The following is a 72089-nucleotide window of genomic DNA, read 5'->3' as shown; positions in this document are numbered from 1 at the left end:
GTTTTGAGCATGAAGGGATGCTGTGTATTATCGAATGCTTTTTCTGCATCTATTGAAATAATCATGTGATTCTTAACTTAAGTCTGTTGATATGGTGAATGACATTTATTGATTTCCAAATGTTGAACCAACCTTGCATCCCTGGGATAAAACCCACTTGATCGTGGTGCACTATCTTTTTAATATATATTTGTATGCGATTTGCTAAAATTTTGTTGAGAATTTTTGCGTCGATGTTCATTATGGATATTGGTGTGAAATTTTCTTTCCTCGATGTGTCTCTGTCTGGTTTAGGTATCAGGGTGATATTGGCTTCATAGAACGAGTTTGGGAGGGTTCCCTCCTCTTCTATTTCATGGAATAGTTTGAGGAGTATTGGAATGAGCTCTTCTTTAAAGGTTTTGTAGACCTCGGCTGAGAACCCATCTGGTCCTGGACTTTTCTTTGTTGGTAGGCTTTTGATGACCTCTTCTATTTCATTGCTTGAAATTGGTTTATTTAAGTTGTGTATGTCCTCCCCGTTCAGTTTAAGTAATTCATATGTCTCTAGAAATTTGTTGATGTCTTCGAGGTTTTCTGTTTTGTTGGAGTATAGATTTTCGAAATAGCTTCTAATTATGTTTTGTACTTCACTCGTGTCTGATGTGATGTTTCCTTGTTCAATCCGAATTTTAGTAATTTGAGTTTTCTCCCTCTTTCTCTTTGTTAGTGTGGCTAAGGGTTTATCAATTTTATTTATTTTTTCAAAGAACCAACTATTTATTTTGTTAATTTTTCCAATTGTTTCTTTTGTTTCAATTTCGTTGATTTCGGCTCTGATTTTAACTATTTCCTGTCTTCTACTACTTTTGGTATTGGTCCGCTCTTCTTTTTCTAGCACTTTAGCTGTAGTGTTAAGTCATTTATTTGTTGACTTCTACTTCTTTTTTTGAATGCGCCCCATGAAATAAATCTTCCTCTAAGTACTGCTTTCATAGTGTCCCAGGGATTTTGATATGATGTGTCTTTGTTCTCGTTTACTTCTAAGAATTTTTTATTTCCCTCCTGATGTCTTCTGTTATCCATTCATCATATAATAGTGTATTATTTAATCTCCAGGTATTGGAGAAGTTTCTGTTTTTTATTCTGTCATTTATTTCTAATTTCAATCCATTATGATCTGATAGAGTACAAGGTAGTATCTCTATCTTCTTGTATTTGCTAACAGTAGCTTTGTGGCATAAAATATGGTCTATTTTAGAGAAGGATCCATGTGCTGCTGAGAAGAAAGTGTATTCATTCTTTGTTGGATGGTATATTCTATATATGTCCGTTAAGTCTAAATTGTTGATTGTGTTGTTGAGATCTATAGTTTCTTTATTCAATTTTTGTTTGGATGATCTATACAGTGGTGAGAGAGGTGTGTTAAAATCGCCTAGTATTATTGTGTTGTGGTCTATTTGATTTCTGGAATTGAGAAGGACTTGTTTGACGTACGTGGATGAGCCAGTGTTCGGGGCATAGATATTTATGATTGTTAAGTCTTGCTGATTTATGCTTCCCTTAAGCAGCATGTAATGTCCTTCTTTATCCCTTCTGACTAGTTTTGGTTTGAAGTCCACATTATCTGAAATGAGGATGGATACTCCAGCTTTTTTGCTGTGTCCATGTGCATAGTATGTTTTTCCCCATCCTTTCACCTTTAGTCTATGGGTGTCTCTTTCTATGAGATGAGTCTCTTGCAGACAGCATATTGTTGGATTTTTCTTTTCAATCCCATCTGCCAGTCTGTGTCTTTTGATTGATGAATTCAGGCCATTAACATTCAGGGTTATTATTGTGATATGATTTGTATTCCCAGTCAATTGACTCATACTTGTTTTTGCCATGATTTGGTTTCTCCTTTATTTGGCTATTCCTTTAGGCTAGCGCCTCCTGTTGCTGATTTGCATCATTGTTTTTCATCTCTTCCTCATGGAATATTTTGCTGAGTATGTTCTGTAATGCTGGCTTTCTTTTTGTAAATTCCTTTAGCTTTTGTTTATCATGGAAGGATCTTATTTCATCGTCAAATTTGAAGGTAGGTTTTGCTGGGTATAAGATTCTTGGTTGGCATCCGTTTTCTTTCAGGGCTTGGTATATGTTGTTCCAGGCCCTTCTAGCTTTTAGGGTCTGGATTGAAAAATCTGCTGATATTCTTATTGGTTTCCCTCTGAATGTAATTTGATTCTTTTCTCTCGCGGCCTTTAAAATTCTGTCTTTATTTTGTATGTTAGGTATTTTCATAATAATGTGCCTTGGTGTGGGTCTGTTGTAATTTTGTATGTTTGGAGTTCTATAAGCCTCTTGTACTTGGTTTTCCACTTCATTCTTCAGATTTGGGAAATTTTCTGTTATTATTTCATTGAATAGATTGTTCATTCCTTTGGTTTGTTTCTCTAAGCCTTCCTCAATCCCAATAATTCTTAAATTTGGCCTTTTCATGATATCCCATAATTCTTGTAGATTCTGTTCATGATTTCTTTCCATCTTTTCTGTTTGGCCAACTTTGCTTTCAAGATTAAATAATTTGTCTTCAATGTCTGAGGTTCTGTCTTCGAGGTGTTCTATCCTATTGGTTATGCTTTCTATGGAGTTTTTAACTTGGTTTATTGTTTCCTTCATTTCAAGGATTTCAGTTTGGTTTTTTTTTTTTTTCAGTATCTCTAACTCTTTATTGAAATGATCTCTTGCTTCCCGTATTTGCTCTTTTAACTGTTGATTGGTGTGATCATTTAATGCCTGCATTTGCTCTTTCATCTCCTCCTTCAATGCCTGCATTTGCTCTTTCATCTTCTCATTATCTTCCCTGATCGTTTTAATTACGTACATTCTGAACTCCCTTTCTGACATTTCTTCTGCTGTGCTGTCATTGGGTTTTATTGGTGTAGTATCTAGGTTTGTTTGGGACATTTTCTTCCCTTGTTTTCTCATATTGGTCAGCTGTCAGTGGGACCCTGAGATATTGCAGTTTTCCGCTATTGGCTTATAGTGTCCCGGTAGATTTCCAGTGTATCTCCTCCCAGCTTTCAGTAGCCTGATGTCTTGGAGGAATCTGATAAAGCAGCGCATCCGAAGAAAACTACCCCTAGCTCCCTACTGGTTCCACGGTTTGGAACTGGCTCTGTGCGGAAAGGCTCTCACTGTGGGCCTGCACTGTGCAGCTGGCCGTGTGGGAGGAGCCCACTGCTGGAGTGTGGAAGGCTACCTTGGGAAGACTCTAGCTGCCCTGCCCGGCTCCGATAAGCCACCTCTATCTGGGCCTGCCACCCAGGCCGAGCTTTACCCAGTGGGCAGACTCACCTGTGGCTCTATTTCAGTCTGAGTCTCTCAATGCCTCCCCTTCTTAACTCCTGGGTTCTGGAGCGACTGGTGGTGCAGTCATCCTCTAGGCCGCCATCTTGGATCACCCCATGTAGAAAGCCTGCGGCCGGAGTGGGCAGAGCCGCCTGAAGAGGTCTCTGGCTGCCCTGCCCTGATCCCAGAGGCTGCTTGTGGATCGAAGCTCTCCGTTTGTTTGGGGGCTTGTGGCTGGTTCTATGTAGAAAACCTCTCACTGGGCGGTCTGGTCTGAGAAGCTAGCCTTGAAAGGCACCTCCCACCGCAGGGGTCCAGGCTACTTGGGGAGGTGCCTGGCTGCCCTATCCTGGTCCCTGAATCTGCTTGTGTGCCAGAGTACACTGTGCTGCCCTGGCTCCAGGACTTGGAGCTTGTTCTGGTCAGAAAGGCTCTCACTAGCGGGCCAGCTCTGGGAACCTGGAGAAGCTGGCTCTGTGGGCGGGGCCCACCGCCGGAGTGTGCAGGTCTGCCTGTGGATGACTCTAGCTGCCATGCCCGGCTCCGATAAGCTACCTCTATCTGGGCCTGCCACCCGGGCTGAGCTTTACCAGTGGGCAGACTCACCTGTGACTCTATTTCAGTCCGAGTCTCTCAATGCCTCCCCTTCTCAACTCCTGGGTTCTGTAGCGACTGGGGGTCCAGTCACCCTCTAGGCCACCATCTTGGATCACCCCGTGAAGAGAGCCTGTGGTCAGAGTGGGCAGAGCTGCCTTAAGAGGTCTCTGGCTGCCCTGCCCTGATCCCAGAGGCTGCTTGCGGATCGAAGCTCTCCGTTGGTTCCGGAAAGGCAGAATTAATATTGTCAAAATGCCCATACTACCAAAGGCACTATGCAGATTCAATGCAATTCCAATTAAAATCCCAATGATGTTCCTCATAGAAATAGAGAAAGCAATCATGAACTTCATCTGGAAGAATAGGAGACTTGAATAGCCAAAACAATCATGAGCAGAAGAAGTGAAGCATGAGGTATCACAATATTAGATCTTAAACCATACTACAGAGCAATAGTAACAAAAATGGCATACTATTGGCACCAAAATAGACAGGCAGGCCAATGATGTAGAATGAAGACACACAGGCAAGCCCACACAAATACCATTATCTCATACTAGACAAAGGAGTCAAAAACATACAATGGAGAAAAGATAGCCTCTTCAAAAAATGGTGGTGGGAAAACTGGAAATCCATATGCAGTAAAGTGAAATTAAACCCCCATTCCTCACCCTCCACAAAACTCAACTCAAACTGGATCCACTTCAGATAGAGCACTAATGTCCGAAATTTAGGAAGAACATAAAATTTTACACCAAAAATACAATGAACCCAATAAATAAATGGACCAAGGAACTGGACAGACTCTTCACAGAAGATATACAGGTGATTAATAAATATATGAAAAAGTGTTCAAAATCTCTAGTAATTAGAGAAATGCAAATTAAAACAACTCTAAGAATTCATCTTACTCCAATTAGAATTGCTATTTTCAAGAACACAAACAATAAAAAATATTGGTGTGTATGTGGGCAAAAAGGCACACTTTTAATGCTGGCAGAGCTGTAAATTGGTGCAACCACTCTGGAAAGCAGAATGGAGATTCCCCAGAACACTTGGAATGGACCTACCTTTTTACTCAGCAATCCCACTCCTCAATTTATACCCAAATGACTTAAAATTAGCATACTACAATAATGCAGACACATCAATGTTTATAGCAGCTCAATTCACAAAAGCTACATTGTGAAATCAACCTACATGCCCTTCAACAGATGAATAGATAAAGAAACTGTGGTATATATGCACAATGGAATATTATTCAGGTATAAAGAAGAATAATATTATGGCATTTGCAAATAAATGGATTGATTTGGAGAATATCATGCTAAGTGAAATAAGCCAATCTAAAAAATCCAAAGGCCTAATGTTTTCCCTGATAAGTGGATGATGACATATAATGGGAATGGGTAGTGGGGTTGAGACAAGAATGGAAGAACTTTACATTATATAGAGGGAAATGAGAGGGAGAAAGGGGTGGGGGTGTGAAAAATAGTGGAATGAGACAGACATCATTACCCTATGTATATGTGTGATTACACGAATGGTATGAATCTACGTTATGCACAACCATAAAACCAAAAAGATATACCCAATTTATGTACAATGAATCAAAATGCAGTCTGTAAAAATAAAAAATATTTCAAGTTTCTACAACAAACAATTAGAATTAATAAATGAATGCAGCAAATATCCAGAATACAAAACCCATAGAAAATGTTTCCCTAACCTACCATGAGCAATCTGAAGAGAAAAAGGAAACAATTCCATTTGCAGTAGTACCAAAAGAAATAACTTTGGTTTTCTTTTGATCTGATTTCCTCCTATTGTGGACTTGAGGTCTTTCCCTTGCCAGTGACCAGAAGCTAAGGTAGGAACTCCCTGGAATGGCTATGACTTTGGAATTTCAGGTTCTGGTGTGTCAGACAGGGTAAAGATGTGAAAAGACAGACAATTTTGTATTAATAGAGTGAAACACATAACACTATTTAAATACTATTTTAATGCACACAAGTTCTGAAGTATTAGTATGAGCATTAACAGCTGAATAGGAACAACCAGATATTCACATTATAGCATTAGAACCTCCCATCTCTTCTTACATGTATCAACTCAACTCTCTTAAAGACTTAAAGAAAAGGCTGGACACTAACACTACAGCACAGGGAATCCCACTCTCACCACTTCTACTACCCAGAGGAATGGAAGTACTTGGAAGATGTATAAGACTAGAGACAGGAATAAAAATCATTCCAATAGAAAAGGAAGATGGAAAATTATCTCTATTTGCAGATAACATAATCTGCATAGAACATTTCAAAAGTACCCTCCTCCCCCCAAAAATGAGTTAGAACTAATAAATGAATTCAGGAAAGTCCATGATAGAAAATCAACATACAAATTTAGTAGCACTTTTGTACACAAATATTACCTAGGTGAAAAATAATTCAAGAGAATAATCCCATTTATGATCGCATAAAAATAACTGTAGCAAAGAAGTGAAAGATATGTACACTCAAAAGTGAAAAAAATTGATGAAAACAATTAAAGAAGGCATAAATAAATGAAAAAATATCATATGTTCATGGATGGGAAGGATTTATACTATTAAAATATCCAAGCTACCCAAAAAAATGTAGATCGCATGGAATATACTAAATTTCAAAGACATTCTTCATGAAAAGTAGAAAATATTTTCCAAAGTTTTTTATGAAAACATAAAAACCTGAAATGTTCACAGAGTTGCTGGGAAAGAAAAACAACATCAGAGGCATGACACATTCCAATTTAGGATGTTTTTTCCAAAGCCATAAACACAAAACTAAGAACCTAGACAAATGGAACAGAGTAGAGAGCTCAGAAATAATCTAAACATATGTGTTCAGGTTGACAAGGTTTTAAACAAGGGCACCAAGAAGACACATTGAGGAAAGACAAGTCTCTTCCACACACATTGCTGAGAAAAATACTAATTTCCACAAGTAAAAGAATGGATGTGGACCCTTATCTTACATTACAAGTAAAATCAACTTGAAAGGGGTATGTGGCATGAATTTAAGGTCTAATGCTGTCAATCTTTCTTTTTTGTGGATTCGAGCCATGGAATTTTGCAGACAGCCTGTACCCAGAGCAAGCACTCCCAGTCCTCTCTGGGTATAGTTAGAGGACCACACAGGGCAGAGGCACAGCAGTAAACAAAACAGACATAATCAATGGTTGGAATTATGAGGAAAAGTTTTGGGATCTGGTAAATGAGGTTTCTGACTAATAGCCATGGGACTCCTTAAGCTAACAAGATGGCAGATGCTCTCAGGGGCTCAACTTCAGAGCTCTGTCTCCTGAGCATCCCCCCCTCAGTAGCCCTGGTGCCGTTAGCAGGCAACACCTAGAGGTATCTGATGTAAGCCTTGTGGTCTGATGCAAGCAGACATTTTGGACAAACTAAGAGGCCAAAAGAACTGAGAAAATTAGTGTCCCAAAACATGTTGCAAGAGTAATGTGCCAAGAAAGAAGAGAGGGGCTGAAGATGCTGGGATATTTGCACTTCTAGGGACAGCACATCACTAATGGCATGAACAGGAAGCACATCTCATGCTTCTGTGAGAGAGTTCTACTTACCTAAGAGAGATCGTTTTTCAATATTGTGAAAATAAAACATTGAGAGAACAATTTTTAGAAAGATGATTTTGATTGGCAAAACTCCCCTTTGAAAAGCTAGAAAAGAGAGGTGATTTACTAGATAATTCTAGCAAATATGTGGAGTTTACAGTGATCTTTCTGATACTCTTTGAAAGAACTGAAGAGAATGTAGCACTCTCAACCTCATTCTGAGAGATGAATCATTGCACAAACAAGGACATAACAAGAAAAGAATACTGAAGAGCATTATCCCCAAGTGACTATTAATGCAAAAAATCCTGGGGAAAAAACTAGCAAATTAAATTGGATAGCACATTTTAAAAAGCCCTACACCTGAGCAGGTGAGATTTATAAGTAGGATGCAAGGAGTGTTCATCCTACATCAATTAATCAATGTAATACATCAAATTAACAAAATGAAGTACAAAAACCTGGTCATTACAATCGATGCAGAGAAATACACATTTAACAAAACTGAATAAAATAAAAACATACCATACAGTAGGAATAGTAGGAAACTATGTCAACATAATAAAAGACAGGTATAAAAATCCCACCACTAACGCCATACTCAATGCAGAGACTGAAATCTGTGCATCTGAGATCAGGAAAAAAGCAAAGTTTCCTCTCAGCACTGCTGTTCAATAGAACACTAAGATGTTAGGTTCTAATCAGAGGATGCAGACATGACAAAGAAACAGGAGGCATTCAGATTCTTTAGCACATTTACCACTTCATAGAGTTATCATTATTTTTTGTCTGTGGGGAGAACATATGGGATCAGCCCTCTGCTACTGTCAAGTGTACAGTGCCCTGGAACATAGTATTCATGCTCCATGCTTCATGTCAGTAGCTGTCCAGAATGGATGGACCCCATCCAACATGACACCATTCCTGCCCAATTTACTTCTGTGAGCTCAATATTTTCAGACTTTTTGTACAAAAAACTTGATTATGATTATCACTTTTTATGTAGTACACATATGCCTCATATATACCTGAATATTTATATTAGTTTTTAATTTATTTTTTTATTTTATTTTTTCAAATTAGTTGTCCTTGACAATAGAATGCATTTATACATTTGGATGGATAATGAACATGTATATCTTATCTATGTATATACAAAGTTTTGTAATTAAATTTTGTTGTTTCATTATACCTGTATTAAATAGAAAAAATACCACTCAGAATATTATTTTAAGTATCACTAATTATTACTTTTTTCCTACAGATTGAACGCAGGGGTGCTACACCACTGGGCTACATTCACAGCCGTTTTCATTTTTTAATCTTGAGGTAGGGTCTTGGTATGTTTCCCACGTGGCCTAGGACTTGAGATCCTCCTGTCTTGGGCTCCCAAGTCACTGGGGTCACAGGTGTGCACCACCACAGCAGACCTGAACTATGCCCTTAAAAAGAGACAGTCAATTATGACTCCTCACAGTTCTATAAAGTCACTGCAAATGCTGAATTAGTAAATACTGCCCCATTGTTTTCTTGAGAAATGCAGTTACACCCCAAGAGCCCTGATCACAGCTGGTCATGGCCCTTTCACCAACCAACTCCACACACCCTGTTCTGTGCATGTTTCTGGGTGAAGACCTGTTGTTCAATGAAACCTGTAGTTGTATCAGCACTAAGCTCATCACCCTCAGCAAGGTGACTCAGGTCACACAAAGATCCTCACACATGTCTATGCTCCTAGTAAGTCACATCAGGACCTTTTGGTGTTCAGGGACAATGAACAGCACCTCAGCAACTCACCTGGGTGGCATTCTGAAGAGCAAAGCACCAAGAGCAGAACAATGACAACTAATTTTACCAAACTGCTAAGTAAAACATGCACTTAATCTTTAGCTCATATTACTATGTTTTTGATTTAACTTTAAAGATCTACTCTATTACCTAAACAAACTCAGTCAAGACTAAGTTAGCTTATTTACTGCCAAATAATCAGTGTGAATGTCTAATTTTATCCTATCATTCTTTTTTTCGCACCCCCACTTTTTCCTTCCCTTAGCTCCTGACATCCATCATTCTGTTTCCTTTCCCTATGATTTTGACTACTTATGTATTTCATAAAAAATAGACTATTACAAGATTTATATTTACATGAATGACTTATTTCACTTAACATAAAATCCTCATTTTCCATTCATGTTGTAGCACATATCAGAATCCCCTGCCTTTTTAAGTTTAAGAACATTGTAGGTACATAACATATCTTGCTTATTTATCTGGTAGGGACACTTGGGCTGCTTCCATGTTTTTAACTCTTGTGGATAATGCAACTATGAACATGGTTGTACAAACTTCTCTTTGAGACACTTTGAGATCTCTTTGGATATATACCCAGAGTAGGAAGTATTGGATTATATGTAATTCTAGGTTTAATTATTTTGAGAAATTGCAGTACTATCTTCTACAGTAGCTGCACCATTTTACATTCTCACTAATAATGCCCAAGAAGTCCATTTCTGCCCCATCCTCACCAATACTACCATTGTCTATTCTTTTATTTTTGATAGTAGTCTCTCCAACAAGTGTAAGATAGAATCTTGTCATTTTTACTTAGATTTTCCTAGTGATTAATAATGATAAGTCATGTGCTTATTGTTCATTTGTAAAGTTTCTTTTGAGAAACACTCAAGTCCTCTATCCATTTTGAATTGCTGTTGCTATTGCTGAGTTTTAATTCTGGATATCAATTCTTTGAATATTTGATTTGCAGATATTCTCCTCCATTCCATGATGCTGTTTTACTATGTCTTGGGAAGTGTTTTTAAAAAAGTTTTCATGAAATACAATTTATCTACTTTTATCTTTTTTGTCTATGCTATATCCAAGAAATCTTGTCAGTTCCAGTCAAGAAGCTTTAATCCTATTTTTTTCATTTAAGCACTATAAACTATAGTTTTATGTATTATATTTATTCTTTGATCCATTTTGACTTCACTTTTTTGGCTAATCTTAGGTAAAGATCTAAATTTATTCTTTAAGACATGGATACACAGTTTTCCTAGTACCATTTTTTGAAAAGACTACATAACTCATTAAATAGTCTTGGCATTTCTGTGAAACCATTTGACCAAGTATGTTGTAAGGTTTTATTTCTAGGCTCTGCTGTGCTCAGTTGTTCTATCTTTAAAATTGATTCTCTCATTCAAGATAGTTTTGGCTATTCAGAGTCCCTTGAGAGTCCATTTGACGTTTTGGATGAGTCTTTCAAATTCTTCAAACAATATCATTGAGATTTTGATAGGGAATATTTGTAGATTTCTCTGGTAGAATTGATTTTACCAATACCAGACCCAAATCTATGAACATGAGATGTGTTTCCACTTATTTGTCTTATTTAATATATTTTGGCAATGTTTTGTAGTTTCATTATGCAAGTCATTCATTTTCTTACTTCAATTCTACGTATTTTATTCTCTTTGATGCTACTTAAAATATAACTGTTTTGATGAATTTACAGATTGTTCATTGTTAGTATATAGAAATGCAACTGACTTTGTATCTTGCTACATTTTTGTATCATGCTACTTAATTTATTAGTTCTAACATAGGGTTGTGGAATCTTTACTTTCTACATAAAAGATCATATCTTTTACAAACAGATCATTTTACCTCTACCTTTCCAAATTTGAGGCATTTTATTTCTTTTTCTTGCCCAATTGCTCTGGCTAAAATTTATATTACAAGATAAGGTAAAAACAGATATTCTTACATTATTCCTGATCCCAGAGAAAAATGTTGCAGTATTTCATATTGGATATTAACATTGATTTTTCATTGTGAGATTATCACATATGAATTTTATTACATTGATGGAGTTTGCATCCAATCCTAGTTTATTAAATATTTTTGTCATGAAAGTATACTGAATTTTTTTTATTGTAAACAAATGGGATACATGTTGTCTCTGTACATGGAGAAACGGCATACCTTTTGCGTATTCATACATTTACATAGGGTAATGGTGTTTGATTCATTCGGTTACTTTTTCCTTCCCCCCACACCTCCCACCCAACTATTCCCTCTATAAAGTCCCTCCTTCCTCCATTCTTGACGCCCACCCACATTGTGTGTCATCATCCGCTTATCAGTGAGATCATTCGTCCTTTGGTTTTTTGAGATTGGCTTATCTCACTTAGCATGATATTCTCCAATTTCAGTCATTTGCCTGCAAATGTCATAATTTTATTATTCTTTATACCTAAGTAATATTCCATTGTTTATATATATACCACAGCTTCTTTATCCATTCATCAATTGAAGGACATCTAGGTTGCTTCCACAATCTGGTTATTGTGAATTGAGCAGCTATGAACATTGATGTGGCTGTGTCTCTGTAGTATGCTGATTTTAAGTTCTTTAGGAATAGGCCAAGGAGTGGGATAACTGGGTCAAATGATGGGTACATTCCAAGATTTCTAAGGAATCTCCACACTGCTTTCCAGAGTGGCTGCACTAATTTGCAGTCCCAAAAGCAATGTATGAGTGTACCTTTTCCCCACATCCTCTCTAAAACCTCTTGTTTCTTGTATTCTTGATAATCACCATTTTAATTGGGGTGAGATGGAATCTTAGGATAGTTTTGATTTGCATTTCTCTTATTACTACAGAGGTTGAACATTTTTTCATATATCTGTTGATTGCTTGTAGATCTTCTTCTGCAAAGTGTCTGTTCATATCCTTAGCCCATTTGTTGATAGGATTATTTGTATTCTTCGTGTAGAGTTTTTTGAGTTCTTTTTATATTCTGGAAATTAGGGCTCTATCTGAAGTATGACTGGCAAAGATTTTCTCCCACTCTGTAGGCTCTCTCTTCACATTGTTGATAGTTTCCTTAGCTGAGAGAAAGCTTTTTAGTTTGAATCTATCCCAGTTATTGATTCTTGCTTTTATTTCTTGTGCTATGGGAGTCCTGTTAAGGAAGTCTGATCCTAAGCCAACAAGTTGAAGATTTGGACCTACTTTTTCTTCTATAAGATGCAGGGTCTCTGGTCTGATTTCCAGGTCCTTGATCCATTGTGAGTTGATTTTTGTGCAGGGTGAGATATAGGGGTTTATTTTCATTCTGTTGCACATGGATTTCCAGTTTTGCCAGCACCATTTGTTGAAGAGGCTACCTTTTCTCCATTGCATATATTGGTCACCTATGTATATTATGACAAAATTATATTTATTGGGGTTTATGTCTGTGATCTCTATTCTGTACCATTGATCTACCTGTCTATTTTGGTGCCAATACCATGCCGTTTTTGTTACTATTGCTTTGTAGTACAGTTGAAGTTCTGGTATTAGGATAACCCTTGTGTCATTCTTCCTGCTAAGGATAGCTTTAGCTAATCTGGGTTTCTTATTCTTCCAGATGAATTTCATGATTGCTTGCTCTATTTCTGTAAGGTACATCATTGGGATTTTAATTGAAATTGCATTGAATCTGTATAGCACTTTTGGTAGTATTGCCATTTTGACAATATTAATTCTGCCTATCCAAGAACATGGGACATCTTTCCATCTTCTAAGGTCTTCCTCAATTTCTTTCTTCAATATTTTGTAGTTTTAAATATAGAGATCCTTTTCCTCTTTGGTTAGATTGATACCCAATTATTTTTTTTTGAAGCTATTGCAAATGGAGTTTTTTTTCCTCATTTCCCTTTCAGATGTTTCATTGCTTGTGTTTAAAAATGCTTTAGATTTATGCATGCAGATTTTATAGCCTGCTATTTGGCTAATTCATTGATGAGGTCTAGAAGTTTTCTGGAGGAGTTTTTTGGATCTTCTAAATATAGAATCATGTCATCAGCAATTAGTGACAGCTTAAGTTCCTCTTTTCCTATTCATATTCCTGTAATTTCTTTAGTCTGTCTAATCACTCTTGCTAGAGGTTCGTGTACAATGTTGAATAGAAGTGGTGAAACAGGACATACCTGTCTTGTTCCCATTTTTAAAGGGAATGTTTTCAGTTTATCTTCATGAAGAATGATGTTGGCCTTGTGCATGGCATAAATAGCCTTTAAAATGTAGAGGAATGTTCCTACTATCCCTATTTTTTCTACTGTTTTGAGAAAGAAGGGGTTGTATTTTGTCAAACGCTTTTTCTGCATCAATGGAAATAACCATAGGATTCTTATCCTGAAGTCTATTGACATGATGGACTTTGTTTATTGATGTACAGATGTTAAGCCATCCTTCCATTCCAGGTATGAACCCCACTTGATCGTGGTGCACAATTTTCTTAATAAGATTTTGGATACGGTTTCCCAATGTTTTGTTAAGTATTTTTCCATCTATATTCATCAAGAATATTGGTCTAAAATTTTCATACCTTGATGTGTCTTTGCCTGGTTTGGGTATGAGGGTAATAATAGCTTCATAGAATGAGTTTGGTAGGTACTCTCCTTTTCTATTTCCTGGAATACTTTGAGAAGTTTTGGAATGAGTTCTTCCTTGAAGGTCTTGTAGAACTCGGCTGAGAATCTGGTCCTGGGCTTTTCTTGGATGATAGGTTTTTAATGGTTTCTTCTATTTCATTGCTTGATATTGATGTGTTTAAATTGTGTATGTCCTCCTGGTTCAGTTTGGGAGGAACATATGTCTCTAGAAATTTGTCAATGTCATGGTAGTTTCTATTTTGTAGGAATACAGATTTTCAAAGTAGCTTCTCATTATGTTCTGTATCTCAGTGGTGTCTGTCATGATGTTTCTTTTTTCATCACAAACTTTAGTAATTTGAGTTTTCTCTTTCCTTCTCTTTGTCAGTGTGGCTGAGGGTTTGTCTATTTTGTTTACTTTTTCCAAGATCCACCTTTTTATTTTGTCAATTTTGTGAATTGTTTCTTTTGTTTCAATTTCATTGATTTCAGCTCTGATTTCAAATATTTTCTGTCTTCTACTACATTTGCTGTTATTCTGTTCTTTTTCTAGGGCTTTGAGCTGTAATTTTAGGTCATTTTGTTGTTGACTTTTCATTCTTTTCTGAAATGCACTCCATGCAATGAATTTTCCTCTTAGTACCACTTTCATACTGTCCCAGAGATTTTGACATGTTGTATGGTCATTTCCATTGACCTCTAAGAATTTTTTTATCTCCTCCTGATATTTTCTGTTATTCATGTTTCATTAAATAGCATATTATTTAGTCTCCATGTGTTGGAATAATTTCTGTTTTTTATTTTGTCATTGATTTCTGCTCTCATTTCATTATGATCTGATAGAACACAAGGCAGTATCTCTATTTTTTTGCATTTCTTAAGGGCTGCTTTGTGGCATAACATATGGTCTATTTTCGAGAAGTTTCCATGTGCAGCTGAGAAGAAAGTGAGTCTGCTCGTTGATGGATGGAAAATCCTATATATGTGTATTGTCTATATTATTGATTTTGTTATTGAGTTCTATGGTTTCTTTGGTTGGTTTTTGTGGAAGATTTATCTAGTGGTGACAGTGGTGTGATAAAGTGTCCCAGAATTATTGTGTTGCGGTCTATTTGATTTCTGAAATTGAGAAGGATTTGTTTGATTTGCAGGGTTGCACCATTGTTTGGAGCATAAATATTTACTATCGTTATGTCTTCCTGATCTATGTTTCCCTTAAGCAGTATGAAATGTCCTTCTTTAACCCTTCTGACTAACGTTGGCTTCAAGTCCACTTTATCTGATATAAGGATGGAATCCCAGCTGTTTTACTGAGGACATGTGCCATGGTAGGTTTTTTCCCATGCTTTCACCTTTAGTCTGTGGATGTCTTTTTCTATGAGATGAGTCTCTTGCAGGCAGATTATTGTTGGGTCTTTTTTCTAATCCATTCTGCCAGTCTATGTCTTTTCATTGATGAATTTATGCCATTAACGTTCAGGGTTATTATTGAGATATGATTTGTATTCCCAGTCATTTGGGCTTATTTTTGCTTTTCAACTTGACTCTGTTTCTCCTTTGAGTGGTTTCTCTCTAAAATAGTTCCTTCCTTTGCTGACCTACGTTGTTCTATTTCATTTCTTCCTCATGGAATATTTTGTTGAGTACATTCTGTGGTGCAGGCTTTCTATTTGTAAATTCTTTTAACTTTTGTTTATCATGGAAGGATTTTATTTCATCTTTAAACCTGAAGGTTAGTTTTGCTGGGTATAGGATTCTTGGTTGGCAACCATGTTCTTTCAGAGCTTGAAATATGTTCTTCCAGGCCCTTCTAGCTTTCAGAGTCTTGGTTGAGAAGTCTGGTGCTATCTGTGTTGGTTTCCCCCTATATGTAATCTGATGCTTTTCTCTCACAGCCTTCAAAATCCTATCTTTATTTTGGATGTGAGGCATTTTCATTATAATGTGCCTTGGTGTGGATCTGTTGTGATTTTGTGCATTTGGGGTTCTGTAAGCCTCTTGTATTTGATTTTCCATTTCATTCTTCAGGTTTGGGAAATTTTCTGATATTATTTCATTGAATAGGTTGTTCATTCATCTGATTTGTATCTCTGTGCCTTTCTCAATTCCATTGATTCTGAAATTTGGTCTTTTCATGATGTCCCATAGTTCTCGGAGATTCTGTTCATAATGTCTTACCATCATTTCTGTTAGGGAAACTTTATTTTCAAGATTAAATATTTTGTCTTCATTGTCTGAGATTCTGTCTCCCAAATGTTCTAGTATTTGGTGATGCTTTCCATTGAGCTTTTTTTTGGTTTATTGTTTCCTTCATTCAAGGATTTCTGTTTGGTTTTTTTTTTTTTTTTTTTTTTTTTTTTTTTTTTGTGAATCTCTATCTCTTTGTTGAGATGATCTTTTGCTTCCTGCAGTTACCCTTTCTACTGCTTATTTTATCATTGATTGCTTGCATTTGCATTTGCTCTATTAACTTATCCTTTGCTTCATGAATCATCTTAATCATGTATAATCTGAAGTCATTTTCTGACATTTTTTCTACCACAGTATCAGTGGATTCTATTAATATAGAATCTATATTTGTTTGGATCATTTTCTTCTCTTGTTTTTTCATGTTGTTCATGTATCTTCCCCTCTAGCAGTGCAGATCTTGGGTATTGCAGATTCCCCCCTATAGGCTTATAGTGGTGCTGTAGGTTTCTAAAACCTTTTCTTTAAGGAAAGATCAATATTAGCAGTGCCCAATTCAGACACTATGCAATCCTAGACCAAAGAGGCCCTATGAGGATAATAACAATATTGTTATAATAAATAGAATGAGTTCAAATATTATGTTCAGTATAACAGATTTGCATTAGGTCTGCAGTTTCTAATGGAGGACAAAGAGGATGCAGAGGAATGTAGGATGTAACTTTAATGGGATTAGAAAAGAAGATAGAGAAGTTCTAGATAATAGAAAGGGTGAGATTGTAATCAAAGGAAATTGGATATTAGCATGCAAAAAGGGTGAAAGAGACTCTGAGGGAACAGGTAAACAAAAGGGAAAGGGAGAAAAAAATGTAAAGAAATAAAAACTTAAAATTGTTCAATAAGGAGAAGAAAGAAAATCTACACTGTAATAGTCATATAGTATTCAAACTTCCCTGTCTTTAGTCGCCTGATGCATGAGAGGTACCTGCCAATGAGCTTCAAGTCTTCAGCAGGCATCTCATGATGGAATTTGCCCCACATAAAGATCAGAGCTATGGCTTCCAGGATTATCCAAAATGGCCTCTCTGGATTTCAAATGTGTTGGCATATGGGAAGCTGCAGCTCAGGGTGTGGATGGGGTCGGCTGGAGGTCCTGGAGGTGGGGTGGGGTTGGTCAGGCTGGGGTCCTGGAGGTCGGGTGTGTTGGTGTGGTTGTGGGATCCTAGAGGCCGGGTGCAATCAGTCGGTCTGTTGTCCCAGTAATAGGATGCAGTCAGTTGGTCTGGGGGTCCTGGCAGCAGGGAGCAGTCAGTCGATGTGAGGGCCCTGGTGGCAGGGAGTTATTGGTTGTGTTGAGGGATCATGGAGATGTGTCTCATTCAGTCCAGCCAGGGGTTCTACGGGTCCTGGCTGTTGTCTGAAAATGACGGCAGCAAAGTGTATCCTATTATTCTTTATGTCATTCATTATCCTCTACCTATTGTAATACACAGGTGAGACCTAAGCCAGCATAACAACTCATAACGAGTTAAGATGCAATGAGGGCATTTGATCTTAGGATTATATTTTTCTAGTTGTTTGTGTATGCTGATTTTTGTTCTTCAGTCCTACATTTCCATGGTGGCCCTTGACGTCCAATCCTTTGAAGGAAGGACAAGTACTGGACATTTGTCCATTTACCAATAATAGTATCTATTTTTTCACCATTTTCATTAGACACTCCTGTATAGGGAAGAGGTGGATCTGTGGAAGGCGGTACTTATACTAATTTGCTTGTTTCCCTCTAGGCGGATACCACAAACATCCCCCAATCCTGTAAACTATGTATGGTGGTCCTTGCACTGTGGAGACAACGAGTCTTCTGTTCTGTTTGTCAGACTGTTTACTGTTAAAGCATTAACTGGGGCAGGTGTGGTCAGCATAGCAGTAAGTAATTCCTGTAACTGCAGTTTTCTGAAGAACTCCTCAAACTCTGTACTTTCAGAATTATGTGTGATATTGGTGCATTTTTTAAAGCAATCCTAAACTTCCCTCAAGCTCCACAGATTCACTGAGTTTAAATTTTTATCACAACAATCAGGGATATGATTTGCAGTTGCACAGTTATAAGTATGATCATTACAAGAAAACACCCAGCTCCTAGGAGAGATGACAGTGGCAGTTTCCTGGAATGGCAGCCTTGCCAAGCCCTCCCAAGGCTCTGACCCCATCAAACAGCATGACAGAAACAGTCCCCTCCAGGCTTTGGCCTGGGATGGGCTAGGGCTCAGTTGCTGAGGTATAAGAGCATTCTGATGGGTTATATTGTCCCTTGCTTGTGCACCCAGCACGTGGGCATGTGGTATGTGCCTGCTCATCACTAACACAGAGGCTGGCCTGATCTCCCATTCTGCAATTCCCTCAGTTATGGAATTCTTGTGAGGTGGCCTCCAAAACCTCTATGTTATCGCAGGAAGCTGTGAAATGATTGGATCATTGAGAGCTCACACCTAATCAGACCATCACAATTTGATTGGACTGACTGGATGAGTAACTGCAGGCAGGTGGGGGAGGCTGGAGGAGGTGGGTCACTGGAGCCATGTCCTGGAAGGGTACATCTTCCCTACAGACACTTCCTGACACGCTCCCTGGGCTATCTGGTTACCATGGGCTGAGCATCTCTTCCCCATCACACCCTTTGACCCTGGCCCAGGGCATGGAACTAGTCCACCATGGACTGAACCTCTGAGCTGTGAACCAAACTAAACTTTTCCTTGCTTTTTTCTTATAGGGTATTTTGGTGGTAGCAATGGAAAGCTGACACACACCTCTCTTCCCTTATATGCTCCAATCTTGATAGATTAAACTACAGTTGTGGGCAGTCACACCACCTCCTAACAACATCACAAGGAAGCTGCCACAATGACATTCCACTCAGGTGACTGTGATGCTCTCCTTTATTATTCAAGCCACAAAAACACCCCATGGCACAGCTTAGACAGCTGCCTCCCAGTGCTTAACACTTCTGGGTGAGCATGGTGCACCCCAACATCCAGAGAAAAGACTGGAAAACACACTTCTGAATGGGTGTCTCCAGGAAGCAGCAGATCAATTTTCAAATTTGTTTCAGCTACAGCCTTTTCTTATTTCACTGCTGAACTTGTCTTAACCAGGAGGAAAACTAGCATCAAAAATATCTTTCCAAAGAGAGAAATAAAGCAAATCTGCTTCCACAGCAGGATGGTTGCTTGATGTTCAGTGTACTGGCCAACCAGGACCCTGGAGCTCCCCACAGGTTTAAAGTTCAGAGTTTCTCTTCCTGCTAATCCACACTGTATTTAGAAATTTATCAGCATTAGTCTGTAAGTGTCCCCAGTTCATGGCTCCAGCAGCTTGTGCAGGAAGCTGCTCCTGACTGGGCATCTGCATGGGTCTATTGAGTTACCCACGGGGCCACAGCCCTGCAGCAACTCTGCACTTTTGAAGAAAATGCTCAGAAAATGCCAGCAGAATCAAATGACAGACATGCCTGTGGCTTCACTGTGCTTCATGATTTATCATGTAACAAAATCCCGAATGAAGACCAGACAAGCTTCGTGGACATGCTCCTCACCTGCACAGAGCTGCCTGGGCCCGTGGAGCCTCTCTCCAGGAATGGTGAGCACGATTTATATTTTTCTCTTCTTCTTCTTTGTTTCTGCTATATTTCAACATGTAACTCAGAAGCTGTGGGAAATAGATGTCGACGCTGGTTAGTGATCACGTGGCTCCTGCTAACCACACTCACAAAGCCACCCTCTGCCTTACTCTGATGCAACCTCATTTATAGTTAGAATCTAAATCTGGGTAGAGTTTGGAGCTCTGAAAAGAGTGGCATTAGTGGTGTACACTGCACAATTTCCCAGACCTGAAGACTTTGTGGGTCCACTAAAGAGGAGCCCCAGTCACCACGGGGAATGGGGAGGAAGAGGCCAGAGCTTTGGGGAAGCAGCTGCTGAGTGGTGAGACTGCGGTCCTCCCTCCAGGCCACGCCCCTGGCTTGCAGCCTGGCTGGGGCCACGCCCCCCTACTCCCAGCCGGGCCGTGCCCTCCAGCCCACACCCAGCTTTGGGCCTGTTTGTCTACCCATCGCAGATGCGGCCTGGGGCTTGGACCCACCTGATTTGGGTGCAGGTGTGGTGCAGTAGGCAGCACGTAGAACACTACCCAGGTGTGGCCCCATAACAATTCTTGCTTTGAGAAAGGGAATTTCCCAGTTTCTGTCAAGACTTCTGGCTATGTAAATGAATGCTGGGTGGAGACCCCGACCTTACACAGAAAAGGGATTGCAAGGAGATAGAATTTATAGGAACTGTGTTGTAAGCAGTTAGGAGGTAAATTCAATTCAGAGGAGTTAGGACAGAGCAGAGCTGAAGGAAGGAATGTGCTGCGGGTGGCATGGCCTGAGCGCATCCTGAAAGGGGGGCCAAAAGAGAGGGACCTGGATTTTGATTGACACAGAGCTGTACATCCATTTGTATCAGGGAGAGAGAAATGGACGTCAGGCATTTCTTCCAAGATAATTTAATATGGAGACTTGGTTCCAGATTAGCCGGGATTGTGAACCATTGAAAAGGGCTCCCGATCATTTTTCATGGGCATTTCCAGGCTCCTCTCTGCTGCTCAGCAAGCCCGGGTTTCTCTGCTGAGTTGGAAGATCCATGTGGAGATTGCTGGGCCCTGAAGACAGAAAATGAAGGGCTGGAAGTGGTTGGGACAGTGGAGTTCACAGAGCAGTGATCCTGCTGCCAAGCAATACTCACAATGCAGCCAAGCAAGCAAACCTCACTCCAATCCCCAACTAGACCCAGTAGAGCCTCAAAAAAAAAAAATCACCACATAGAATAGAGAAGAAAATAACAACAACAAGGATCTGAGCACAAATACACAAATAACCAGAGGAAGCTGATGCTAATTCCTGGACTTCTACTCATGTAACTAAGACAGAAGTGCCTAGAGCAAAAAAATCACTTCACAGAAGAGGACACACATTTAACACAGGAAACAGGGGGTCCATCTCAACCAAAGTGCACATTCTGCACCTCCCAAAACATGAGAAAACAAGCAACAAACCTCCCCACAAACTCCCAACCCACCAACGAGGAATCCCAGAAGTATGGACATGGATGGAATTTTAGACAAAGATTGTAAAAATCTGATTATTAAAATATTCAATAACATAAAATATGATCAAAGGAATGAATTAAGAGAGCTAATACAGGATTTACAAGATCATTTAGGCCTTTGAAGAAGAACTAGTACCAGTTCTTTTTTAATTATTCCACAAAACTTAAAGAGTGGAAACACTCCCAATTACAATCTGTGAAACCAGTATAACCATGACACCAAATCAAGATGATGACACATCAAGGAAAAAAAATAAGAGACCAATGTCCCTGATGAACATTGATGCAAAAATCCTTAAAATTATTTTGGCAAACCACATTCAAATATACATCAGGAAGATAATACTCCAGGACCAAGGAGATTTTAACCCAAGAATGCTTAGTTGGTTTAACAAATTTTATTAAATAAATGAAACACACCACATGAACAGAATAAATAGATTTAAGGACAAGAATCACATGATCATCTCAATACATGCAGAAAAGATCTTTAATAAAATCAGTACCCCTTCATGTTAAAAATACTGGAGAAAATATACATAAGAGGAACGTACCTCAACATTGTAAAGGGTATATATGACACACTTAAACTTAACCTCATATCAAATGGAGAAAAATTGATAGTGTTTCTTCTGAAATCAGGAACAAAGCATGGATGTCTACTCCCACCACTTGTATTCAACATGCTCGGTAAATGTCTATCCACAGCAATCAGGAAAGAGAAGGAAGGTAGAGAGATACATGTAGGAAATAGGCAAGCTATTGCTCTTGGGTGATGACATGATTTTGTATCTACAAGACTCTAAACACGCCACCAGAAGACTTCTGAAGCTGATAAATAACTTCAGAAAAGTAGTAGGATAAAATATCAAAATCAATAGCTTTCCTGTATTCCAATAATAAATATGCTGAGAAAGAAATCAATAAAACTCTCCCATTCACAACAACTTCAAAAAATTTTTAAAAAATACTTGGGAATTAATCTAACCAAGAGAATAAAAGATCTCCACAATGCAAACTATAGGAACACTGACAAAAGAAACAGAAGACGACCTTAGAAGGTGGAAAGACCTCCCAGTTCTTGGATAGGAAGACTTAGTATCATCAAAATGATCTTATTACAAGAAGTATTATACATATTCAGTGTCATGCCCATCAAAATATCATAGATGTTTTTCACAGACCTACGAAAAAAGTCTTTAAATTCAATTGGGAGAATAACAGACCCATAAATGCCAAAGCAGACCTGAGGAAGAAGAGCAACACTAGAGGTATCACAACACCAGATATCAAATCATTCTCCAGAGCTACAATAAAAAATTGGCAGGTAATGGCATCAAAATAGACATGAAGATCAATGGAAGAGAAATCAGGCACCTAGACAAATCCATACACAGTCCTCTGACATTTCACAAAAGTGCCAAATATATACTTTGGAGGAAAGATAACTCTTTAGCACATGGAGCTAGAAAAACTGAATATCCACATGTAGAAGAATGAAATTACATCCCTATTTCCCACCCTTCACCAAAGTCAAATCAAAGTGAGTTGAAGACGTATAAATATTCCCAGAAACTTAGCAAATGCTAGAAGAAAGCATAGAATCAACATGTCATCATGTTGGCTCAGGCATTGACTTCCTTAGAAAGACCTCTAAAGCTCACAAAATAAAACCAATGATGAACAAGTGGAATAGCATCAAGTTAAAACCCTGCCACACAGCCAAGGAAATAATAAATAGGGTGAAGAGAGAGCATTCAGAATAGGAGAAAATTCTTGCCAGCTACTCTTCTGACAGGGAATTTACATCCAGAATATATAAAGAAGTAAAAAATTTTCGAACCAAAAAATCAAATAACACAATAAAAAGTGAAAGATCTAAACAGATATTTCTTTAAAAAAATAGCCAGCAAATATACAAAAATAATGTATAATATCTTTAGTAATCAGGGAAATGAAAGTGAAAAACTACATACAGATTTCATCTCATTCCAGTCAGAATGTTAAATGTCAAGAATACAAAAATTTAATATGGTCAAAGGTATGGGGGAAAAGTACCCTAGTAAATTTTTGGTGGGACTGCAAATTAGTACAAGCATTCTGGAAAGCCGTATGGAGATTCTGTAAAAATCTAGGAATGGAATCACAATATGACCCAGCTCCCCCATTCATTGGTATTTGTCCAAAAGAACTAAAATCAGTTTACTGGAGTAATATGGCCACTCAGTGTGTGTGGAAGCACAATTCACAAAAGACAAGCTATGGAACTAGACTACATGGTGGAGAACAGTTGAGCGAATACATTAAACGTGATATAGGCACACAATAAAGGTTTATTCATTCATGAAGAATAATGAAATCGTGGCATTTTCTGATTAATGAATGGAAGAAGAAAACATCATGCTAAGTAAAATAACACCAACTCAGAAAGTCAAGGGTCCAATGTTTTCTCTCATATGCAGAATCCAAAGCAAAGTGAGGAGGAAAGTTGGGTTGGATATCATAAAGACCTAGGGAAGGTCAGTCAGCTAGAAGAAGGAGATTCAGAGAAAAGGAGAAGGTATGGGTAAAGGGTCTTGTGCATGTGTAAATATACCACAGTGAATTCCACCTCTATGTAGATCTGTAATGCACAAAATAAAAATAAATAAATGAGGACAAGGTAGACAAGCAGAATATAGGAAGAGGAATCAGGGGAGGGAGGAGAGATAAAGGAGGGGAAACAGGGACTGTAATGGAGTAAATTAAGTTCCATGCATTTATTATTATGTTAAAATGGATCTTCATGTACAAATACATAGCAAGGTGCTCTTTCAGCTTATTGGTATTATCATTGATTGCATGCTTTTGCTCTCTTATGTAATTCTTTGTTTCATGAATCATCTTAATCATATATAATCTGTAGTCCTTTTCTGACATTTCTTCTAACATACTGTCTTAGGATTCTATTAATATAGAATCTAGATTTGTTTGGATCATTTCCTTTCCCTGTTTTTTCATGTTGCTCGTGTATCTTCCCCTCTAGCTATGCAGATCTGGGGTACTGCAGATTTCCACCTATAGGTTTATAGTGGCCCTATATGTTTCCAAAACCTTTTTTTTAAGGGGAGATCAATATTAGCAGTGTCCAATCAGACACTATGCAATCCTAGATCAAATAGCCCCTATAAGGACAATAACAATATTGTTATAATAAACAGAATGAGTTCAAATGTTATCTTCTGAAAAAAAACAGATTTGCAAAAAGGTCTGCAGTTTTTAATGAAGGACAAAGAGGATGCAGAGGAATCTAGAATGTAGCTGTTAATGGGATAATAATAGAATATACAGAAGTTCTATATAATATAAAGTGTGGGAGTGTAACCAAAAGAAATTGGATGTCAACATGCAAAAAATGGAGAAAGAGATTCTGAGGGAACTGGTAAACAAAAGGAAAAAAGAGCAAAAAAATTAAGAAATAAATACTTAAAATTTTTCAATAAGGAGAAAAGAGGAAATCTACAGCATAACTGTCATATAGTAATGAAACCTCCCAGTCTTTAGTAGCCTGATGCATGAGAGGTACCTGAGAATGATCTTCAAGTCTCTTACAGGTGTCTCATGATGGGATTTGCCCCACCTAAAGATCAGTGCTATGACTTCCAGGATTATCCAAGATAGTCACTCTGGCTTCCAAATGTGTTGGCAAATGGGGAGCTGCAGCTTGGGGTGTGGACTTAGTCAGCTGGAGGTCCTGCAGGTACTGTAACAGTGAACTTCCAGGCAACAGCAGGCAGCTGGTGCTCCACTGGCAGTCAGTGATCAGTTTGCTGACTGTTGTCAGACAATCGGTAATTGAACCTCATTTGTTGAGTGGTTGATAAGTGTAAGGCAATCCATGGACAGGCAATAGGCAGGCAAATGGCAAATGATAGGCACCTGACAGTGAGCAATTAAGAAATAGATATCCTCTGCTTGAAACCAGAGTTATGGAGCAACAGGGAGCACAGACTCCCTCTAGTCTGTGATCTTGAAAAGAGCCGCATTCCTTCTTTCAATAGTCATATTATTCCTGTTTGGAGGGAAGGTTTACTCTCTACCAGTGGATATTGAATTTATGAGACTTGCTTTTGGTTTTTACAGGGGTTCACAGACAAGAGTTTACCGTCAGTTTCAGGTGAGACTATGGTCTTATTCTTTGGGGAAATGCTGGAGTTTTAAACACTATGGGCCATTGGAGAAAGACTAAAATCTGTTTGCATTGTTAAATGGACGAGAGTTTCGGGGGACTAACAGGAGATGTTATGCATTGGAATAGAGGTGTTTCCCAAAAGCAACTGAGTCAAGGCAGGAATTTTCCAAGGTAAAATGACTGGATTCTGAGAGCTGCAAACTAATCTGTCCTTCCTGGTTCAAATAAATTGACTGAGTGGTAGCTTTAGCCATGTGGGGTTTTGATGGAGGAGGTGGCCTCTGGGGTAAAGCCCTGGAGCACTCATCTTCCTTGCTTCCCCTTTCCCCTTCCCTTTCTTTGCTTCCTTGTAGCCAATCAGGAGCAGTTTCCCTCTGCTGGGTCCTTCCTCAATGTGCCCACACCATGGGCACAATGCCATTGAATTGGTCAATGACATTAAGACTTTGAACTCCCTGAGCCAAAATGTGTTTTCCCTCTTCTAAGTTTCTTTTTTTTTTTAAGTGAACTTCTATTGTTTTGGTTTGTTTTGATTTTGACCAGGTGTTTTTGTAAAAAAATGCAAAGCTGACTCACACAATTACTCAATATAATCATACAGTGCAGAGAATGTGTACCAGAAATATTGACGATGCCAAAATACATGAGAACCAGTAAATCAGTCACATTATATTAACAGAATAAAGAAAATATGTCCACCAATGAATGTGTTAAAATATTTCTGACATATACATATCATGGGATGTCTTTCATCCTTGAAGAATGAACTAATGATACATGCTACGAGTTGGATCAATTTTGAAAAGCCTAGTTTTAGTCAAGCCAGAAAAAATACCATATATTGAATGATTATTTTTATATGAGATTTCACAAACAGGTAAAGATACAGAGTAAATTTAGTGTTTTCCAGTGACTGAAATTAGAGATAAAAGGTAGAGTGTGTGTAAAGGATTTGACAGTTCATCTGAACTAATAAAAGTATTTGGAGAATATCATGCTAAGTGAGATAAGTCAATTTCAAAAATCCAAAGCAAGAATTATCTCACTGATAAATGGATGATGACATATAATGGGGGTATGGGGGCAAGAAGAAAGGAAGGGGGAACTGTATAGAGGGAAAAGAGGGGTGGGAGGGGTGGGGGAAAGGGAAAAATAACAGAATGAATCAAACAAAATTACATTATGTGAATGTATGATTACACAAATGATATGCCTTTACTCCATGTACAAACAGAGAAACAACGTGTATCCCAATTATTTACAATAAAAATAAATTTAAAAAAGGAATTTGGGAACAAGAGGTATTTGGAAGTTGTACAGTTTTGTACTGTGGTAAATGGCACTGAATTGATAACCACAAACTGTTTCAGAGGTTGATTTTTCAGGTGGATTTCATTTGAATTATAAGAGATTTTACTGCTGAACTGCAGTCATCCTTAGAGGTTTCCCACTTGCAGATTGCTGAGGGAGTGAGAGTTATCAGCACCTGAATGTTAACAGATCCCATAAACACCTCTAACTCACACTGAGGTGAAGGAGGCAGAGATGAGAACACACAATGAGTACCATCAGTCTCTCCTCAGTGCTACTCACTTCTCAGCAATGATGTAGGGTGATGCCCAGCAGAGGACTCCCCTGTGCCATCCACTGTACATGCTGTCATGTGGCCAGGTTTCTCCCCTGGGCTCTGGATATTCTGCTTCCTCCTGGTGTGCTTGGCTTCCACCTGTCTCTGCAGGCTGTGCTCTGGTCCCTCCAAGGGCCCTGCATCCTCTAGCTGGTCACCAGGTTCACATAAAGCAGAGATGACTGAGCTCCTCACATCCCTCCTGGAACTGTGCTGGCTGGACAGTTCTACCCTGGTTGCAGACAGAGTTGGTGGGAGAAGCCAAGGAGAGACTCTGTTCTGTTGACGTTGGCAGCATACAATACTCAGGAGTGAGTAATTACATTATATAAAGACACTAATCATTTACTTATTTCCCTAAAACCCAGGGTTTGGAATAGCTGTGGCCATAATTATGTCATCAATAATATATTTTTATCAATTACTATTTTAGATTTTACCTTATGAATGCATGGGGGTTTAGGCTTTCATTATTTAAACCAGCCCGAGCTGTATCTGTTACAGGAGTGAAGATGGTCCAAAGTCTATTTGGGTGCTATTCATTTGTACATCAGTAGAATAAACTCAATCCACCTTACTGGTTAGTCATAAATGTGACAATATAATTATTGACTAATTTCTAGGCAGGAAGTCGTCATTTCTACCAAATGTGTAAAAAGTTGATCATTACATTGTCTAAAATTCAAGGATGTGTGACACTGTTGTGGGGGTGATGAACGCATACTCATTTCCTGCACTTTAGTATGATATGCCAATGTTTATATAAAACAAACATGGAAAAATAGAGATTAGTAACAAGGTTACAGAAGAAAGTTGCATTTGAGACTCCTTTCCACTTCCATACTTTCTGGTGGGAAAATTAGATCATTAGATGACAGTACAAAAAGGGGCTCTGCCAGCCGTGGCAAGAAAGTCACTCAGGTGTAAGTTTAAAGTTTGTGTCAGGGGACAACTGCAGATGGGGATAAGAAAAGATTGTGGGTAGACAGAGTAGGACCACTTGAACTTCACCATGACTATGAAATTAAGAGCAACCTACTGTGTCTGGTCACCCATCCCTGACCCTGGGCAACACTCACATTTCCAGAGGAATGCAGACAGGCTCAGAGGAAGGACTCTTTTCTAAGGGTGAGTGTGGTTAACCTGGCAAGGTGCTCAGTAGGACCCAGGTTGGCAAGGGGAAGAGGAAATGACAATGTAGGTAACTCAGGTATGAGCTTGTGTGATCTGCTGCAGAATTGTTATACCTATGAGCAAAATCTCCCTGTTCAGGATTACAGTCAGTGTCTTTTCAAATGATCATGATAACATTGAGAAGAAATGGAGTACATGGAAATTGTCAATGAAACAAAGGCAAATTGTCTTATGTAAAAAGAAATCTAGGCGATCCAAGATGGCGGCCTAGAGGGAGACTGCACCGCCAGTCGCACCAGAACCCAGGAGTTTAGAAGGGGAGGCATTGAGAGGCTCAGACTGAAATAGAGCCACGGGTGAGTCTGCCCACTGGGTAAAGCTCGGCCCGGGTGGCAGGCCCAGATAGAGGTGGCTTATCGGAGCCGGGCAGGGCAGCTAGAGTCATCCACAGGCAGCCCTGCGCACTCCGGTGGTGGGCCCCGCCCACACAGCCAGCTTCTCCAGGTTCTCCGAACGGAACTGGCCCACTAGTGAGAGCCTTTCTGACCAGAACAAGCTCTGAGTCCTGGAGCCAGTGAAGTGCAACGTACTCCAGCACACAAGCAGCTTCAGGGACCAGGATAGGGCAGCCAGAGACCTCCCCAGGTAGCCTGGACCCCTGTGGTGGGAGGTGCCTTTCAACTCTAGCTTCTCAGACCAGACCGCCCAGTGAGAGGTTTTCTACATAGAACCAGCCACAAGTCCCCGAACCAACGGAGAGCTTCGATCCGCAAGCAGCCTCTGGGATCAGGGCAGGGCAGCCAGAGAACTCTTCAGGCAGCTCCAAACCATGGAACCAGTAGGGGGCTAGGGACAGTTTTCTTCGGATGCGCTGCTTTATCAGATTCCTCCAAGACATCAGGCTACTAAAGGCTGGGAGGTGATACACTGGAAATCTACCGGGACACTATAAGCCAATAGCGGAAAACTGCAATATCTCAGGGTCCCACTGACAGCTGACCAATATGAGAAAACAAGGGAAGAAAATGTCCCAAACAAACCTAGATACTACATCAATAAAATCCAATGACAGCACAGCAGAAGAAATGTCAGAAAGGGAGTTCAGAATGTACGTAATTAAAACGATCAGGGAAGATAATGAGAAGATGAAAGAGCAAATGCAGGCATTGAAGGAGGAGATGAAAGAGCAAATGCAGGCATTAAATGATCGCACCAATCAACAGTTAAAAGAGCAAATACGGGAAGCAAGAGATCATTTCAATAAAGAGTTAGAGATACTGAAAAAAAAACAAATTGAAATCCTTGAAATGAAGGAAACAACAAACCAAGTTAAAAAATCCATAGAAAGCATAACCAATAGGATAGAACACCTTGAAGACAGAACCTCAGACATTGAAGACAAATTATTTAATCTTGAAAGCAAAGTTGGCCAAACAGAAAAGATGGAAAGAAATCATGAACAGAATCTACAAGAATTATGGGATATCATGAAAAGGCCAAATTTAAGAATTATTGGGATTGAGGAAGGCTTAGAGAAACAAACCAAAGGAATGAACAATCTATTCAATGAAATAATAACAGAAAATTTCCCAAATCTGAAGAATGAAATGGAAAACCAAGTACAAGAGGCTTATAGAACTCCAAACATACAAAATTACAACAGACCCACACCAAGGCACATTATTATGAAAATACCTAACATACAAAATAAAGACAGAATTTTAAAGGCCACGAGAGAAAAGAATCAAATTACATTCAGAGGGAAACCAATAAGAATATCAGCAGATTTTTCAATCCAGACCCTAAAAGCTAGAAGGGCCTGGAACAACATATACCAAGCCCTGAAAGAAAACGGATGCCAACCAAGAATCTTATACCCAGCAAAACCTACCTTCAAATTTGACGATGAAATAAGATCCTTCCATGATAAACAAAAGCTAAAGGAATTTACAAAAGAAAGCCAGCATTACAGAACATTCTCAGCAAAATATTCCATGAGGAAGAGATGAAAAACAATGATGCAAATCAGCAACAGGAGGCGCTAGCCTAAAGGAATAGCAAAATAAAGGAGAAACCAAATCATGGCCAAAACAAGTATGAGTCAATTGACTGGGAATACAAATCATATCACAATAATAACCCTGAATGTTAATGGCCTGAATTCATCAATCAAAAGACACAGACTGGCAGATGGGATTGAAAAGAAAAATCCAACAATATGCTATCTGCAAGAGACTCATCTCATAGAAAGAGACACCCATAGACTAAAGGTGAAAGGATGGGGAAAAACATACCATGCACACGGACACAGCAAAAAAGCTGGAGTATCCATCCTCATTTCAGATAATGTGGACTTCAAACCAAAACTAGTCAGAAGGGATAAAGAAGGACATTACATGCTGCTTAAGGGAAGCATAAATCAGCAAGACTTAACAATCATAAATATCTATGCCCCGAACATTGCCTCATCCACGTACGTCAAACAAATCCTTCTCAATTCCAGAAATCAAATAGACCACAACACAATAATACTAGGCGATTTTAACACACCTCTCTCACCACTGTATAGATCATCCAAACAAAAATTGAATAAAGAAACTATAGATCTCAACAACACAATCAACAATTTAGACTTAACTGACATATATAGAATATATCATCCAACAAAGAACGAATACACTTTCTTCTCAGCAGCACATGGATCCTTCTCTAAAATAGACCATATTTTATGCCACAAACTACTTTTAGCAAATACAAGAAGATAGAGATACTACCTTGTACTCTATCAGATCATAATGGATTGAAATCAGAAATAAATGACAGAATAAAAAACAGAAACTTCTCCAATACCTGGAGATTAAATAATACACTATTATATGATGAATGGATAACAGAAGACATCAGGAGGGAAATAAAAAATTCTTAGAAGTAAACAAGAACAAAGACACATCATATCAAAATCTCTGGGACACTATGAAAGCAGTGCTTAGAGGAAGATTTATTTCATGGGGCGCATTCAAAAAAAGAAGTAGAAATCAACAAATAAATGACTTAACACTACAACTCAAAGCGCTAGAAAAAGAAGAGCAAACCAATACCAAAAGTAGTAGAAGACAGGAAATAGTTAAAATCAGAGTCGAAATCAACAAAATTGAAACAAAAGAAACAATTGAAAAAATTAACAAAATAAATAGTTGGTTCTTTGAAAAAATAAATAAAATTGATAAACCCTTAGTCACACTAACAAAGAGAAAGAGGGAGAAAACCCAAATTACTAAAATTCGGAATGAACAAGGAAACATCACAACAGACACGAGTGAAGTACAAAACATAATTAGAAGCTATTTTGAAAATCTATACTCCAACAAAACAGAAAACCTCGAAGACATCAACAAATTTCTAGAGACATATGAATTACATAAACTGAACGGGGAGGACATACACAACTTAAATAAACCAATTTCAAGCAATGAAATAGAAGAGGTCATCAAAAGCCTACCAACAAAGAAAAGTCCAGGACCAGATGGGTTCTCAGCCGAGTTCTACAAAACCTTTAAAGAAGAGCTCATTCCAATACTCCTCAAACTATTCCATGAAATAGAAGAGGAGGGAACCCTCCCAAACTCGTTCTATGAAGCCAATATCACCCTGATACCTAAACCAGACAGAGACACATCGAGGAAAGAAAATTTCACACCAATATCCTTAATGAACATTGACGCAAAAATTCTCAACAAAATTTTAGCAAATCGCATACAAATATATATTAAAAAGATAGTGCACCACGATCAAGTGGGTTTTATCCCAGGGATGCAAGGTTGGTTCAACATTTGGAAATCAATAAATGTCATTCACCATATCAACAGACTTAAGTTAAGAATCACATGATTATTTCAATAGATGCAGAAAAAGCATTCAATAATATACAGTATCCCTTCATGCTCAAAACACTAGAAAAAATTGGGGTAGTGGGAACATTCCTTAACATTATAAAGGCAATCTACGCTAAGCCCATGGCTAATATCATTCTAAATGGTGAAAAACTGAAAGTGTTCCCCCTAAAAACTGGAACAAGGCAGGGATGCCCTCTTTCACCGCTTCTATTCAACATCGTCCTTGAGACTCTAGCCAGAGCAATCAGACAAACCAAAGAAATTAAAGGGATACGAATAGGAAAAGAAGAACTCAAACTATCCCTGTTCACTGATGACATGATTATATATTTAGAGGAACCTGGAAATTCCACCAGAAAACTTTTAGAGCTCATAAGTGAATTCAGTACAGTAGCAGGTTACAAGATCAATGCTCATAAATCCAATGCATTTTTATACATAAGTGATGAATCTTCAGAAAGAGAAATTAGGAAAACTATCCCCTTCACAATAGCTTCAAAAAAAATAAAATACTTGGGAATCAATCTCACAAAAGAGGTGAAAGACCTCTACAATGAGAACTACAGAACACTAAAGAAAGAAATTAAAGAAAACCTTAGAAGATGGAAAGATCTCCCATGTTCCTGGATAGGCAGAATTAATATTGTCAAAACGGCTATACTACCTTAAGTGCTATACAGATTCAATGCAATTCCAATTAAAATCCCAATGATGTACCTTGCAGAAATAGAGCAAGCAATTATGAAATTCATCTGGAAGAATAAAAAAACCTAGAATAGCTAAAGCAATTCTCAGTAGCAAGAGCGAAGCAGGGGGTATTGCAATACCAGATCTTCAACTCTACTACAAACCAATAGTAACAAAAATGGCATGGTATTGGTACAAAAATAGACAGGTAGATCAATGGTACAGAATAGAGGACATGGACACAAACCCAAATAAATACAATTTTCTCATACTAGACAAAGGGGCCAAAAATATGCAATGTAGAAAAGATAGCCTCTTCAACAAATGGTGCTGGGAAAACTGGAAAACCATATGCAATAGAATGAAATTAAACCCATATCTCTCATCCTACACAAAACTCAAATCAAAATGGATCAAGGACCTCGGAATCAGAACAGAGTCCCTGCATCTTATAGAAGAAAAAGTAGGTCCAAATCTTCAACTTGTTGGCTTAGGATCAGACTTCCTTAACAGGACTCCCATAGCACAAGAAATAAAAGCAAGAATCAACAACTGGGATAGATTCAAACTAAAAAGCTTTCTCTCAGCAAAGGAAACTATCAGAAATGTGAAGAGAGAGCCTACGGAGTGGGAGAATATCTTTGCCAACCATACCTCAGATAGAGCACTAATTTCCAGAATCTATAAAGAACTCAAAAAACTCTACACGAAGAATACAAATAATCCAATCAACAAATGGTCTAAGGAAATGAACAGACACTTCAAAGAAGAAGTTGTACAAGTAATCAACAGATATATGAAGAAATGTTCAACATCCCTAGTAATAAGGGAAATGTAAATCAAAACTACCCTAAGATTTCATCTCACCCCAATTAGAATGGCGATTATCAAGAATACAAGCAACAATAGGTGTTGGCGAGGATGTGGTGAAAAAGGAACACTCATACATTGGTGGTGGGGTAGCAAATTAGTGCAGCCACTCTGGAAAGCAGTGTGGAGATTCCTCAGAATACTTGGAATGGAAACACCATTTGACCCAGCTATCCCACTCCTTGGCCTATACCCAAAGGACTTAAAATCAGCATACTACAGAGATACAGCCACATCAATGTTCATTGCTGCTCAATTCACCATAGCCAGATTGTGGAACCAACCTAGATGCCCTTCAGTTGATGAATGGATAAAGAAACTGTGGCATATTTGTACAATGGAATATTACTCCGCAATGAAGAATGATAAAATTATTCCATATGTAGGCAAATGGACGAAATTGGAGAATATCATGCTAAGTGAGATAAGCCAATCTCAAAAAACTAAAGGACGAATGATCTCGCTGATAAGCGGATGAGGACATATAATGGGGGATGGGAGGGGTTAGCATTAGGTTTAGGGTTAGGTTTAGGGTTAGGGATAAGGAGAGCGGTAAGAATGAAGGAAAGAAGGACTGTATAGAGGGAAAAGAGGGGTGGGAGGGGTGGGGGGAAGGGAAAAAAATAAACATCATTGCCCTATGTAAACGTATGATTACACAAATGGTATGCCTTGACTCTATGTACAAATAGAGAAACAACATGTATCCCATTTGTATACAATTAAAAAAAATAAATAAATATAAAAAAATTTAAAAAAAGTAATCTAAATTCATGGAGTAAAATCACAGAGGAAAAAACAGTATTAACATGAGACAGAGTGGTAAATAACATTGTCAGCTGTAGTTCATGGAAGAGAATGATGTTAACTGAATTACAGAGCACTGAAGAATGCATCTTCAGAGCAACGGTCATGAAGGAGATGAGGAGAGCAAGCAAGTGCTCTGAATGAGACTCTCAGGAGGTCAAGGGAGGCATGATGGAGATGCTGAGGACTACCCTGCAGGTCACAACCAGACCCTGTGCTTCAGACCATCACACCTGCCCTGGGGGATGCACTCTGCTCAGAAATGATTAAACATGAGAAACAAGGAGTCACCTTTCCTTTTCAGGAAAACACATTGAACATGAATATGTACAGCAAATATATTAATCTGTGTTTTTTGCTTCCTATTGTCTCTTTATATTCCTAGTCCACCAGAATTTCCTGTAAATGGCCAATTCCACCATGGTAACTGAAATTCTCCTCCTGGGTTCTCCTGATGGCTGGAATATGAGAGTCCTCTATTTCACAGTATTCACAGTGAACTACCTGGGTACCTTGTTAGGGAACCTGCTCATCGTCACTGTCACCACTGCTGACCAGAACCTGCACACGCCCATGTACTTCTTCCTCAGGAATCTGTCCATTTTTGACAAGTGCTTCATTTCCCTAATTGTCCCCAATGCCTGTGTCAACTCTCTCACTGGCAACAGGGTCATTTCAGTGGGTGGCTGTGCAACCCAGATCTTCTTGGTCATATTTTGTGCATGTGTTGAACTTCTTTTTCTCACCATCATGGCCTGGGACTTCTATGTGGCCATCTGCCAGCCCATCATCATGAAACTACAGTTTTGTCCCTGCCATCCGCATGACCCAGTCTTCCCTGCTCAGTGGTCTGGTGTATGCAGGTGTGCACACTGGGAAACATTCCAGCTGTCCTTCTACCAATCAAATGTGGTCCATCAGTTCTTCTGTGATGTCCCCTCTCTGCTGAGGCTCTCCTGCTCTGACACCAGAAATAACATAATCCTTCTTCTTCTGTCTTTTATAATAGTTGGTGGTGGCTGCTTTGGTTTAATAATCATGTTATATATTCATCTACTTTCTACTGTGCTGAAATCTCCCACCAGAGCCTCAGTAAAGGCCTTCTCCACCTGCACTCCTCACATCCTTGTGGTGTCTGTCTTCCTCAGCTCCAGCACAGGTGTGTACCTGAGGCCTTCACCAACCTCTGATACTCTCCAGGACAGGGTTCTCTCTGCCTTTTATACCATGGTTCCTCCCTTAGTGAATCCTCTCATCTACAGTCTCAGGAACAAACAGGTAATGGAAGCTATGGGGACAGTCATGGGAGTACAGTTTTTCTTAAGAAAATGCTAAAGAAACATTTCAGCATTATCTTAATTTTACTGATTGAAGTTCATAATTGTGTACAATGTTCTTCACTTTAGGACTTTACAAGTTACATTGCCTACTCTATTATCACCTGTTTTGGTTTGGGTGTGACGTGTCCCTCAGAAGCCCACATGTGAGACAATACAAGAAGAGATATTATTGAGTGATAAAATTCTCAACCCAATCAGTGATTTAATCCTCTTGGAAAATTAAATGAGTGGTAACTGAAATGGTAAGGTGTGACTGCAGGAGGTGACAATTGGGATGTGATTTTGTGGTACATATTTGTATCTGGTCAGTGAAAAATCTCTTCTTTCTGATCACCATGATGTGAGTTCCTACCACCCTCTTCCACCATGATGTTTAGCCTCACCTTGATTCCCGAGGAATAGAGAAAGCCTTCTATGGACCAATACTTCTAAAACTGGGAGCCCTCAAGTAAAGATTTCTCCCTTACAGTTGTTCTGGTCAGATAGTCACATTAGAATAATAACTGACTTAAACATCATCTTTTTATGTTTTGTGTTTTTGTATAAAATAAATTTGTGGGATTACCATATTATTTCCATGGATTCTTCATAAAATGTGTATTTTTTTCAATGTACTTTTTGGGGAGTGTACTGGGAATTGAACCTCAGTGCCACCTGTCCACTGAGTCACATCTTCTGTCCTATTTTTCATTTTATTTAGAGACAGGGTCTCACAGAGTCTCTTATTGTCTCATACTTGCTGAGGTGGGCTCTTAACTTGAGATCCTGCTGCCTCAGCCTCCCTAGCCACTGGGATTACAGATGTGCAGAACCATGCTTGACGCAGTGCATCTTTTACTCAGTAAATATAATTCAATAATTTTGCTAAGATCCTTTGAGGTTAAGTGTATTGAAGTTTCATTGTATATGTTGCAGTACCTATATTCAAACATGGTCATACAGGAAAATTCTACCAATCAAATCTAGAGATAACTTACACTCATATAACCTGTTCTTATTCACAGCATTGTCAAGCAAATGTTTAAGCAATGAAATGCATAATTTTTTAATTAAACTCTTTTAAAATACTCAAAAATCAAATCCTAAAGAAAATATGATCAAAAATGTAGAGAAAATTACAAGAATACTTCTCTCCATTGCAGCATGAAAAAAGATACTCCTTGTACATGAAATAAACACAGAACCATTGTTACCATACTGTCATGACAATAAAATACATACACAAGAGAAGACCACCCTGACTTCCTTGCCTGTGAGGGCTGCCAGTCTTTTATTATATCCATGAGTTACCCAGGGTAGTTGAACAATCATAGGGGCTGAGCTGCAGGTCACTTTAAGGATGGTTTTCATTCCACTCATCTAAATTCTTTAATATCTATGCTAATGTGTCATGCCTGATAATTAGGAAAAGATGGACTCTAATTGTTTGGACTCAGAGAGAAAGGAGAGGGTGGGGGGTATGAAAGATGGTGAAATGAGACAGATATCATTACCCTATGTACATGTATGATTACACAAATGGTAAGAATCTACATCATGCACAACCATAGAAACGAAATGATGTACCCCATTTGTGTACAATGAGTCAAATTGCAGTCTGTAAAAAATTTAAAAGTGAACAATTTTAACTAAAAAAATTCTTATAATAGGAATCAATAAGAATCACCCAGAGCTGGATTAAGCAGGGAGACACCACCTCTAAATAAAATACAAAAAGGGTTGGAGATGAGACTTACTGATTGAGTACCCCTGAGTTCAATTCCTGTAACAGAAAAAAAGAAAAGATGCCTTCATTTGAAAGAACTACTTACAGAGGATATGGAAAAGAAATGTTGCTATAAGGAGTTCATGATGTACCACATTCTATGTCCAATAATGTAATACCCTGTAATTTTGTAAATGTGGTATTGAACTTCTGCAGAATTTACATTGTGTAATAGTTTTGAACCAAGAAACAGATTTTTATACTAATACCAGTTATGTCAAAGATATATTTTGGAGGAAGCTTTTATGAAATATCTGGTCTACTTTCATAAGGAAACTATATTTAGGAGTGCTTGTTAGAGTTGTTTTCATGATTATGTTCGTCATTTTTATGTAGAACAGAAACTTCAAAAGAGTAAAGTCTTAGAGTAGCCCATGGCTAGAAGGTTGATAAGAGTTTAACAATCTAAAAGACAAAGTACTAACTTATTCTACACAGCATTTTAAGATAATAGTAACAACTGAGAATATTATAACAGAACTATCAGAATTTTCCAAGTTTTAGAAAGATTTCATAATATTTATGTCAATACTATAGACGAATAGTATTTTAAGAAAGGTAGGGGAATGGATATGGGGTAGGAAGGATAGTAGAGTGAAACAAATTATTTTCTCATGTACTTATATGACTGCAATGCCATTGTGATTCCATAATATGTATAATCAGAAAAATGATAAATTTTAAATACTCCATTTCAAATATACCATCATTTCAAAGAAAGTCATCCAAGGGTTCCTAAGCAAACTGTAGAAGGATCTGAGACCCTGCAGACTGCCTCAGAATGTGTGACAGGTGATGGTCTGAAGGTGAAACAAAAGTTGGAATGGAATTTAAAGGAATTAATGGATGTAAGTAGCAGGGACTTTCACCCAAGAAAATCTGCTGCCTGCAGAGAGAAAGTCAAAGAAAAAGAGAGACCTTATGCCCAGCAACTGAAAAAGCTAACCGAGAGGAACTTCCAAGTGCTTTTAACAACACCTTGCAGTCAAGTATCCTAGATGCTATATGAGGATTTAGACTTGAAGTAGCATTACTCTTTGTTCAACTGCCTTGTGGTTTTCCCCTGACTCCATCCACTTTTTCTATGTCCCTATTACTTCCTTTTCATATTGGAAGGTTACTTTCTGCCACTGAATACTGGATATATGTAACTTGATTTTGATTTTTACATGAGCTCACAGCCAAGAGTTTACCTTCAGTTACAGGTGAGATTTTGGTATTGCAGTGTTAGGAAATCATGCAATGGTTAAGACTAGGGGATTCTTGGAGATGGGCAGGATTCATTTTGCATTGTGAAATGGACATAAGATTTGGGGGTCCACTATGAATTGTTATGGATGGGATGTGAGATGGCTACCAAAATTCCCGTGTTGAGGCAAAATTTTCAATGGTAAAATATTGGATTGTGAGAGCTACAACCTAACCAATCCATCCTGGTTTGAATGAATTGACCAGGTGGTAGCATTCAGTATGTGAGGGCATTGCTGGAGGAGGTGGCCACTGGGGTGAAGCCCTGGAAGCAGTCATCTTCCTTGCATCCCCTTCCCCTTTCTCTGTCTTTGCTTCCTGGCAGTTACTTCCTGAGCAGCTTCCTAAGCAGCTTCCCTCTGATGGGTCCTTTCTCAACATGCCCACACCATGGGCACAAAGACATGGAAATGGCAGATGATAGACTAAAACTCTGAACCCAGGAGCAAAAATGTGCTTTCCCTCACTTGATTTTATTTTCTGCTTTCTGTTTTCTCATTTTTTGGTTTTGAACAGGTATTTTGGTCATGGCAATTTAAAGCTGACTGACACAATTATTAAACATAATCATACAGAGTACGGAACACATACCAGAGATGTGAAATATGGAAAAATATGATAACCAATGAATCAGTCACATTATAATAACAGAATGAAAAAAATATGTCCACAAATGGATATGTTGATCAAATTTTGCTGATATATACATAATGGAATGTCATTCACCTGTAAGGAATGAACTAATGATATATGGTACAAGTTGAATTAATTTTAAAATATTAGGCTAAGACAAGCCAAAAGAGAAACATATGTTGAATAATGGTATTTATATGAAATTTCACAAATATGTGAATTGACATATAGAACATATTTAGTGTTTTCCATTGAAAGAAGGTACAGATATTAGGGACAGTGTAACAGATTAGATTGTTCACTGGAAATAATAAAAATATTTGTTATCAAGTTTTACAGTTTGCAATGTTATAAATACACTGAATTGATAACCATGAACTCTTACAAAGGTTAATTTTATGTCATGAGTATTTCATCTCAATGATTAGACATTTTGCTGCTGAACTGCAGACAGAAGTTTCCCACTTACAGGTGAGTGAGTGAGAGTTGCTCACCACCTGAATGTTTACTGACCCCCATAAACACCCCTCACTCACACTGAGTTGAAGGAGGCAGAGATGAGAACCCACAGTGAGCCCAGCAGCATCTCCTCAGTGCTACTCAGCTCAGCATTGACTTAGGGTGATACCCAGCACAGGAGTTCCACTACCATCTGCTGGTCATCCTGGTACAAAGCCAGGTCCTCCCTGCTGGGCTCTGGAGATACTGCTGCCTGGTGCTGTGCTGAGGCCTCCTGCCATCTCTGCAGGCTGAGCTCTTGGCTACTGGGGATCCTGCTACCACTGGCAAGGCACCAGGTTCCCATAAAACAGAAGCAATTGAGCTGCCCACATCCCACATGGCACTGTGCTGCACAGTTGATGGGAGAAGCCAAGGAGATACTCAGTTCTGCTCCCATCTGGAGATGGGCAACACTCAGGAGTGAGTACTTGGCAATTAGAGTCCAAATGCATCCTCTTTTTAATTCTACTAATCAAATTGCAATATCATCTAAAGAATCAGCTAACTCAGGAAATAAATGATTAATCTGCAATTAACAACAGGTTCTGAGAAGTCTTTTAAACACTTTGGTATTTGCTATGATCCTACCTGGAGTATCATGAACCTCTACACAGTGTTTGCAAGTACACCATGGGGTCGTACTTCAGGCTGTCTCTTTTTTTTTATTGTAAACAAATGGGATACATGTTGTTTCTCTGTTTGTACATGGCGTAAAGGCATACCATTTGTGTAATCATAAATTTACATAGGGTAAGGTTGTTTGATTCATTCTGCCATTTTTTCCCTTCCCCCCACCCCTCCCACCCCTCCCCTCCATCTATACAGTCCTTCCTTCCTCCATTCCTGCCCCCCTCCCCAAACCCAACTCCAACCCCAACACTAACACTTCTCACCCCCCATTATGTGTCATCATCCACTTATTAGCGATATCATTCTTCCTTTGGTTTTTTGGGATTGGCTTATCTCACTTAGCATAATATTCTCCAGTTTCATCCATTTGCCTGCAAATGCCATAATTTTATCATTCTTTATGGCTGAGTAATATTCCATTGTGTATATATACCACATTTTCTTTATCCATTCATCAATTGAAGGACATCTAGGTTGGTTCCACAATCTGGCTATTGTGAACTGAGCAGCTATGAACATTGATGTGGCTGTATCTCTGTAGTATGCTGATTTTAGGTCCTTTGGGTATAGGCCAAGGAGTGGGATAGCTGGGTCAAATGGTGGTTCCATTCCAAGTTTTCTAAGGAGTCTCCACACTGCTTTCCAGAGTGGCTGAACTAATTTGCATCCCCACCAGCAATGTAAGAGTGTACCTTTCTCCCCACATCCTCGCCAGCACCTGTTTTTGCTTGTATTCTTGATAATCGCCATTCTAATTGGGGTGAGATGGAATCTTAGGGTGGTTTTGATTTGCATTTCTCTTATTACTAGAGATGTTGAACATTTTTCCATATGTTTGTTGATTGCTTGTATATCTTCTTCTGTGAAGTGTCTATTCATTTCTTTAGTCCATTTGTCAATTGGATTATTTACATTCTTGGTGTAGAGTTTTTTGTGTTCTTTATCGATTCTGGAGATTAGCGCTCTATCTGAAGTATGATTGGCAAAGATTTTCTCCCACTCTGTAGGCTCTTTCTTCGCATTGCTGATAGTTTCCTTTGCTGAGAGAAAGCTTTTTAGTTTGAATCTATCCCAGTTATTGATTCGTGCTTTTATTTCTTATGCTATGGGAGTCCTGTTGAGGAAGTCTGATCCTAAGCCGACATGTTGAAGCTCTGGACCTACTTTTTCTTCTATAAGATGCAAGGTCTCTGGTCTGATTCCAAGGTCCTTGATCCACTTTGAGTTTAGTTTCATGCATGGTGAGAGATATGGGTTTAGTTTCATTCTGTTGCATATGGATTTCCAATTCTCCCAGCACCATTTGTTGAAGAGGCTATCTTTTCTCCATTGCATATTTTTGGCCCCTTTGTCTAGTATGAGAGAATTGTATTTATTTGGGTTTGTGTCCATGTCCTCTATTCTGTACCATTGATCCACCTTTCTATTTTGGTACCAATACCATGCCGTTTTTCTTACTATTGCTTTGTAGTAGAGTTGAAGATCTGGTATTGCGATACCCCCTGCTTCACTCTTTCTGCCAAGGATTGCTTTAGCTATTCTGGGTTTTTTATTCTTCCAGATGAATTTCATAATTGCTTGCTCTATTTCTGTAAGGTACATCATTGGGATTTTCTTACGGGTTTATAATCATTCTTTTTAAATTACTTTTACTTACCACACACTTAAAAAATACAGCATTATTTGTACAGATGCAAGAAGTATCAAAGCAATACATTCATATGAAGGAAAGAAAGAAAAATTCCCAAATGTCTGACAGGTGACAGGTTAGTAGATAACAATTCATTTAGCAAATTATATATTTTTATTTTTCAGTAGCTGTGGGACTAAATCATCCAATATCATGTAAAATTTTCATTGAAGCACTTTGAATTTATCAGCTTCCCTTTTTGTCCTCATCACAATTATGTTCTTCTTTTCAATAATTTTTCACATTTCATACTACTGGTATTTCAGGTGTAATGAGGATTTGGGTCCAGTGGTACAACTTAAAACCAGAGTTGTGCTGTCTTTGGAAGCCCATTATGAAGGTCAGGAGGTAATAAAGTGACCCTCAGCATTCCTCAATGGCTAATTGATAGCACAAAGCTACTATTGCAAATAGGAAAAAATTGTAATTTAAAAAATAGTTAATACCTGTGTGCTACAAACACCAGCAATCCTTTGCATTTTTAAAGCAACTCTGTTTCCCGTACACTTTCTTATGTTCTGTGCTATCAAGAGAAGAACCAGAAGGGAAAATCCTCGATGGCCCCTAGAGAGGAAGGCACTTGGAACAGTCCCTCTTCATAAAAATCACATTTGTGCTAAGTTCTCTTCCTACTTATTTTCCTGACAATCATGCTCCCTGAGCTTTGATCTATTTATTTTCCAATTTTTCATTTCTGGGGGGGAAATTTTTAATAAGCATTTTCACCCTTTAAAGCACAATGTAGTTCTGAACACTCTAAAATTATTGAGGTCAAACTACAGAAATTAAAACTTATATTTTATTTTTGAAAACCTAGGTTCATATAATAATCATATTTTGTAGACCTGCAAGAATGCTCTGAGTACCTATGAAAGTTATGGTGTGATATATATTTATTGTGTCATATCCATAATCTTAAATTCCTATGAGACGGATTCATGAGAAAATAAGGCAAATTTAGACAGGAATTTTTCAAGATGTTAAACTGCATAAGTAAAGAAGGATACCAACAAAGTTGATATGATTCAAACCACTTACTGGCAAATTTACCACATTTTATTGGAGAAACTAAAAGAGTACATGGTTTAGTATAAAAAAATAGAAACAAAGATAATGTCTCTGTAGTTCTATTACAGCTTCCAGAACCTCATCCCATACTTAATTTTCCATCTTGTACTTGATACAAATGCCCAGAGTTGATCAGCAGTGCCTGGAGGTCAGTAGGAAGGGATAAAAGCTGCAAGGTGTTTAATATGAATTTGTCTCATCACCCATCACCTTCTGAAATTTGTCACAAATATTGGCACTCAAAGACACTGTATTAATGTTTTATCTTCCAGTGGTAATCAAATTACTTTAAAAATTCAACACTTATCTTCTTTTCAAAATGTCACCATCTGAAATATCTGTAGCCACATTTGTGTCATCAGTGATATTTGTGGGGCAATTACTGCTGCATAGAGATCTTACCTGGCAAGTACACAGGGTGCTGAACCTGCATGAGCTCACCCCAGCCTGCATGGAGTTGGTTACAGAAGTGTAGAAGGGACAGAGTCTCCTTGGGAGCTCTTCATCTGTAAATCCACAGAATAAGGACAGCCCATCCAGCTGAAGGGTCAGTCAACAAAGCCACGAGGCTGTAGTTCATTCACCACTGTGCAGGAAGTCATGCACTTGATCCTGAAAGAAAAAATGATGGATACATGGACCAAAATCAAGTAATTTGAACCAGTCATCTGGAGTGAGGGTTTACTGAAAGGTAATAAAATGAGTTGATTTCTAACACTACACAAAATTGGAAGAAAAATTAGAGATTATGGAAAAAGTTACAGAAGAAATGTTGTATCTAATTCTCCTTTAAAGTCCATTACATACTAATGGGAAATTAAATCATTAGATCATGGAAGAAGTCAGCAGTGAACAACAGTGTCTCTTAGTTATGAAAGTCAGGTTTCTGTCAGATAGAAATGGGGGACTGGGTGAGACACAGATTGCAGGTAGACTGAGTAGGACCCCTTGAACTTTGCCCTCATGGTGAAATTAACACCAACCTACCTGTGTCTTGACACCCAACCCTGACCATAGGGAACACACACATTTCCAGAGAACCACAGGCAGACTCAGTAGGAAGGCACTATTCTAAGGGTGAGTATGTTAACCTGGCAAGGTGCTGAGGAGGATTCAAGTTTCTTTCTTTTTTTTTAATTTATTTTTATTGTAAACAAATGGGATACATGTTGTTTCTATTTGTACATGGAGTAACAGCATATCATTTGCATATTCATACATTTACATAGAAGTAATGATGTTTGATTCATTCTGTTATTTTTTTCCTTCACCCCCACACATCCCACCTCTCTTTTCAGTCTATACAGTCCCTCCTTCCTCCATACTTGACCCCCTCCAAGCCCCCATTACATGTCATCATCCGCTTATCAGTGAGATCATTCGACTTTTGGATTTTTGAGATTGGCTTATCTCACTTAACATGGTATTCTCCAATTTAATACATTTGCTTGCAATTGTCATAATTTTATTATTCTTTATAGCTGAGTAATATTCCATAGTATGTATACACCACAGTCTCTTTATCCATTCATCAATTGAAGGGCATCTAGGTTGGTTTCATAGTCTGGCTATTGTGAATTGAGCAGCTATGAACATTGATGTGGCTGTATCTCTGTAGTATGCTGATTTTAAGTACTTTGGGTATAGGCCGAGGAGTGGGATAGCTGGGTCAAATGGTAGGTCCATTCCCAATTTTCTAAGGAATCTCCACACTGCTTTCCAGAGTGGCTGCACTATTTTGCAGTCCCACCACATCCTCTCCAACACCTATTGTTGCTTGTATTCTTGATATTCACCATTCTAATTGGGGTGAGATGGAATCTTAGTGTAGAGTGATTTGCATTTCTCTTATTACTAAAGACGGTGAACATTTTTTCATATGTTTGTTGATTGTTTTTAGATCTTCTTCTGTGAAGTGTCTGTTCATATCTTTAGCCCATTTGTTGATTAGGTTATTTGTATTCTTGGTGTAGAGTTTTTGAGTTCTTTATATATTCTGGAAATTAGTGCTCTATCTGAAGTATGAGTGGCAAAGATATTATCCCACTCTATAGGCTCTCTCTTCGCATTGCTGATAGTTTCCATTGCTGAGAGAAACCTATTTAGTTTGAATCTATCCCAATATTAATTCTGCCTATCCAAGAACACGGGAGATCTTTCCATCTTCTAAGGTCTTCCTCAATTTCTTTCTTCAATGTTTTGTAGTATTCATTGTAGAGATCTTTTACCTCTTTGGTTAAATTGATGCCCAAGTATTTTATTTTTTTCGAGGCTATTGGAGATGGAGTTGTTTTCCTCATTTCCCTTTCAGCTGATTCATCACTTGCGTATAAAAATGCTTTAGATTTATGCGTGTTGATTTTATAGCTTGCTATTTTGGTGAATTCATTGATGAGGTCTAGAAGTTTTCTGGAGGAGGTTTTTTGGATCCTCTAAATATAAAATCATGTCATCCGCAAATAGTGACAGCTTAAGTTCCTCTTTTCCTTTTCGTATCCCTTTAATTTTTTAGTCTGCCTAATTGCTCTGGCTAGAGTTTCGAGGACAATGTTGAATTGAAGTGGTGAAAAAAGACATCCCTGTCTTGTTCCCGTTTTTAAACGGAATGGTTCAGTTTGTCTCCATTAAGAATGATATTGGCCATGGGCTAAGCATAAATAGCCTTTCCAATGTTCAGGTATGTTCCTACTATCCCTATTTTTTCTAGTGTTTTGAGCATGAAAGGGTGTTGTATTTTGTCGAACGCTTTTCTGCGTCAATTGAAATAACCATATGATTCTTATCCTTAAGTCTATTGACATGGTAGACCTAATCTTAAGATTTACAAATGTTGAACCATCCTTGCATTCTAGGGATGAACCTCACTTGATCGTGGTGCATAATTTTCTTAAAATGTTTTTGGAAACTGTTTGCCAATATTTTGTTAAGGATCTTTGCATCTACATTCATCAAGGATATTGGTCTAAAATTTTCTTTCCTTGATGTGTCTTTTCCTGGTTTGGGTATGAGAGTGATATTAGCTTCACAGAATGAGTTTTGTAGAGTACACTCCTTTTCTATTTCCTGGAATACTTTGAGAGTTCTTCTTTGAAGGTCTTGTAGAACTTGGCTGAGAATCTGTCTGATCCTGGGCTTTTCTTGGATGGTAAATTTTTAATGGCTTCTTCTATTTCATTGCTTGATATTGAATTGAATAAATTGTGTATGTCCTCCTGGTTCAGTTTGGGAGGAGCATATGTCTAGAAATTTGTCAATGTCTTTGGTGGCTTCTATTTTGTTGGAATACAGATTTTCAAAGTAGCTTCTCAGTATGTTCTGTATCTCAGTGGTGTCTGTCATGATATTTCATTTTCATCATGTATTTTAGTAATTTGCGTCTTCTCTCTTCTTCTCTTTGTTAGTTGGCTAAGGGTTTATCTATTTTGTTTACTTTCTCAAAGAACCAACTTTTTTTTGTCAATTTTTTGAACAGTTTATTTTCTTTCCATTTCATTGATTTCAGCTCTGATTTTAATTATTTCCTGTCTTCTACTCCTTTTGCTGTTATTCTGTTCTTCTTTTTCTAGGGCTTTGAGCTGTAATATTAGGTCATTTAGTTGTTGACTTTTCATTCTTTTCTGCAATGCACTCCATGCAATGAATTTTCATCTCAGTAAGCTTTCATAATGTCCCAGAGATTTTGATATGTTGTATCTTCGTTCTCATTGACCTCTAAGAATTTTTTATTCTCCTCCCTGATGTTTTTTGTTATACATGTTTCATTCAGTAGCATATTATTTAGTCTCCAAGTGTTGGAGTAATTTCCCTTTTTTATTTTGTCATTGATTTCTACTTTTAGTCCATTATGATCTGATGGAACACAAGACTGTATCTCTATTTTTTTGCATTTCCTAAGGGATGCTCTGTGGTATAACACATGGTGTATTTTTGAGAAGTTTCCATATGCTGCTGAGAAGAAAGTGAATCTGCTTGTTGATGGATGGAATATTCTATATATGTCTATTAAGTCTAGATTATTGATTGTGTTATTGAGTTCTATGGTTTCTTTGGTTGGATTTTGTTTGGAAGATCTATCTAGTGGTGACAGCGGTGCGTTAAATTCACCCAGAATTATTGTGTTGTGGTCTATGTGATTCTTGAACTTGAGAAGGATTTGTTTGAGGTACAGGGATGCACCATTGTTTGGAGCATAAATATTTACAATCGTTATGTCTTCCTAATTTATAGTTCCCTTAAGCAGTATGAAATGTCCTACTTTATTCCCTCTGACTAACTTTGGCTTGAAGTCCACTTTATCTGATATAAATATGGAAACCCCTGCTTTTTAACTGAGTCCATGTGCGTGGTAGGTTTTTTCCCATGCTTTCACCTTTAGTCTGTGAATCTCTTTTTCTATGAGTTGAGTCTCTTGCAGGCAGCATATTGTTGAGTATTTCTTTTTAATCCATTCTGCCAGTCTATGTCTTTTGATTGATGAGTTTAGGCCATTAACATTCAGGGTTATTATTGAGAAATGATTTGTATTTCCCGCCATTTGGCTTATTTTTGGTTTTTAAGTTGACTTGGTTTCTCCTTTGAGTGTTTTTTTCTCTAAGGTAGTTCCTCCCTTTTCTACATTGTTGTTTTCCATTTCCTCCTCATGGAATATTTTGTTGAGAACACACTGTAGTGCAGGTTTTCTATTTGTAAATTCTTTTAACTTTTGATTATCATGGAAGGATTTTATTTCATCTTCAAATCTGAAGGTTAGTTTAGCTGGGTATAGGATTCTTGGTTGGCAACCATGTTCTTTCAGAGCTTGAAATATGTTGTTCCAGCCCTTCTACCTTTTAGAGTCTGGTTTGAGAAGTCGGCTGCTATCCATATTGGTCTCCCCCTATATGTAATCTGATGCTTTTCTCTGGCGGCTTTCAAAATCCTATCTTTATTTTGAATGTTAGGCATTTTCATTATAATGTGCCTTGGTGTGGATCTGTTGTGATTCTGTGCATTTGGTGTTCTGTAAGTCTCTTGTATTTGATTTTCCATTTCATTCTTCAGGTTTGGGAAATTTTCTGATATTATTTCATTGAATAGGTTGTTCATTCATCTGATTTGTATCTCTGTGCCTTTCTCAATTACATTGATTCTGAAATTTGGTCTTTTCATGATGTCCCATAGTTCTTGGAGATTCTATTCATGACTTCGTACCATCTTCTCTGCTTGGGCAACTTTATTTTCAAGATTAAATATTTGTCTTCATTGTCTGAGGTTCTGTCTTCCAAGTGGTCTAGTCTTTTAGTGATGCTTTCCATTGAGTTTTTTGTTTGGTTTATTTTTCCTTCATTTCAAGAATTTTCGTTTGGTTTTTTTTGAGAATCTCTATCTCTTTGTTGAAATGATCTTTTGCTTCCTGCAGGTGCTCTTTCAGCTTATTGGTATTATCATTCATTGCCTGCATTTGCTCTCTTATCTCATCCTTTGCTTCAAGAATCATCTTAATCATGTATAATCTAAAGTCCATTTCTGACATTTATTCTAACATATTGTCATTGGATTATATTACTATAGAATCTAGATTTGTTTGGATCATTTTCTTCCCTTGTTTTTTCATGTTGTTCATGGATCTTCCCTTCTAGCAGTGCAGATTTGGGGTATTGCAGATTCCCCCTATAGGCTTATAGTCGCCCTACAGGTTTCCAAAACCCTTTCTTTAAGGGGAGATCAATATTAGCAGTGCCCAAATCAGATACTATGCAATCCTAGACCAAATAGCCCCTATGGGGACAATAACAAAATTGTCATAATAAACAAAATGAGTTCAAATATTATCTTTGGTAAAACAAACAGGTTTGCAATAATGTCTGCAGTTCTAATGGAGGACAAGGAGGATGCAGAGGGATGTAGAATGTGGCTGTTAATGGGATAAGAAAAGAATGTACAGAAGTTCTAGAAAATAGAAAGTGTGAGAGTGTAATCAAAAGAAATCGGTTGTTAGCATGCAAAAAAAGGGAGAAAGAGTCTGAGGGAACAGGTAAACAAAAGGTAAAGAAAGCAAGAAAAGTAAAGAAATAAAAACTAAAATTTTTTAAAAAGGAGAAAAAAGAAAATCTACTGTATAACAGTCATATACTAATGAAACCTCCCAGTGCTCAGTAGCCTGATGCATTAGAGGTACCTGACAATGAGCTTCAAGCCTCCAGCAGGCATCGCAGGATGGGATTTGCCTCACCCAAAGATCTGAGCTACAGCTTCCAGGATTATCCAAGATGGCCACTCTGGCTTCGAAATGTGTTGGCAAATGGGGAGCTGCAGCTCAGGGCTGGACATGGTCAGCTGGAGGTCCTGGAGATGGGATGCAGTTGGTTCGGCAGGGGTCCTGGAGGTCTGATATGTTTGGTGTGGTTGTGGGTTCCTGGAGGCCGGGTGCAATCATTCGGTCTGGGGCCCGGGTGATATGGCGCAGTCAGTTGTTCTGGGGGTCCTGGTGGCAGGGAGCAGTCAGTCAATGTGAGGGCCCCAGAGGCAGGGAGTGATCGGTTGGGCTGAGGGATTCTGGAGATAGGGCTCAGTCAGTCCAGCCAGGGGTCCTACGGGGCCTGGCTGTTGTCTCAAAATGGCATCAGCCACGAGTAATCAAAACTGCAGGTACTGTAACAGTGAACTTCCAGGCAGCAGCAGGCAGCTGGTGCTCCACTGGCGGTTGGCGATCACTTTGCTGACTGTTGTTGGAGGATCAGGAGGTGAACCTCAAGCTTTGGGTGATGAATAGGAGTAAGGCAGGCGATGGACAGGTGAGAGGCAGGCAAATTGCGGATGACAGACGCTTGACAGTGAAAAATCTGCTCTCAAAAAAGGTGTCTATATGCTGGCAGACTGCAGGACATCACAGCAGACAAATGGGTAAACACCAGGGGATCAATAAGCAGCAAAAACTGCCTCACCGAGAAACAGATATCCTCTGCTTGAAACCGGTGTTATGAAGTGACAAGGAATGCAACCTCCCTCTAGTCCGCCATCTTGGATCTCTGACTGTCTCCACTGTTTACTGAGGATCCAAGTTTCTAGAGGGCAGAAGAAATGGTAATATCAGTGACTCAGGACTGAACTGATCTGAGCTGCTGCAGAAGAACTGTATAAATGAGCATGACTGATCTTTTAGTGTACACAGTCAATATGTTTTTGTATGAGTATGGCACTGAGAAGAAAAGAATGTGATGGAAAGTGTCAACAAGAAAAGGACAAATGATTGTATAGAAAAGGGAATCTTCTACTTCATGGAGCTGATTACAGAGTAAAAATATATTAAGGTAATGAGCAGAAGTTTAGGAGAACTGATCTGGGCTGAAACCTGGAGGCTTTAAACACTTTACGCTCATCATTAGGAGAGGAAATTAGAGCCCCCATAGGAGCTGCAACTGGCCCCTGGCTGAGGGTATGTGGCCATGAGGCAGCACCACCAATGTCCTAGGGAGTACCAGGGAGAATGGGGAACTGCAGGGGGGTCCAGAGGCAGTTGGGTCACCTCAGGTCACCACAGAACTAGAATTGGGAGCCTGGAATGGGAAAGTTTGTATTCTATTTTTTTTAATTTTGTATTTGTTCTAATTTGTTACACATGAGAGTAGAATTCACTTAGGTATTTGATAAATCATACAAAATTGGAGTATCATTTCTCAAGAGAGTTTCCTCATGCGTAAGTTTTTTTCATGATTGTGTTGAAAACTACTCCAAAATTATTTAGACATTCCTATATAAAAATATGAAAAGTTAATTACAATTTGAATTACTAATCATATTTTATAATATTAAGAGTGTATGCAATGATAAAATAAGGTTGAATTGTAATTATGGAAGAGAAGGAAGGTAAATAAATTACAGATCATTGAACACACTGTCACACAGGTGGACTTGCAGGAGAGGAGATGAGCAGCCTGTGCAAGTGCTCTGCATGGGAGTCTCAGGAGGTCATGGGAGGCATGATGGAGCAGCTGAGGACAACCCCACAGGTCACACCCAGACGCTTGGCTGCAGTCTTCCACACCTGCCCTGGGAGGTGCACTCATTTTAGAGATTATTAAATATATCAGAAAGCAAAGTGTTATCTTTGCTCTGCAGGGAAATAAACTGAAAAATATAGCAAAACACTGTGGACATAAATATGTGAAGTAATTATATTAAGTCAGGCTGTGCTTCCTCTCTCTTATGTCTTTATCTTTCCAGACAAGCAGACTTTCCAGTACATGGCCAATTACACCTTGATGACTCAAACTCTCCTCCTGGCCTCTCCTAATGAATGGTAACTGAGTGTCCTATATTTCATAGAATTCCCATTGTCCTACCTGGGTACCATGTTAGGGAACCTGCTTATGGCCACTGTCACCTCTGCTGACCAGAACCTGCACACACCCATGTACTTCTTCCTTAGGAACCTGTCCATCTTGGACATGTGCTTCATTACCATCACTGTCCTCAATGCCTGTGTCAACTCTCTCACTGGCAACAGGACCATTTCAGTGGCTGACTGTGCAACCCAGATCTTCTTGGTCATTTATTTTGCATGTGTGAAGATGCTGTTTCTCTTCAACATGGCCTGGGACCACTATGTGGCCATCTGCCAGCCCCTCCAGTACCCCATCATCATGAACCCTGTCTTTTGAGTCTGCATGACCCTGGGTTCCCTGCTCAGTGGCCTGGTATATGCAGGTGTGCACACTGGGAACACATTCTGGCTATCCTTTCTGTCAGTCAAACGTGATCCATGAATTCTGTGCTCTCCCTTCTCTGTGGAGGCTCTCCTTCTCTGACACCACCAGCAACATGGTCCTTTTTCTTGTCTGTATCATAGTAGTTGGTGGTGGCTTCATTCATATAAGGCTCAAGTCATACATTTGCATATTTTCTACTATGCTTAAATTTTCCACCAAAGATTCAGGTGAGGCCTTCTCCACTGTACCCTTCACATCCTCATGATGTCTGTCTTCCTCACTTCTGGCACAGGTGTGTACCTGAGACCTTCAGCAACCTCTGACACGCTGCAGGACATGCTTCTCTCTGTCTTTCTCACTGTGATCCCTCCCTTACTGAATCCTCTCATCTGCAGTCTCAGGACAAACAGGTAAAGAAAGCTGTGAGGAGAGAAATAGAAAGACAGTCCTCAGGGAAATGACAAAGATGGGTTTCAGTATTAATCTAATTTCACTCATTAAATAAACCTAATTAAATAAACCTCTTCATCTGGGCTTTACAAGTTACACTGCCTACTCTAACATTAACTTATTAAAATCTAGTTATGCAAAATTTCAATATAATAATTTGGTGAGTTAACCTATCCTTTGTATTCATCATTCATAAAAGAAAAATAGATTAAATTGTAGAAAAAAGGAAAACAGTAACAAATTTAAAACTTTTATAATATGTGAGCAAACATGCTGACCTATGAAAACAGCTTTATACATTTTGTCAAGTCAAAAATAAAGTTACTAAAAATCATTCTGAGGAAAAGGTGTTTTGTCTCTGTATGCCTATGAATGGGAGAGGATGCAAATATTTAAATTCAAATGGAAACTCTTAGCAGAGAACTCAGGGAGCCTTTCATGACTCAGCAACATTGTTCATCTACCACTGAGTAGGACTGCAGTACATGGTGGATATGATTTTGAGCATGCTCAAGAATGTGCTCAAAGCAGACAGTCTGCTAATGGCTGCTGAGATGGATATCTCTCCAACCTGTGCTCTAGAAAACTCTGTTTTCACACTGTGCTTGCTGTAGCTCAAAGGCTCAGTGCATCCCTCCTTGGAAGCAGCCCACTGAACAATTGGATTTGCTCCAGCCCTGAGCACAGGCTTCCCACCTCCACAGAGGCCATCTGCCTAGGAGGCCAGGTCCCACCTCACATGCACCACCCTGGTCAGTGTGCTATGCAAGAGCTTTGATGAGTATTGTGTGGATCAGAAATCTGCTGCTGGCTGGGTCCTGGATAATGTTGCTGAGTTCTCTGGGGTGATGAGAGATTGGAATGAACAACAATTCCAATAGTCCAGTTACACACCTAGGCCAGGATTAATCAGGATTCCACTGTAGTTGTTAGGAATCCTCTTCCTCCATGGCCTGCAGTGCAGTGAGCACTGTGATCCCTGGACCCCTCCAGGGCTCCAAGAATATAATTTCCATCCTACGTTATTCTTAACTTTCTTTCCTAATTCTTTAAACATGACTTTTTATAAACATGAGAAAATAGAAAAATGCTTCTTGCTTAGCTCCCCAACCTGTGAGACACTGTTGATGGATATGAAGAGAAAGTTTCCACCCATGCACCCATGCAACCCTTTCTCCATTAACCTTCTCTCTAGACAGCAGACTTGATTATTTTTTCACAGTGCTTTTTTATAGTCTTGAACTTTTCCCCCAGATATTGGAGAACATTATACTAGAAATGGCAATTAAAAGAAAAAAACACATACTTGTGAAAACTAGACAGGTTTACAGTCCACCTGAGAGTGGTCTAGGTTTTAGAAGCTACGTAGTTCTGAGGACCAGCACTGTGTTCGCCTCACCATGAGTCTGGTGGAACATTCATAATAGTATGGAGGCTGCTCACCTTGGCCCAGCCTCTACTGAAGTTCATGAGTGAGACAGGGGTAGGATGCTCACAGGTCACTCTGTGACCTCCTTCAGCGTGCTTCCCTCTGCGGCTCAACATGATCAGTGTTCCATCATTATGCTAGACTCTGGGACCCAGGCAGTTTGCTCTGTACACATGCAAGTATAATAGGCTAAATTATATTTGTTACTTGGAATTTTCAGAAATGTAGTATCTTCCTCAATCTATCTGACAATGACCAACTCAACTACTGACACTGTTCCTGGATATTTTCATTCTTTCATTGGCCATGAGACTTTAAGTCAAATTAAGTTTTAGACGTAGTAACTAACAGTGTCTCAAATGTGTGAAGTCATTTACACTGTGCAGTTTTACTAGCTGTGAACCCTCTGGGTCAATGCAGTGATGACAGATCAGTTCCCTGCTGCAGCTTCCCCTGAGTCCTCCAATATAACAGAACATGTGACCTAAAGACCAAGGTGGCCATCTTTATTGATGACTGTCAACATAGATTCTTGGTTCTTTCTCTCTTTGGTTGGATCAACAGATAATTATTTTTCTTTATAACAGGCACAATGTGGGGCATGACTGGCTTAAGATAATATGGACAATAAGGAAAGAAGACTGCAGAACAATATCCCTGATGAGAACATAGGAAACATTCTCAACAAACTCCAGCAAAGAAATCCAAGAGTACATCAACATGATTATAGACAATGTTCATATGGAATCTTTCACATTATGCAATGGATGCTGAACAGGCAATCACCAACAAATCCCACATTGTGTTAACCAAGCAAAGGGCAAGACAGCCATCAGCAGACTTGTGGATTTTTAAAATGCTGCTGGACACATATAAAGGCATCTCATTCATCCCTTAAAGGAATGAAAAAAAAGTGATAAATGCTACAATATGGACTAATTTTTAAAATATCAGGCTAAGCCAAGTCATAAAAAAGAGCACATATTGAATGATTTTAGTCATACAAAATTGTCAGGACATATGTAGGCAGACGTGATGTGGTCATGTTCTTGTGCTCAGGGCCCCGGCAGCAGCTGCAGACTGGCAGCAGAGCTACTGAGAGTTGCTCCACAGGACATCACCCAGAGGGACTTCCTCTGGGACACCCAGTGCAGCAAAGCACGATGGAATATGAGTATCAACCTGAGGAGCGAGGTCTTCAGCAAATCCTGCTGCTGCTGAAGGAGTCCCAGTCCCTAGACACCACCCTCCAGAGGGTCATGCAATAATGACCTTTTTACCCATGTTTTGTTAAGCCCAAATAATTTAATTCTTTAAAGAAAACTGAAGCCTCCTATTTTTATTGTCAATAAGCAGTAATTACTTAATATGGAATTCAATTACACAAGAAAGTTTCCTTAACTACTGTTTGTTCTAGGAACTGGAACAACTCAATCAATATTCAGATTTTAACAACTACCTGATTGTTGTTCTTACAAAAATAAAATCTGAACATGACCCACAAGACCTTTGAGTGACCTCATGTGGAAGAACAACATGAAAGCATATTTTCAGAACCTCTCAAGTGGTGTGACATTTTATTAGAAGTAAATGTTAAAATAATATTGGTGACTCCTCTCCTTCATCAAAACCCCTGGAGGCATATTGACAACCATCATGTCCAAGGGAGAACTGCAGAACCAGTCTGACCACTTACCAAAACTTTGTAACCTAGTGATTGTGAAGATCATGATACCTGTGAGGGAGCATTTGGTGCCCTTCAGAAGACAGGTGAAGGCTCTGCTGACATTTTAGATAATGATGTTTTACATCGCACTCTCAGTGTCATGATTCCCAAATGTTTACTGTTATTCAAACACAGTAGTCCCAAAATAAGGTCTCATGATCTAGCATGTGTCAATCAGTTCATCTTTAGTAGGACTCAAACTCTGATGATGAGGAACCAGTGGTACAAGAAATGTGTGCCAGGCCCTTGTGAGGCTGCTTGAAGTTTGAATGGATTGCCTGCTTCCTCACATATGTAATACAGGTGAGAGCATGCTACAGAGGACTCAAGACCAAGATGAAAATGTGGCTTTAGAAGACTGTGAACTTTGGCATACTTTGGCTGAACAGTCAATATGCAAAGATATGCTCATGATGCATCTTCCTAAATTGATTCCTGTGTTAGTGAAAAACATGAAGTACTCAGATGCAGATATGTTGCTGCTCATGGGTGATATTGAAAAACCTGAAGTGATTCCTGATTGTGAACAGGGTATAGAGCTACATTTTCACTGATCAAGAATTGTGGCTTAGCAGCATGATGAAGAGGGAATTGAAGAGAAGCTGACAAAGAGGATGATGATGATGATGATACAATTTCTGACTGGGATCCAAGAAAATGTTCTGCTGCTGCATTAGATGTTCTTGCAAATATGTATTGCAATGAGCTAGTGCCATGAATCTTTTCTCTCTTGAAAGAACTGCTTTTTCATCATGAATGTGTTGTTAAAGAATCAGACATTTTGGTTTTAGGAGCAATAGCTGAATGTTGCATGCGGTGCATGATTCCATAACTGCCTGAGTTTATCCCTCCCCTTATTCAGTTCCTCTATGATAAAAAGGTTCCTGTGTATTCCATAACATGCCAGACACTTACACTGTGCACATTGGGTAGCTAGTCAGTCACCAGATATATACCTGGAGCCATTAATGGCAGAATTGCTAAAGCATGTCCTGGATGGGAACAGAGAGTAGGGGAAGCTGCCTGCTGCACCTTTGACACTCTTAAAGAGGAGGCTTGTACAGAACCTGTTCCTTACCTTGCTTATATTTTTGATACCCTGGTCTTTGCATTCAGTAAATACCAACATAAAACCGGCTCATTGTTTATGATGCTATTGGAACGTTAACAGATTCTGCAGAATATTATTCAAACCAACCAGAACATATTCAGATGATAATGCCTCCACTGATCCAGAAATGGAGCATGTTAAAGGATGAAGATAAAGATCTCTTTCCTTTGAGTGCCTATCTTCAGTTCCCATGGCCCTGCAGTCCAACTTCCTTCTGTATCGTGAACCTGTGTATCAGTATTGCGTGAACCTAATACACAAGACACTTGCACAAGTCCTCTGAGCAATGCTCAACCAGATCAATATGAGACTTCAAAGAAAGATTTTATGAGAGTGGTTATTGATCTACTCAGTGGCCTGGCTGAAGGACTTGAAGACAACATTGAACAGCTGATAGCCCGAAGTAACATCCTAACGCTAATGTATCAATGCATGCAGGTGAAAATGTCAAAACTTAAACAGTCTCCTCGCCCTATTAGTTGACCTGACCAAAGCTTACTTTCAGCATGTTAAAACTTGCATAGTCAATTTCATGCCAATATTGGGAGCCAACCTAAATCCAGAGTTCATTTGATTCCACAAAAAGGCACCTGGAGAAATCTTCATTCTCAGGGGTATAGATATGCTGCCTTACATTCCTGTGTTGTTGCACCAGCTTGTAGAGATCATTAACAGACCAACACATGAGAGATGTTGTTAGAGAATACAGCAATAACAATGCTCATCTTGTTGCATTTGTCCCAAGAGGTGGCCCCTGTTCTACAGCAGTTCATAAGATGCTGGTGTACCTCTCTGAGAAACATCAGAGACAATGTAGAAAAGGACTCAGCATTCCATGGGACACTTACCATGATCAGTGTGAATCCTAGTGGTGTAATCCATGATTATTTATATTTTTGTGATGCTGTTGCCTCATGGATCAATCCCAAAGATGATCTCGGCCACAGGTTCTGTAAGATCCTTCATGGATTTAAAAAGGAAATTGAGGATGAAAATTGAAGGCATTTCTCTGACCAGTTTCCTCTTCCCTTTAAGAGTGTCTGTAGCTTTTTATGGTGTTTAATCTAGCACACTTAGGCTGCAGACCCAAAAATTAGGGGTCCTTTAATCTTAGAGACTACAAGGGAGCCTCTGCACCCAGGGAAATTATTACCCTTTACAGAGGGAAGGGTATATCAGTAGGGAATACAGTGTAATCCCAACCCTACTGGGATGGGTGGGTGGCAAGTGTAAGGTTATTATATTAAGTCGGCCTTGGAAATGTTTTTTAACATCTGGAGCCTTTGTGGGTGGAAATTACAACTTCAATTACAATTCTGCACTGGATGTGACGAAGCAAAGACATCTATTCAGTGTACTCACAAAACAGTATATTCTGAAATATTATGGGGAATTGTACCAAAACAAGAACCATATGATGATGCATAGGGATAAGAAAGAGAAAAAATTCTGTAATGCACAATAAAGGAAACCTAAGAATCGGTTACAAACACCAAAAAGGCTTTATTTTTAAAAGTAAATATTTTCATATACATGTTTTCATAATATAGTGCCTTGTTTTGCATGCTGATAAAGAGCTACACAAACAAAACTAATAGAGTTAAAAATCAGCTGACCCTCCCACTGTACAAGAAGGATCTTGGAAATTATGATGTAAGACCCTCCCAAAAATATTGGAAATAAACAAAACAAATTCATACAATGAAGCACCCTGTGAAATCCAAATGAGTCAAGCCTTGTACCTTTGTAGGGTGGAAAGGGAGGGGGCATAAAAGGGGTTGGACATATCAAAACTGAAGTTTACACCTTGAATTTACATTGAAACATTAATGTAGTGCATATTACTTAATGACTGTACTTCATTAGATTTAACTTCGATACCAACACACTTTATTGAAGTGCAGCTTAAGGTTCAGGCATGTGTTCTGGCTCATAGGGATTGAAGGTAAATCAGTGGGCAGCTAGCATCCTGCATCATGTAGAGTGAGACTGGTGTTCCTCTACCTATGTGGCACCAGTTTGCTTTGTGATTTATCAATTTGGTGTAGCCCTGCTTTTAAAATTTCTTTTGAAGATTTGCAGATTTTATTTTTATTAATAAAATAGATATAAAAAAATAAATAGATATGTAAAAGCACCTCAATTTTCAGCTAGGTCTTGAAATATCTTTGTAGGGTCTGTTAGGAATAAAATTGGTATTGTAATGTGTGTATCCTGCACAGTGTGGAAAGCTGATGCTGAACCTGTGCAACATCTTTGCCTCCGTGCTGTCAGTGTGCTGTGCTTTCTACATGGCTGTATACTACCAGTGATTGCTTCAAACCTTCCAAAATTTAAATGACATGGTAAAAGATCTGTAAAGGGCTGCATGAGAGTAGTTGGCACATGACAACAATTGTACAAGATGAAAAACGATTGCTGTCTTCAATGTGTATTCCCACTCAACATACTGCCTTCAAGCTTTTCTTTCTGTGCTCAAAGTTTGATCCAAAAGAAATGTTTAATTTTACAAATATAATGCAGGCTTTCTACACTGTACTGGTGCAAGTTGGTGGCCCTCTGTGCCCTAGAAACATGGACACAGACAGCAAGGTTAAAGCTATAGGGTGAATGTTGGTTTGGTTCCTGTTCTTTTCATTTGTTTAGCTTTTCAGTTATTTTTCTCTACTTATATGTATTCCTGTGAATAAATCATTGTTAAGTTAAAACAAAAAATTTTAGCATGGTGATTATACTTAATGGTTTCCAGTGACTGTGATAAAGATAAGGAGGGACAATATGTGTAACAGATTAAATGGTCCATTTCAAGAAATAGAAATATTTGGGAAAAAGATTCAGTTGGAAGTTGTACAATTTTGAAAATCTAGTATATTACACTTAATTGATTACCATAAACTGTTACAGAGGTTAACTATATGTCATGTGGATTTCATACCAATTATTAGAGATTTTGCTGCTGAAGTGATGACAGAGTTGGATGTTTACACTTACAGGTTGGTGAGTGAGTGAGAGTTGCTCACCACCCTAAGGTTAACTGACCCCCATAAACTCCCCTAACTCACACTGAGGTGAAGGAGTGGAGATGAAAGCACACCCAGTTGGACCATCACTGCCTCCCCAGTGTTACTCCTTTCTCAGGAATGACTTGGGGTGAAGCCCAGCAGAGCAGTTCCTATCATCCACTGTCCAGGCTGGCACATGGCCAGGTCCTCTCCTGGGATCTAGAGGTGCTGCTGCCTGGTGCTGTGCTCACGCCTCCTGTTGTCTCTCCAGGCTGATCTGGGCTCCGGGGTACCCTGCTCCCACTGGCAAGGCACCAGGTTCACATAAAGCAGAGGTGACTGTGCTGCCCACATCCCACATGGCACTGTGCTGGCTGGACAAGGTCCACCCTGGCTGCAGACACAGTTGATGGGAGAAGCCAAGGAGAGATTCCATTCAGCAAAAGTGTAGAGAAGAGGAAACTTTGGGGAGTAAGTACTTGGCAGTCAGCATCCAAATGCATGTGAATCCTCATTTTTATTCTGCTCAACAAACTGCATTCTCATCCAGAGAGTTAGCTAATCACGGAAAAAATGATTTATTCTGCAAAGATAAACAGGCACAGAGAGGACTTGTACAGTAGTATTTGCTATGATTTCTGGTGCTTCAGCAGTAATGTACCTGGAGTGTCCTGGATATCTGCACAGAATGTGCAACTAAGGCATGTGATCGTTCTTCATGCTACCTCTTAGGGGTTTAAAATTATTCTTTTCAAATTACTTTTACTTACCACACACCTAGAAAATGCACAGAATTAACTGCACAGATTCAAGAGGTAACAGAAGAATACGTTCCTTTTAAGGCAAGAAGCACAAAATGCCAAAGAGCTGACAGATGACAGGGAGTTAGAAAAGAATTCATTTAGTAAATAATATGTGTTATTTTTCAGCAGCTTTGGGGATAAAACATCTAACATTGAATATAATTTTCACAGAAGCATTTTGAATTCATCAACCTCACCTATTTTTCCTCATCACAACTATGTTTTCCTTTTCAATAATTTTTCACATTTCATATTAAATGTATATCAGATGTTAGTAGAGTGTGTCCACTGGTAAAAATAAAAATAAATTTACACAGATTTGGAAGCACATTATGGAGATCAGGATGTGAGAAAGTGTCCCTAAGCATTCCTTAATGGCTAATGAACAACTCTGAAGCATAATTGCTAGTAGGAAAGAAGTAATTCAGAAAATAATTAATTCTTGTATCTTATAACTCAAGCAATCCTGTGCATTATTAAATGCAATCTGTTTCACATACTCTTCCTTATTAAGTACTGTCAAGATATGGATGAAAATGAAAACCCCCAGCTGTTCCCCCTTACAGAGGACAGCACTTGGGTCAGTCCCTCCCCATACTTCTGGCATTGAACATGTGCTAACTTCTCCTACTTCTTTTGCTGACCTTCACGCTACCTGAACTGTGTGTTATTATGTTTCTAAATTTGCTTTTTAAGAGGAAAATGCGATTAGCTTTATGACACCTTGAAGGACAATGTAATTCTGAGCACTCCAAAAATTAGAGGTTAAACTACAGAAACTAAAGCTTATTTCTTATTTATAAAAATCTAGGTTAACAAGGTAATCGTATCTTGTAGATCTGCAAGAATATTCTGAGGACCCTTGAAATAAGGTGGTGATTAATATATTTATTGTATTATATCAATAATCTGAAGTTTCCTATGAGAGTAATCCATAAAAAAATAAGTCAAATCTAGAGAAGAATTTTTGAAGTTATAATTTAAACACTTAAGCAATGAAGGACATTAATTAAGCTCATATGATTCAAACTACTTACAGCAGAATTTTCCATTTAATAACAAAAGCAGTACATGATTTCATTGAAATAAAATAGAAACAAAGAATATGTCTTTGTAGTTTTATGCCAGTTTCCAGTTTCCAAATTCCAAACATATTTAATCATCCATCTAATATTTGACACAAAGGTCTAGGGGTGGTCAGCAAGGACACCTGGAGTGCCTGGAGGTCAGTATAGAAGGTTGAAAACCTGAAAGATTTTTATATGGATTTGACTGATCACCTATTACCTTCTGAATTTGTCACATGCTCTTTCTTACATATTTTATTATCTCTGTCATGGTAATCAAATTATTTAAATAATCAATATTTTTCTTCTTTCCAAAAACTCATCATCTCTAACAGCTGTGGCCATACTTGTGTCATCAATAATGTATTTAAGTGATATTACTGCTGTAAAGAGGTCTTACCTGGCAAGTGCACAGCCCCCTGGGCTTGCATGACCTCAACCCAGCTTGACTGTGTGCCACAGCCGTTTGGAAGGGGAAGAGTCTGCTGGGGAGCCCTTCATCTGTCAATCAGTAAAGAATGCCAGTCCAGGTGAGTAGTCAGTCAACAAATCCACCATGCGTTAGTTCATGAACCACTGTGAAGGACATCCTGCACTTACTCCTGAAAGAATAAAAAGGTGAATGATACAAGGTCCCAATTCAAGGAATTTCCACCAGTGATTTCAGTGATGAAAAAATACTGATTTAGTGAAAGTTAGTGTGACATCTCCATATCTAACACTATGGAAAAGTGGGAAATAATTGAGTTGTAAAGCAGTTTCCAGAGGAAAGGGTCATTTCAGCCTCTCTTAAAGACAATTTCATGAATAAAATTAAAAAAAAATTCATAGAAATAGAGAAAATTAAATTGGTATGTCATAGTAGAATAGACCTCTGTCAGCAAACTCCAGGGATGCTGCAAACAAGGACATCACTCAAGTGTAAGCTTCAGATTTGTTCGGAGGTGGAAAGATGGATGGGGAAGAAAATGATTGCAGGTAGACTGAGAAGGACCCCTTCAACTTCACCCTCAGTTTCAAGTTAAGAACAATCTACCATTATCTCTTCATGCCCCCCAGGTAACACTGGGAGACCCACACATGTCCCAGAGGAGCCTAGGCAGGCTCAGCAAGGTCAGTTTTCTAAGGTTAGTGTGGTTATTCTGGCAAGGTGTTGAGGCAAACCCAGGTTTTCAGAGGGTTGAGCAGAAGATGACTTTAGTGACTGGGGATTGAGCTGGTCTGAGCTTCTTTAGAAGTGTTCTACCTATGAGCTAAAAATCCATTTTATGATATGCAATCAGTTTATTTTTGTACATTTATGATGCCATTGAGAAGAGAGAAATATAATGGAATGTGTCAACAATGGAGATACAAACTCTTGTGTGAACAAAGGAAACTTCCACTTCATGGTGCTGAACACAAAGTAAAATCATTAAGGTGAAAAGTAAAAGTTTAGGAGAACGTTAGCTGGGCTGAATTCTGACATATAATTCATTTATTGGAGATGAAAAGAGAGCCCCAGTGGGAGCTGGCACAGGAGGGCTAAGGGTGTGTGACCTGAGGCAGCACCACCCAGGTCCTGGGGGAACCACAGGAAAGGTGGGCACCTGAAGTACAGTCCAGGTGCAGTCAGGTCAGCTCTGTTTCCTCAACACTGCACCTACAGGCCTGGGAAGGGAAACGTTGATTGTTACAGACTGTTTCCTCATGAGTAAAATTTTTCATGATCATGGTGATAAATACTCCAACAATAGATAGATTCCTACATGAAAATATAAAAAAATTAATTACATTTGCATTGTTAATCATAATTAGAATTATGTAAGTCTGGAAAAAATGGCAAAATAATGGTGAAATTTTATTCATGGAAGAGACAGAAGTTAACTAAATCACAGTTAAAGAACACTGTGAGAAAAGTGGCCATGCAGGAGAGGAGGTGAGCAGTCCCTGCAAGTGCTCTGCATGGGATTCTCAAGAGGTCAAGGGAGGCACGATGGAAGAGCTGAGGACAACCCTGCAGGTCACACCCAGAGCCTGGGCTGCAGAGCTCCAAGCCTGCCCTAGGGGGGGCACTCTGCTCAGAAATGATTAAATAATCAGTAAACCAGGAGTGATTTTTTCTCTGCAGGGAAAGCAACTAAAACTTCAAGAAACACTGTGGACATGAATTTGTACTCTAATTGCATTAATCATGATTTGCTTCCTCTCTCTTATGACTTTATCATTCCACACAACCAGAACTTCCAGTACATGACCAATTCCACCATGGTAACGGAATTTCTTCTCCTGGGCTCTCCTGATGGGTGGAATATGAGAGTCCTCTATTTCATGGTATTCCTACTGACATATCTGAGTACTTTGTTAGGGAACCTGCTCATCGTCACTGTCACCACTGCTGACCAGAACTTGCACACACCCATGTACTTCTTCCTCAGGAACCTGTCCACCTTGGACCTGTGCTACATTTCCACCACTGTCCCCAGTGCCTGTGTCAACTCCATCACTGGCAACAGGGCCATATCAGTGGCTGGTTGTGCAATGCAGATCTTCTTGGTCATTTTTTGTGCATGTGTGGAGATGCTGTTTCTCACCATCATGGCCTGGGACCGCTATGTGGCAATCTGCCAGCCCCTCCAGTACTCCATCATCATGAACCCTCACTTTTGTGTCAGCATGACCCTGGCTTCCCTGCTCAGTGGCCTGGTGTACGCAGGTGTGCATACTGGAAACACCTTCCGGCTGTCCTTCTGCCAGTCAAATGAGGTCCATCAGTTCTTCTGTGATCTCCCCTCTCTGCTGAGCCTCTCCTGCTCTGACACCACCAGCAACATGATCCTTGTTCTTGTTTCTGTGGTGTTTGTGGGTGGTGGTTGCTTTATTTTTATTGTCACATCATATATACACATATTTTCTACTGTGCTGAGGTTTCCCAACAGAGCCCCAAGCAAAGCCTTCTCCACCTGCACCCCTCACATCCTCATGGTGTCCATCTTCCTCAGTTCTGGTGCAGGTGTGTACCTTCAGCAACCTCTGACACACTCCAGGTTATGCTTCTCTCTGCCTGTTACACCATGGTTCCTCCCTTCTTCTCCCTTCTTGAATCCTATCATCTAAAGTCTCAGGAACAAACAGGTAAAGGATGCTGTGAGGAGAGTAATAGGAAGAGAGGTGTTCTCAGGGAAATGATAAAGATGAATTTCAGCATCATCCTGATTTCACTGCATGGAGTTAGATGAGATCAAGTGCTCTTCTCATGTGGTCTTTACAATTTACACTGCCTACCACAATGTCTCTTTATTGGAAACTCAGTTATTTTATTAAATAATTATATGATTTACCATATTATTCCCATGAATCTTTCATAAAAGATGTAATTTTATCAATGCATTTTAATGTATAAATCTAATCCATTATATTTTCTGAAATCATTTGCAGTTATATATTAATGTTCCATTGAATATTTCACAGTTCCTATATCAAATATTGTCAGAGAGAAAAACTTTACAAAAAAATCCTAAATAATTTTTATCCAAAAATGTATAAAAATAACAGTAATATTACTCTGTATTTGGAACATGACAAAGGAAGAATCTCCTTGTCCATGAAGGAAAGAGAGAACACAGGTTACAACCCTCATGTCCTGACATTCAAATCCATCCCATGGGGAAGAGCAACCTGGGTTTCCCCACCTGTGACAGCTGCCCATCTTTTATTGTCCAGGAGTGACCCAGTGTGGGCTGACTATAGGTCAACTTCCTGCGGTTTTTCCTCCCACATATCTTACTTCTCTAGTGATTAAGATACTGAGTCATTTCTGATAATGATGACAAGATGGACTGCAATTGTCTGGCCTCAGAGTCTGACCCACATCAACACCACCGTTTCTCTCAGTTTACTGGAGTTTACGGAGTAATGCTCTTTCTGTACTGGTGGCAGTCTTTTTGTTGTTTTTGTTGCTTTTAGCAGGATTGAACTCGAGGGTGAATCCCCAGCCCTTTTACTGTTTTTATTATGAGCCGCATTACATGTGCCTTGACCAGACAAACCTCACTTTACTGGAGACTCCATTTCATATGCAAAATGCTTCTTAAATGAGAAAACCCCGCCTATGTAATTTAGCTCAAGCTAAGCCAATATTGTTTGGCAACACATAACAGCTGAAAGACACTTTCATTACTCTGAAACAATGTATTATTAAGAAATGCACTTCAAAGATGTTCTCATTTTAGTTCCTATTTTTCTTGGGCACTGTACTCTACCCTGAGCTGGGTCTTTCTGATCCACTCCCTACATTACTGTTGTTTTGACTTACTGGTAACTTGCAGTTTTTGGCTATAAAAATGTACCCTACCTTCTGCAAAGTGTCAAAGGATGCAAAGGTGACTGGCTTGCTGCCCTTCTGACCCAGCCACCAATAAAGTCCCATGACCTGCTTCAACAGTGATCCAGTGATTTATTTCTAATGCACCACAATATTTTATCACACACACAAAAAAAAACGGGTCTTGCCAAGTTGCTTAGGACCTCCCTAAGTTGCTGAGGCTGGTTACCATCCTGCTATCTTTGCTCCTCCGCCTTCACTTCCCCTGGGATTGCAGGCGTGTGCCCTGTGCCCTGTTTGTGGCAAGACATCATCACACACAAGCTATTTCTCTCCAAATATTTTAGTGTTCTCACTGGCACATGCTGTGCTAATCATTAGTTATAACTAACATATGCTCAATGTCAAGTTCCCTAGGGGTACTTACCTAACAAGAAGAGAAAAATTCTTTATGCAATATAACATCAATATATTAAATTCAAAATTCTGGAAAACAATTTTGTTCACTAGTACTCTAAAAGGAAAACAGAGGAGAAAAGCAAATGTATTTATTACATAGGAAAATACAAAAGCCCAAATATCTGTGGTTAATTATTAGAGGCATTTCTTAAAGTTTGTGGACAAGGGAATACTTTTAAGGGGAACCAATGAGCACCCCTAGTGCTGGCTTATGCAGGAAGCCTTGACTTTCTTAACAGGATCCACCCCAGAATGCAAGCTCCATCCACAAGCTATGTTCTCACTGTTCCAATGAGCCCTGTGAGAGCAGAAGGACCTTCAGAGAATCCGATTTTACATGCATTTCCTCTACAACTACAGCTTACTGAATCTTCATTCATGAGTTTTTCATGAGTTGAGGTAACCACGTAAATGAAGTTTAAATTTAATGCATAAAGTTAGAAAGAATTTGAATTACAACCACCAGTCCAGTTGAGAGGAGTCACTTTGATGAATATTTTCAGACATTTTACTGATATTTTTTTGAAAGACATGGTGGCAAAGGAGATGAAAAAAGGAAATATAGATGTAAGGACTTCATGGTATCTCACATTTTGTGTCAAATAATGCAAAGCCCTGTAAGTATGTGGGTGTGGTATAGAACTTTTGCAAAATTTAGTGAAAACATTTATTTTGTGTATTAGTCATGAACCAAGAAAACAATTTTTTCATGGTAATATCAATTCTCTCAAAAATATATATTTGAAAAACAGCTTTTTGAAATAATAGGCCTGCCCTCATGAGGAAACTATATTTAAGAGTACTTGTTAGAGCTTTTTTGTGATTAGGTTTGTCCGTGCTTTGTAGAACCAAAATTGCAAAAGACAAAGACTTAACACAGCCCACAGTTACAAATTTGATGAAAGTTTAACCACTAAGAAGACAATATGGTAACTTAATCTATTAAGTGTATTGAGGTGATATTCATGACAGACAACATTATGCCAGAACCATCAGACTTTTCCCAGTTTAATAAAAACATTAGAATATTTCTATCAATACCAGAGATATATAGCATTGTAAAAAGAGCACTTGTTTATATTAGTAGAATTAAAAAACAGATTTGATAAGATTTTAAAGTGTTCATTTAAAAAACTGAGGCCAAGAAAGTTGTGGTGACAAACCTACTTTAGGCCCTTAGAGATGAAAAGTAGTTCAAAAAGACACAATAGAAAAGAGATTGAGGACAGCTAAAGAATTTGGAAGACCACCCTTATTGAACACTCAAGAATGTAGAAGGGAAAATTCTCTTGAGAAGTGTCTTGGGGCCACCCTGCTTGCACAGGGGTCCAAGAAGTTGTTTTATCATGCTCAGCAATGAAGACATTCAGAAACCACATGGCAGTAATTCCAGGGACCAAACTATGATGTCAGCAGGCAGAAAACATTCACATTATTTTTTTAATTTAATTTTATTTGTTCTAATTAATTGTACATGACAATAAAATGCATTTATACATTTTGATAGATCATTCATAAATAGTCTAATCTCTCTTTTTTCTGATTATACATATTGCAGGATCACATTGGTCATGCAATCACACATGCACATGAGGTAATAATATCTGTTTCCCTCTAATCTCATTCCTTCCCCCATACCCCCTTTCCAAGCTTCACTCCCCACTACCTAATATATTGTAACTCTGTTATTCCCTATTCACTCCATTATTGTGAATTAACATCCACATATCAAAGGAAACATTTGACCTTTGGTTTTTTTTGGTTTGGTTTATTTCACTTAGCAAGATATTCTCTAACTCCATCCATTTAACAGCAAATTCCAGAATTTCATTCTTCTTTAAAGCTGAGTAATATTCCATTGCATATATATACCACATTTTCTTTATCCATTCATTTGTTAAAGGGCATCTAGGATGTTTCCATAGTTTAGCTATTGTAAATTGAACTGCTATAAAATCAATGTGACTGCGTTACTGTAATATGCTGATTTTAAATCCTTTGGGTATAAACCAAGGAGTGAAATAATGAGTCAAATCGTGATTCCATTCCAAGATCTGAGGAATCTCCATACTGCTTTCCATAAAGGTTGCACCTTTTTGCATTCCCTACCAGCAACGTATAAGTGTACCTTTTTCTACACATTCTAACCAAATTTATTGTTGCTAGTATTCCTGATAATTGCCATTCTGACTGAAGTGAGATGAAATATTAGGGTACTTTTAATTTGCATTTCTCTAATTGCTAGAGATGGTGAACAATTTTTCATAGATTTGTTGACAGATGGTGTATCTTCTGTGAAGTGTCTGTTCATTTCCTTAGCCCATTTATTGATTGTGTTTTTGGGTTTTTTCATGTTAAATTTTTTGAGTTTTTCATATATCCTAGAGATTAATGCTATATCTGTAGTGCATAAAGTAAAGATTTGCTCCCAATCTGTTGGATTTCTCTTCACATTATTTTTATTTCCTTTGCTGAAAAGAAGCTTTTTAGTTTGCATCTGTCCCATTTATTGATCCTTGATTTAACCTCTTGAGCTTTAGGGATCTTGTTAAGTCAAGACCTAGGGCAATAGGGTGAAGACTTGGGCCTGCTTTTCCTTCTAGTAGTCGCAGGGTCTCTGTTCTAGCGCCTAAATCTCTCATCCACAGTGAGTTGAGTTTCATGCAGAATGAGAGAGAAGGGTTTAATTTTTTTCTTTTTTTTTTTTGTAAACAAATGGGATACATGTTGTTTCTGTACATAGAGTAAAAGCATACCATTTGCATATTCATATATTTACATAGAGTAATGATATTTGATTCATTCCGTTATTTTTCTTTCCACCCCACCCCTCCCACCTCTCTTTTCCCTCTATACAGTCCCTCCTTCCTCCATTCTTGCCCCCCTCCCACCCCCCTTTATGTGTCATCATCCATTCATCTCGTCCATCTCATCATCAGTGAGATCATTTGTCTTTTGGATTTTTGAGATTGGCTTATCTCACTTAACATGATATTCTCCAATTTCATCCATTTGCCTACAAATGTCATAATTTTATTATTCTTTATAGTTGAGTAATATTCCATTATATATATATATATATATATATATATATATATATATATATATATATCACAGTTTCTTTATCCATTCATCAATTGAAGGGCATCTAGTTTGGTTCCACAGTCTGGCTATTGTGAGTTGAGCAGCTATGAACATTGATGTGGCTGTATCTCTGTAGTATGCTGATTTTAAGTCCTTTGGGTATAGGCTGAGGAGTGGGATAGCTGGGTCAAATGGTAGGTCCATTCCAAGTTTTCTAAGAAATCTCCACACTGCTTTCCAGAGTGTCGGCACTAATTTGTAGCTCCACCAGCAATGTATGAGTGTACCTTTCTCCCCACATCCTCTCCTACACCTATTGTTCCTTGTATTCTTGATAATCCCCATTCTAATTGGGGTGAGATGGAATCTTAGTGTAGTTTTGATTTGCATTTCTCTTATTACTAAAGATGGTGAACATTTTTTCATATATTTGTTGATTCCTTATAGACCTTCTTCTGTGAAGTGTCTGTTCATTTCTTTAGCCCATTTGATGATTGGGTTATTTGTATTCTTGGTGTAGAGTTTTTTGAGTTCTTTATAGATTCTGGAAATTAGTGCTCTATCTGAAGTATGAGTGGCAAAGATATTCTCACACTCTGTAGGCTCTCTCTTTGCATTGCTGATAGTTTCCTTTGCTGAGAGAAAGCTATTTAGTTTGAATCTATCCCAGTTATTGATTCTTGCTTTTATTTCTTGTGCTATGGGAGTCCTGTTAAGGAAATCTGATCCTAAGCAACAAGGTGAAGATTTGAACCTACTTTTTCTTCTATAAGATGCAAGGTCTCTCGTCTGATTTCGAGGTCCTTGATCCATTGTGAGTTGATTTTTGTGCAGGGTGAGAGATAGGGGTTTAGTTTCATTCTGTTGCATGTGGATTTCCAGTTTTCCCAGCACCATTTGATGAAGAGGCTATCTTTTCTCCATTGCATATTTTTGGCACCATTGTCTAGTATTAGAAAATTGTATTTATTTGGGTTTGTGTCTGTGTCCTCTATTCTGTACCATTGATCTACCTGTCTATTTTGGTGCCAATACCATGCTGTCCTTTACTATTCCTTTGTACTATAGTAGAAGTTCTGGTATTGTGATAACCCCTGTTTCATTCTTCCTGCTAAGGATTTCTTTAGCTATTCTGGGTTTCTTATTCTTCCAGATGAATTTCATGGTTACTTGCTCTATTTCTGTAAGGTACATCATTGGGATTTTAATTGGAGTTGCATTGAATCTGTATAGCACTTTTGGTAGTATGGCCATTTTGACAATATTAATTCTGCCTATCCAAGAACATGGGAGATCTGTCCATCTTCTAAAGTCTTCCTTAATTTCTTTCTTCAATGTTTGTAGTTTTTATGGTAGAGATCTTTTACCTCTTTGGTTAGATGGATTCCCAAATATTTTATTTTTTTGAGACTATTGCAAATGGGGTTGTTTTCCTCATTTCCCTTTCAGCTGTTGCGTTGCTTGCATATAAAAATGCTTTAGATTTATGCGTGTTGATTTTATAGCCTGCTATTTTGGTGAATTCATTGATGATGTCTAGAAGTTTTCTGGAGGAGGTTTTTGGATCTTCTAAATATAGAATCATGTCATTCGCAAATACTGACAGCTTAAGTTCCTCTTTTCCTATTCATATTCCTTTAATTTCTTTGGTCTCCCTAATTGCTCTAGCTAGAGTTTCGAGGAAAATGTTGACTAGAAGTGGTGAAACAGGACATCCCTGTCTTGTTTCCATTTTTAAAGGGAATGATTTCAATTATTTTCTATTAAGAATGATGTTGGTCATTCGCTTAGCATAAATAGCCTTTACAATGTTCAGGTATGTTCCTACTATCCCAATTTTTTCTAGTGTTTTGAGCATGAAGGGTTGTTGTATTTTGTCGAACACTTTTCCTGTGTCAATTCAAATAATCACATGATTCTTATCCTTAAGTCTATTGACATGATGGATTGTGTTTATTGATTTACGAATGTTGAACCATCCTTGCATTCCAGGGATGAAACCCACTTGAACGTGGTGCACAATTTTCTTAATATCGTTTTGGATACGGTTTGCCAATATTTTGTTAAGAATCTTTGCATCTATATTCATCAAGGATATTGGTCTAAAATTTTCTTTCCTGGATGTGTCTTTTCCTGGTTTGGGTATGAGGGTGATATTAGCTTCATAGAATGAGTTCAGTAGGGTACCCTCCTTTTCTATTTCCTGGAATACTTTGAGAAGTATTGGAATGAGTTCTTCTTTGAAGATCTTGTAGAACTCAGCTGAGAAACCATCTGGTCCTGGGCATTTCTTGGATGGTAGATTTTTATTGGCTTCTTCTATTTCATTGCTTGATATTGAATTGTTTAAATTGTGTATGTCCTCCTAGTTCAGTTTGGGAGGAGCATATGACTCTAGAAATTTGTCAATGTCTTCGGTAGTTTCTATTTTGTTGTGGTTTCATTTTATTTCATGTGGGCTTCTATTTTTTTCCAGTCCCATTTGTTGAATAAGCTCTCTTTTCTCCAGTGAATGTTTTTGGCACCTTTGTCTAATATGAGGTATCTGTATTTATGTGGGTTTGTCTCTGTGTGTCTATTCTGTACCTTTGGTCTATATGTCTGTTTCTGTGCCAATACTTTCCTGTTTTAATACC

The 72089-nt window shown here is 38.6% G+C and overlaps 1 protein-coding gene and 1 pseudogene across 1 annotated transcript; both read left to right on the top strand.

Annotated features, from left to right (window-relative positions):
• The first annotated feature begins 55061 nt into the window (after nucleotides 1–55061).
• LOC124973545 (transportin-1-like) lies at nucleotides 55062–59047 on the top strand (annotated as a pseudogene).
• Nucleotides 59048–63839: 4792 nt separating this feature from the next.
• On the top strand, nucleotides 63840–64703 carry LOC124973439 (olfactory receptor 14C36-like). Its single transcript, XM_047537372.1, has one exon. The coding sequence runs from the start codon at nucleotides 63840–63842 to the stop codon at nucleotides 64701–64703; it is 864 nt and encodes a 287-aa protein (XP_047393328.1).
• The last annotated feature ends 7386 nt before the right edge of the window (nucleotides 64704–72089 follow it).

This window comes from Sciurus carolinensis (genome assembly GCF_902686445.1).
Source record: "Sciurus carolinensis chromosome 19 unlocalized genomic scaffold, mSciCar1.2 SUPER_34, whole genome shotgun sequence".
Taxonomy (NCBI): Eukaryota; Metazoa; Chordata; class Mammalia; order Rodentia; family Sciuridae; genus Sciurus; species Sciurus carolinensis.
Note: the sequence above shows the minus strand (reverse complement) of the source record. Positions and strands in the feature narration are given on the sequence as shown.

Bases quoted from the DNA above. Each gene is read 5' to 3' on its own strand.
- LOC124973439 (XM_047537372.1), top strand. From the start codon at position 63,840: ATGACCAATTCCACCATGGTAACGGAATTTCTTCTCCTGGGCTCTCCT.